The 72089-nt window shown below is 38.3% G+C and overlaps 2 protein-coding genes across 3 annotated transcripts; one reads left to right on the top strand and one right to left on the bottom strand.

Annotated features, from left to right (window-relative positions):
- The first annotated feature begins 40494 nt into the window (after positions 1-40494).
- Positions 40495-63466, top strand: LOC132297033 (serine/threonine-protein phosphatase PP1 isozyme 3-like). The gene is made up of 4 exons (XM_059794888.1): positions 40495-41030; positions 48263-48822; positions 48902-49123; positions 63102-63466. Exons 1-4 carry the CDS (start codon positions 40856-40858, stop codon positions 63123-63125), a joined length of 981 nt encoding a protein of 326 aa, XP_059650871.1. The 5' UTR covers positions 40495-40855; the 3' UTR covers positions 63126-63466.
- Positions 63467-64606: 1140 nt separating this feature from the next.
- LOC132297007 (probable inorganic phosphate transporter 1-7) lies at positions 64607-68266 on the bottom strand. 2 transcript variants are annotated; one of them, XM_059794887.1, is made up of 3 exons: positions 68034-68266; positions 66541-66643; positions 64607-66425 (listed from the first exon to the last, which is right to left on the bottom strand). In XM_059794887.1, the coding sequence occupies exon 3, from the start codon at positions 66365-66367 to the stop codon at positions 64748-64750; it is 1620 nt and encodes a 539-aa protein (XP_059650870.1). In that variant the 5' UTR covers positions 66368-66425; positions 66541-66643; positions 68034-68266; the 3' UTR covers positions 64607-64747. The 2 variants fall into 2 exon arrangements, with proteins under 2 accessions (XP_059650870.1, XP_059650869.1); XM_059794886.1 differs by lacking the exon at positions 66541-66643.
- Positions 68267-72089: the final 3823 nt, after the last annotated feature.

The raw sequence follows: 72089 nt of genomic DNA, 5'->3' as shown, positions 1-72089 counted from the left end.
AAAGGAAAAGATCAACGAAAAAAAAAAATATCCGTGAAAATCTGAGAAAAGGAAAGGAATGAAAATAACCAAGTCATTACAACCTTCCCACCTTAAAGGGATTTCATCCCCGAAATCCAGCCCCAATCAACAAAAGGCGAAACCAGGAAAACTACAGAGTACATCTCCGAGTATCCCACAAAACACATTACACCAGCGACCCCAAAGCTAAAAGGAACCCCACAACCCAATATCATTTGCACCCACGTGCTCATGACAAGACAACCTCTCAAAGGAAAAGTGACTACATGGCCACACAACAAGTTAAAGGTCACACACAGAACCCAAGGTCAGACAAAAGAGTGGAAGACAACAACCGTAAGCATTCCTCCTGATGAACCTCCAAACCGATCCAAAAACAACCACCAGAAGAACTCCAAGATAACCACAGATCAAATCAAGGTACAGGACAAAGACAACGTGGCAGTACGAATAGCAACCAGAACCCACCCACGACGTACTCAAATGTGTGGTAGCAATGACAGTACCTAGTACCCGCCCACACTTATTCGTCAGTAAGGTTGCATCGACGGCAACTAGCACTTGCCCACAACACACAACTTTGTACGGTAGCATGATAGTATATGGCAATAATTCATAACCTGCCCCCCACTATGTCTACCCATGAAACCTCTTGATACCAATGACATCAATGTCGCAAAACGATCATGACCAAAAGCAATGTGGGAACCAAGCATTTGTGAGAGTTAGAATATGGTCCAAAGACGTTCCAGACCATCCTGGCCAATCCCAAACTCTGACAACAATGTCATAGTTACCATTATGCTTAAGGCCCAAAATCCTCAATACAGTAAAACCAACATCTCTAATGTCTCAAAATACTACTACCAACAACTTTAATCAAGAACTCAAAGCCTGAAAAGCAAATTGAAACCTCCACAAATCAAAACGAACCTCACTATAAGGCATTTCATCAAAAGTCCTTCATATCTCACTGAAACAGATCAATTACCAGATCACACCGTAATCAAACATCAGATCCGCATCCCTATCGTGGATAACTAAATCCTCAAAACACAAGTCCACCAAGTGGCATACATATCAAAATTCTGACAACAATCAAAATCACAAAATGAGTCTCTCTAAACCGTACTTGGCCACACCAAGCTAAATCAAAATTCCTCAATTTTTCCATCGACCCATAAACAATCACTAGAACTACGATTCCTCAAAACTACGCCTAGTCATAACTAGGACGAGAAAGCTCCACAAACAAGCCAGATCCAACAACGATCTTTCAAAACTCCTCCCAAGAGTCAACCACATCAAGGTCTCCAAAACTGAAATAAGTCTCCAAAAGGCATCCTCAAAAGAGCATCGAACTCACCTCACAATCAAACAAATCCTCAATGATATGGACACAAGTCCCCGAAAAATGACCTCACACCAATCCACTCACTCTGAACACCATAACTCTATTAACAACCACGGTAAAAACTCCCCAAAGGAAGACAAGAAAGAAAGGGAACCACCAGTCTTAAAAAGGACAACACTACGACTCTATCTCTAAAATGAAAGACAACAAGGTCAAAGACTTCACCCCATACATGGAAGTAAGTCGACCAAAATCCCTCAAATCCTCACCAAGGACTCAAGACAACGATAGTGATCCTCATGGACCAACCAACCCCAAAGCTGTGCACAATGCAACGAAGAGAAGAGACTCACTCCTTGTGAAGTCCCTAACATAAACCAACACAAAACCCTTGTGGAAACCCGTATACACACTACGTGCGACCGAGGGAAATGAATGGGGAAAACCAAACCTGGAAGTCATGCATGTGACAAGGAAATGCAACTACCAAGAAGTAAATCTACTTACAAAGATAAAAATCAAAGGTACATGTAACACGTCTCCACGTAAGCACAAAACCATGTCACTAAAGCGCAATAACAACATGGCATCTCTAAGCATATAAAGAAGGCATATTAATGCCACACAATAAGAAGGCAAATGTAGATAGACCTCCACCTACTCATGCATTACAATAACATAAATCATACTACTAACATAATAGTAAACGAAACTGCAGAAGAACAAAAATGATGCAACAAAGAACACCTATGGACATCGTGTCCTAGAGTGTCTAGGTAAAAGGAAAGACCAGTCCTAGCCATCAACTGTCTCCAAAAACCAATGCGACAACAACTTATCTCAAAACAAACGTGAGCCTTTACCACAATGGTAAGACTCTAACAATCCAACGCCGAATCTAGAGGTGACACAATAAATGACACTAATAATGCAATGTTCTCACCAACCCAAAACATCGATCAATCACCTCGATCCCAAAAGGATCATCATACAAAGAGAACTCAAACAAAATGGCTACTTTAGCCATACAATCAGCCAACCAATTCAATCTCCAAAATCGTCCTCAAAACGACCATCAATTACCATCTCAACACCAGACGCTCAAAACAAAACTCACATCATCGCCAACCAAAAGGACTATGCCTATCAAAACAAAACCAACATTGATTCCATCCGAATTGCACTTGTAGCTCGCTAGTACGGTAGCATGACAGTGCCATGCACCCGCCCAAAAACGTACCAGCCTACGAAAATTGTAATGCCAGAGGAATCATCCCGACCAACCATGGGTCCTAAGAGGTCCATAACCTCATTGTGGCCCAAAACCAATAAATCCAGCACTACGGTAACGCCAAATGACTCACCTCATAAGAGCTTAAACAAAAGGCATCTCACCACCTACCTCAAAACCAACACTAGGTCGACAACAACCTATACTACCATAAAACCATGTGGACAATCACCAACAACCTCAAGGAATAATTCCAAAATGAAACCAATTACACCAACCATCGTACTAAGTGAAAACTCACCAAACGACTCAATCTCAACTCAAACGTCTAATGACTAATCCCAAGTCCTACCAAATATGCAACACAACAATGCATATACAATTCTAATCTAGCATACATCACATGTCATGCTCTTTACATTAAAATAAAATCATGCTTAAACAAATGGCATACTGCATATACCACATAAGCACATAAGCATATAAACATGTTACCAAATCAAAACATGTTATCATGAAGCATATAAACATATAGAGCATGGCAACATAAGCAAGATATGCAACCAAAACCCGTCGTCCAAGGTATTCAAACCTAGGAGCTCTGATACCACCTGTGACAACCCTGGATTTTTCAACCCAATGTGTCCTGTGATGACCCAAAACGGATCCAAAATACGGAAGCAAAAGATAGAATAATGGTCTCTAGAGATACAAAACTCCTCTAAGACACCAATGTGCTCAATTAGGTCACGAAACCCAAAGGAAGAAAATGCGGAAGCAACATTTCAAAAATGTATAAAAATGAACCTCGGGGAAAATTGGTCATTTCACACTAAAATGGGTGCCACCGTGCACACCAATAGAAAGACAACGAAAAAATAATTAAGATAGACTTAAGAATCACTTGATTCGGAGTCCGGACGGCAAATATATCAAGTCCTAAAGTTGAAGGAATGGAAACCCCATCCCAGTTCGAACCAAATTCTGACACTACTTCACTAAAACTCGAATATCTTGAGCTACAAGAATAATATGAATCTGAAATTGGTACCATTGGAAAGCTCACTTCAACACAGTCAATTTAGACTCAAGAACGGACCAATTCGGAGTTAAAATGAAGAAGATATGATGATTTGAAGTCGGAGGTGCAGTGCTGAACCAAGACACACACACACCCGTGAACAGTACTTCGACCGCTCAAGCAAGGGCTTTGAGCGCTCGAACGGCACACGCCCAAGGGCTAAAACTCTCTACCCCAACTTTGAGCTCTCAAACTGTAACGACCCGCTCCACAACATGGTATGATATTGTCCACTTTGGGCCTGAGCTCGCACTGTTTTGCTTTTAGGCATCACCCCAAAAGGCCTCATACCAATTGGGGATGACACACTTACATATAAGCACTTCACCTTTCCTCTAACCAGGCAATGTGGAACTGTGCACCCGTAGCTCGCCAGTGTGGTAGCCTGACAGTGTCTCTTGCACCCGCCCACGGCACACCCGCCCACAAGGTCATCACAATCCACCCCCCTTGGAGGCCCGACGTCCCCGTTGGCACACTTCCGGCTAGGTCACGCTCTGATACCATTTGTAACGACCCGATTGTGATGAACTTGTGGGCGGGTGTGCCGTGGGCGGGTGCAAGAGACACTATCAGACTACCACACTGGCGAGCTACGGGTGCACAAGTCCCACATCGCTTGGGTAGAGGAAAGGTGAAGTGTTTATATGTAAGTGTATCATCTTCAATTGGTATGAGGCCTTTTGGGGTGAAGCCCAAGAGCAAAACCGTGCGGGCTCAGACCCAAAGCGGACAATATCATACTATGTGGTGGAGTGGGTCGTTACAAATGGTATCAGAGCCTGACCCAGCCGGAAGTGTGCCGACGGGGACGTCGGGCCTCCAAGGGGGGTGGATTGTGATGACCTTGTGGCGGGTGTGCCGTGGGCGGGTGCAAGAGACACTGTCAGGCTACCACACTGGCGAGCTACGGGTGCACAAGTCCCATATCGCCTGGATAGAGGAAAGGTGAAGTGCTTATATGTAAGTGTATCATCTTTAATTGGTATGAGGCCTTTTAAGGAGAAGCCCAAAAGCAAAACCGTGCGAGCTCAAACCCAAAACGGTAATATCATACCATGTGGTGGAGTGGGTCGTTACACGAACCCGCCTTAGAGCGCTCGAACTGCTATAGGCTGCACCTGAAATGCAACCTTGAAATGTAATTTTGAGGACTTTTTGGGCCTTTTTGAAAAAAACACAAAGAAGAAACCCCCCTCAAAATCATGTTTTCTAGCCAACCATATCAAAATAAAACTTTATTTTTCATGTGAAAACCCCAAGATGCCCTTATGCTCAGTTTAGCCTCAAAACGGCAAAAATGTGAATTTGCACCACACATACATTGGACCCCAAATGCACTTCTAGGCTGAAACGAATATGCACGCAAATGTAATAAGTGATTTTAAGCACATGGGAATGGTCCGCGGCTCCCAGAAATGGTCGAGTCAAAATCCGACCCCCCAACGGCCAAAAAGGCGAAAATGAATTTGAAATGGATATTTTGAAAACCAAAATTAACAAATGATTGGAAATTACCGTTTGGCCCTTGGCCACACTTCATGCATGATTAATGAGATCCTACGGAAGAATCAAAATGGAATTCCCACACCCGATGCAAACTTAGTGAGACAATAACTTAACATTTCTCAATATATTCATAATATTTCATGGAGTCAAAAAGTACAAAGGATACAAAATACAAGTCATTGGCCTCCGGCCTCATCTCATACATGTCAAATACATTGAAAAAGTGTACTCATGTACACATTACATATATGGAATCAAATATGTACATTTTGACATATAAGGCTACAAATGGCTTTTCAAGCCAACCTTTACAAGAAATGGAAATCTTTAAGTCCACTAATCATTAAAGCATGACGAGAATCGCAACCTTTATTTTTTGTACCTGAAATATGCCCCAGTAACTTTGGGGTGAGCAACATAAAGCTACTCGTAGGAAATGAGCATGCATCGACCTACGTTTTACAAGTTTGCATGATTTAATTATTGTGGTTCATTCCACCTAACGTCTATGTCAAATGTGAGACTCAAGGAGCATCCTAGCTACCTAAGATCATTTCCAGCATCAATCACCTCATTCATGCAATTCCAAACAGCATACGAACATGCTATACAAGCAACAAGATATAGATTCTCAAAGTTGCCAACTTGAAATCTAAAATGCTAAAATAACCAAAGTGGGTCATGCCACCTAATGTCTATGTTCCAAATGAATCGATAGGATCATTCCAAAACCACATTTGAACATATAAGGCATAATGTACTTAACAACATCAAAGTTCACAATGATTCACTAAAATCATAAAACATAGATGTGCTTAACAACATCAAAATGATTCAAAAAAATCATAAAACATAGATGCACTTAACAACATCAAAATGATTCATTAAAATCATAAACATAGATGTACTTAACAACATCAAAATGATTCATTAAAATCATAAACATGGATGTACTTAACAACATCAAAATCGCCAATAACCAAAACCACAAGTTATAATGTAAACGTGATTGTTAATTTGGAATTGAATGAGAAACCAAATAATGGAAGACTTAGACATCTAAGCTCGAAATTCTGCCGAGACCTCAATGATTATTCCGGGCACTAACCCGCAAGGAAGACCACCCTAAGTGCGCACTATCTCAATTGGGGAGAATTCATACCTCCCGCACTTGAGCCAAACTCTAGCCATGTCACTTGTTACAACAATGACCAAAGATTCCAAAAATAAACCAAATAAGTTTACAACTTATACATAACTTATATAATGCATGAAAACACCTTCCATGCGCAAGTAGGTTGAAACCACACAATTCATGTCTTAGAGTTTCAATTCTAAAATGACATACATAATGTCAATTACAAAGTGTGCAATTCACTACACATGGTATCAATATATTCCATAAAGAAAATATGTTCTCATGAATATAAATATAACAACAAAGTTGTCCAATACTAAAAACACAACAAAGTGAATACATAACAAGTTCAAGTCCATGATTTGAATATAGAAACAACTTCTAAAATACCAATAGATCCATGGAGCCATTAGATAGAATTTAATTAAACAAGATAATCAAATTCTCTAGATTTCAAATCAAATTCGAATAACCTCAAATTAATATATGTTAAACAACATAGCATGCTCATTACATATATCAAATCAAAAGTATCAAATGAGCAAGATAGCGTCATATAGAATTTAATTAATTTAAATTAATCAAATCTCTAGATTTCAAAAGTTATTCAAATGATCCCAAATTAATATATATCAAGCACTAACTCATGGTCATACCATATCTCAAGTCCAAAATGGGATACAAGCAAAACACAATGTACTAGAATTTAAATCAAATTAAATTCTTTAAATCTCTATATTTAAAAACTCATTTAAATCATCCTAATTTAATATACAACAAGGATCAAGTCATGGCCATGCCATATGTCTAATCCAAAATGAGTTATAAGCAAACTACCATTAATCATAATTTCTCAAATTAATATAATACATGCATACAAGTTGTATAAGCATCAAAAACATGCAAGATAATAAACATATAACCCTATAACATCCCCTACCTCACTAGAGAAGTGTCTCTCTAGAATTTAAAGCAAATCAACATAAAATGGCAAACCCTTCTAGGGTTATGAAGAGGAAGATGAGGGGAACAAAATGTATTCCCAAGTTCAAGCTTGGAAATCAATGGAAGGCCTTCAAAAATCAAGGTCAAAGCTTAAGGCTTTAAGCTCTATCCATGGAGGCTAGGGCTTTCTTTACAAGAGAGGGAGGAAATAAAAAATGATGAAGATGAAATGCGAGTAGAGGGGATAGAGATCCTCCACTCATTATGTGCTCTTACACTATCTCTCTCACACACACTAATGCAAGATCAAATTGTGAGCCTACACTTGTCACTCATCCAAGCATCCATTGTAGGCTTAATCTTAAGCCTACACTTGCCAACCATCCATGCTAACAAGTGCACCAATCCTAGGCCAACAAGTGGGTGAATCTTCACCCTCCATGTGTCATCATCCAAGGCCTCAAAGTGTTTCCACACACATGTCAACAAGTGGACCAATGAGAGTGTGACACTTGTCACACTTTCCGGAAATTGCAAAAAAGTCATTTTTTAAAATATCTTCCAAATTAAATTGCAAAATGGTCCCTAAGACGAAAAATAATTACTTTACAGTAATTACACAAAAAATCCAAAATGTGGGAAAATTACAAAAAGGTTATGCATCTATACCCTTTACAAGAAAAGTAAGCACTTAACATGCTTTTCTACAAAAGTGAAAATACACATAGCATGGAATTTAAATATCATGGATGCATGCAAAATCAGAATCAAATCCAAAAACGAAAAATGAGGTTATGCTAACAAAGTGACAACCGAGAAAAAGACGAAAAGTGAATAGTGTCACAAAAGTGAAAATGTGAAAATGACTCGGTCCTCAACGAAAGTCATCAATCCAAGGAAAAGAGTCTCGGAAACCCTCCCCGAGCACTCAAGATGACACTAAGTGACAAGAAACCGAACTCAGAAAGGAAAAGATCAACGAAAAAAAAATATTCGTGAAAATTTGAGAAAAGGAAAGGAATGAAAATAACCGGGTCATTACAACCTTCCTACCTTAAAGGGATTTCGTCCCCGAAATACAGCCCCAATCAGCAAAAGGCGAAACCAGGAAAACTACAGAGTACATCTCCGAGTATCCCACAAAACACGCTACACCAGTGACCCCAAAGCTGAAAGGAACCCCACAACCCAATGTCATTTGCACCCACGTGCTCATGACAAGACAACCTCTCAAAGGAAAAGTGACTACATGGCCACAACACAAGTCAAAGGTCACACACAGAACCCAAGGTCAGACAAAAGAATGGAAGACAACAACCGTAAGCATTCCTCCTAATGAACCTCCAAACCGATCCAAAAACAACCACTAGAAGAACTCCAGGATAACCACAGATCAAATCAAGGTACAGGACAAAGACAACGTGGCAGTACGAATAGCAACCAGAACCCACCCACGACGTACTCAAATGTGTGGTAGCAATGACAGTACCTAGTACCCGCCCACACTTACTCGTCAGTAAGGTAGCATCGATGGTAACTAGCACTCTCCCACAACACACAACTTTGTACGGTAGCATGATAGTGTATGGCAATAATTCATAACCTGCCCCCCACTATGTCTACCCATGAAACCTCTTGATACCAATGACATCAATGTCGCAAAACGATCATAACCAAAAGCAATGTGGGAATCAAGCATTTGTGAGAGTTGGAATATAGTCCAAAGACGTTCCAGACCATCCTGGCCAATCCCAAACTCTGACAACAATGTCATAGTTACCATTATGCTTAAGGCCCAAAATCCTCAATACAGTAAAACCAACATCTCAAATGTCTCAAAATACTACTACCAACAACTTTAAGAATTCAAAGCCTGAAAAGCAAATTGAAACCTCCACAAATCAAAACGAACCTCACTACAAGGCATTTCATCAAAAGTCCTTCATATCTCACTAAAACAGATCAATTACAAGATCACACCGTAATCAAACATCAGATTTGCATCCCAATCATGGATAACTAAATTCTCGAAACACAAGTCCACCAAGTGGCATACACATCAAAATTTTGACAACAATCAAAATCACAAAATGAGTCTCTCTAAACCGTACTTGGCCACACCAAGCTAAATCATAATTCCTCAATTTTTCCATCGACCCATAAACAATCACTAGAACTACGATCCCTCAAAACTACGCCTCGTCATAACTAGGACAAGAAAGCTCCACAAACAAGCCAGATCCAACAATGATCTTTCAAAACTCCTCCCAAGAGTTAACCACATCAAGGTCTCCAAAACTGAAACAAGTCTCCAAAAGGCATCCTTAAAAGAGTATCGAGCTCACCTCAAAATCAAACAAATCCTCAATGATATGGACATAAGTCCCCGAAAAATAATCTCACACTAATCCACTCATTCTAAACACCATAACTCTATCAACAACCATGGTAAAAACTCCCCATGGGAAGACATGAAAGAAAAGGAACCACCAGTCCTAAAAAGGACAACACCACGACTCCATCTCTGAATTGAAAGACAACAAGGTCAAAGCCTTCACCCTTTACATGGAAGTAAGTCGACCAAAATCCATCAAATCCTCACCAAGGACTCAAGACAGTGATAGTGATCCTCATGGACCAACCAACCCCAAAGCTGTGCACAATGCAACGAAGAGAAAATACTCACTCCATGTGAAGTCCCTAACATGAACCAACACAAAACCCTTGTGGAAACCTGCATACACACTACATGCGACCGAGGGAAATGAATGGGGAAAACCAAACCTTGAAGTCGTGCATATGACAAGGAAATCCAACTACCAAGAAGTAAATCTACTCACATAGATAAAAATCAAAGGTACATGTAACACGTCTTCACGTAAGCACAAAAGCATGTCACTAAAGCGCAATAACAACATGGCATCTCTAAGCATATAAAGAAGGCATGCTAATGCCATACAATAAGAAGGCAAATATGGATAGACCTCCACCTACTCATGCATCACAATAACATAAATCATACTGCTAACATGGCAGTAAACGAAACCGTAGAAGAACAAAAATGATGCAACAATGAACACCTATGGACATCGTGTCCTAGAGTGTCTAGGTAAAAGGAAAGACCAGTCCTAGCCATAAACTGTCTCCAAAAACCAATGCGATAACAACTTGTCTCAAAACAAACGTGAGCCTTTACCACAATGGTAAGACTCTAACAATCCAACGCCGAATCTAGAGGTGACACAATAAATGACACAAATAATGCAATGTTCTCACGAACCCAAAACATTGATCAATCAACTCGATCCGAAAAGCATCATCACACAAAGAGAACTCAAACAAAATGGCTACTTTAGCCATACAATCAGACAACCAATTCAATCTCCAAAATCATCCTCAAAACGACCATAAATCACCGTCTCAACACTAGACGCTCAAAACAAAACTCACATCATCGCCAACCAAAAGAACTATGCCTATCAAAACAAAACCAACATTGATTCCATCCGAATTACACTTATAACTCGCTAGTACGGTAGCATAACAGTACCATGCACCCGCCCACAAACGTACCCGCCCACAAAAATTGCAATCCTAGAGGAATCATCCCGACTAACCAAGGGTCCTAAAAGGTCCATAACCTCATTGTGGCCCAAAACCAATAAATCCAGCACTACAACAATGCCAAATGACTCACCTCACGAGAGCCTAAACAAAAGGTGTCTCACCACCTACCTCAAAACCAACACTAGGTCGACAACAACCTATACTACCATAAAGCCATGTAGACAATCACCAACAACCTCAAGGAAGAATGCCAAAATGAAACCAATTACACCAACCATCGTACTAAGTGAAAACTCACCAGACGACTCATTCTCAACTCAAACGTCCAACAACTAATCCCAAGTCCTGCTAAATATGCAACACAACAAGGCATATACAATTCTAATCTAACACACATCACATGTCATGCTCTTTACATTAAAATAAAATCATGCTTAAACAAATGGCATACTGCATATACCACATAAGCACATAAGCATATAAACATGTTATCAAATCAAAACATGTTATCATGAAGCATATAAACATATAGAGCATGGCAACATAAGCATGATATGCACCCAAAACCTGTCGTCCAAGGTATTCAAACCTTGGAGCTCTAATACCACCTGTGACGACCCTGGATTTTTCAACCCAGTGTGTCCTGTGATGACCCAAAACGGATCCAAAATGCGAAAGCAAAAGATAGAACAATGGTCTCTAGAGATACAACACTCTTCTAGGACACCAACATGACCCTCAATGAGGTCACGAAACCCAAAGGAAGAAAATGCAGAAGCAACATTTCAAAAATGGATAAGAATGAACCTAGGGGAAAAATGGTCATTCCATACTGAAATGGGTGCCACCGTGCACACCATTGGAAATACAACGAAAAAATAATAAAGATAGACTCATGAATCACTTGATTCGGAGTCCGGACGGCAAAGATATCAAGTCCTGAAGTTGAAGGAATGGAAACCCCATCCCGGTTCGAACCAAATTCTGACACTACTTCACTAAAACTCGAATATCTTGAGCTAAAAGAATAATATGAATCTTCAATTGGTACCATTGGAAAGCTTACTTCAACGCGGTCAATTTAGACTCAAGAACGGACCAATTCGGAGTTAAAATGAAGAGGATATGATGATTTGAAGTCGGAGGTGCAGTGCTGAACCAAAACACACACACACCCGTGAACAGTACTTTGAGCGCTCGAGCAAGGGCTTCGAGCGCTCGAATGGCACATGCCCAAGGGCCAAAACTCTCTGCCCCAACTTCAAGCTCTCGAACCCACCTTAGAGCGCTCGAACTGCTATAGACTGCACCTGAAATGCAACCTTGAAATGCAATTTTGAGGACTTTCTAGGCATTATTGAAAAAAACACAAAGAAGAAACCCCCATCAAAATCATGTTTTCTAGCCAACCATATCAAAATAAAACTTTATTTTTCATGTGAATCCCCAAGATGCCCTTATGCTCAGTTTAGGCTCAAAACGGCAAAAATGTGAATTTGCACCAAACATACATTTGACCCCAAATGCACTTCTAGGCTGAAAAAAATATGCACGCAAATGTAATAAGTGATTTTGACCATGTGGGAATGGTCCGCGGCTCCCAGAAATGGTCGAGTCAAAATCCGACCCCCCAATGGCCAAAAAGGCAAAAATGAATTTGAAATGGATATTTTGAAAACCAAAATTAACAAATGATTGGAAATTACCGTTTGGCCTTTGGCCACACTTCATGCATGATTAATGAGATCCTATGGAAGAATCAAAATGGAATTCCCACACCCGATGCAAACAAAGTGAGATAATAACTTAACATTTCTCAATATATTCATAATATTTCATGGAGTCAAAAAGTACAAAGGATACAAAATACAAGTCATTGGCCTCCGGCCTCATCTCATACATGTCAAATACATTGAAAAGAGTGTACTCATGTACACATTACATATATGGAATCAAATATGTACATTTTGACATATAAGGCTACAAATGGCTTTTCAAGCCAACCTTTACAAGAAATGGAAATCTTCAAGTCCACTAATCATCCAAGCATGACGAGAATCGCAACCTTGATTCTTGTACCTGAAATATGTCCCAGTAACTTTGGGGTGAGCAACATAAAGCTACTCAAGATGACACTAAGTGACAAGAAAAGAGTCTCGAAAACCATCCCCGAGCACTCAAGATGACACTAAGTGACAAGAAACCGAACTCAGAAAGGAAAAGATCAACGGAAAAAAAAAATATCCGTGAAAATTTGAGAAAAGGAAAGGAAAGAAAATGACCGGGTCATTACACTTGTCCTCGTCTGAATCCGCTAGTAATTGACGTCGCAGATGAGTTTTTATTGATGGCAGAAGTTCTTTGGTCACTTCCAAACAATTCCCAGTGCTTTCAGCTCTCGGTGCTGGTGTAGATGGAAAATTTGACTTGGGCCCGCTAATAATGACTTTTTAAACCTTGGCTGGCTGCTTTTTGATAGAAATTGCGCATTTGATCTGTCCCGAGGAAGCTCTCTTTTCTACAAATAGGTCTACATGCACACGAGACCACCACTTAACATAATTTTCGGTAGCTGAAAATTTCTGAAAGCTTAATTTTGATGGAACTAACATTTTAGACTGCGTGCGAAATCGCGTGGATAATTTCCAATATTTTGAAATCACTTCTAAGGTACCATTGCGGATATCTTCTTTCAGCTTTCCATGAACATCTTGGTGATACCTAAATTGTCTGTTAAACCTATGAGGACTATAAGGCTCGATAATGAAACAGTTTCCATTGCGTAACGTCAAGTAACTTGAATGAAAGGTAGCCATACACTCAAAATCTGCAAGACTTAAATTTCCATCATCAATTAGAAGCTTTTTTTGGGGAAACTATTTGGACAAGCGAGATAAGTCAACACCTTTACAGAATCTAAATAAATCTTGTGCCTCTAACTCCTCAAAATGCGTCACTAATGGTCATTTGAGGTGAGAAATTAGATTTTGGAGCAAAGAAATGGGTTTTAAAGTATTTAGCTATCCACCCGTACACATAATGTATCGAAAATACAACATTAAAATTCCCAGGTTCAGGCGAAGAAATCATATCATTTAAACCCCTGTAGATACTGGCAAGAATTGGAACCGAAAGACAAAACTTTTCCCCTTTTGCCATCATGCTTGCAACTTTAAATACCCCAGGCCGAATCATATTACTTGGATTGGTAAGTAGTACAAATTTGCATAGCCAACACGCTAAAAATGTAGCTAAATGAGTTTTTTCTTTCACCTCTTGTTCCACCCCAAGACTGTTAAGAACGTCATCCACTCGAGCTAAAAGAGCTTTAGGTGGTGGAATCACTCTAGAAGGGTTGTAAGTCTCTTTCGAACGTTGAGTTTTGTTCCTCGCTACCCTTCTCGGAGGTATCTTATTATGCCTTATGGTACCTTTAAACCAATAATTCACCTAATCAGATATTTTTACTGCACCATCCACTTTACATTTTTTGCACAGTCTATGAAAGGCTAGGAATAAATATTGGCAACTGAAAGGGAGTAATAAACTTCCATCTTCTCTTATAGTAGATAATTCGACTACATTAGGGACAACCTCATCATAAAACTTTCCACCAAAAGGGAGACCACCCAACACGTGTAAATCTCGAAGAGAAATGGAAAGTTCTCTGATTGAACAATAGAGGGTATTAGTCGAAAGGCACCAAGACTTGAGGAAAGCTTTAAGCACGGATCCGTGGAGATCATATGAGAACAATAAGGCAAATATGGCTTCAAATAATGTTATCCCCTTTTTAAGGAAATTGTTGCGGTGACCTAGAATGTCCTCTGTCTACTCAAAATATCCTTCAGTATATGACAACTCTGCTGAAACTTTCAAAGCATTACTCCACTCTACCTCATTAGCATGCACTTTATGTCCCAAAAGTGCAAATTGTTCTGGTTTATTGACCTTTTTATAGAGTGTTGAATCCAATATCAATGCCTCTAACATGGATATATTCTCATTAAATTCGAGGTTGGTGAGCTTGCATGAAGACACCCTTGATCATTGGGATAGGAAATATTGAGCATCTGACTATGATCTTGGCAAATACAGAGAAGAATTGCCGATAAATGTTGTACCCACATCTAATGTTGTTCCTTTTTCTTAAGGGTCACCTTCCCTTTCAATGATGGTTAAAGTTCTCTTCTTGAAGCATTTAAAAAGCACCATGGTTGATGCACTAGAGTTAAGAAGCCGATAGCTGAAAATACAAGAGATGTGACATTGGTTATACACACACACACACACACACACACACACACACACACACACACAAATAAAAAATACAATTACGACTCATCAAAAGAAATAAGTGATAATCTGATGGTCATATAAAAATTATGATGGTTACAAAATCAAATGATGGATATTAAAATCAAAGAAACAATTCCTGACAAAGCTGATGGGTATAAAATAAATAAATAAAATAAAATTTGCCCTTATAAGCTGATGATTACAAAATCAAATGATAGGTATTAAAAATCAAAGCAACAGTGCCAGACAAAGCTAATAGATATGAAAAAAAAAAATTAGCCTTGAGAACTAATGGTTACAAAATCAAATGATGGGTATTAAAATCAAAACAACAATGCTCGACAGAGCTGATAGGTATTAAAAAAAAAAAAAAAAATGCCCTTGCATGATGATTATAAAATCAAATGATGGGTATTAAAATCAAAGAAATAGTGCCCGACGGAGCTGATAGGTATTAAAAAAAAATGCCCTTGCAGATGGTTATAAAATCAAATGATAGGTATTAAAATCAAACAAATAGTGTCCAACAGAGCTGATGGGTATTAAAAAAAAAAAATACCCTTGAGAGCTGATAGTTAAAAAATCAAATGATGGGTACTAAAATCAAAGAAACAGTGCCCAACAGAGCTAATGGGTATTTAAAAAAAAATTCCTTTGAGAGCTGAAGATTACAAAATCAAATGATGGGTATTCAAATCAAAAAAACAATGCCTGACAAAGCTGATGGGTATATATATATATATATATATATAGGCGTACCTTTGTTGATGCGACCTCGGGATGTCAACTCCAAACCGATCTTATCCAGTCAACTATTTCACCAGCATCAAAATGTGAACTATGGTGGACATTAGAAATAAAATCAAAACAGGTACAATGGTAGGTGTTACAGGGCTAAATGCTTCTGTAATGGCACTTGGGGCCACTAAGTCTCAGCCAACACACAACACAACACACACAATACTGAAACGTAAAGAAGGCACACACAATTTACAGGGAAAAGACCCAACCTTTGCTCATATTAAACATACTACAAAGGAACACAAATTCGTACAAGGAATCAAGGCTCAACACACACTATGTTTCACTCTCAATCTGCTCCCTCTACAGAACCCATATTAGCAATATAGGCAAACTCTCAAAACTGCCCATAATTGCCCACTAAAGTGGTGGATGACACCCCCATCCACCTAGGGTCGTGCTAGCACCCTCTAAGTGTGCCAACACTACATGTGCAGTTGACAAGCCCAACTGCTAGGTTGTTGGCACACTCTGCCCATGCCACTTGTCCATAGGAAGTTGCACATTATTTGCCACCTTCTATATATCAGCATAGTGGAGGAAAAACCGACCCCAACCACCTGTGTGTTGTCCCCTTAGATCTGTGCCACATGCATGGAAAGTTACTCAGCATACCCCCACTCCCCATAATAATTGAATATGAGTGGGAAGTGTTAGTCACTATCCCCAACCAACTAAGCCTACTTAGCCATCTTTGGTAACCATAAGCCATGACTTGTGTGGTCCATGCTTTAAGCAACGTCTGAGCCAACCTTGTGAACCTAGCCCATGCCAAGCCCACTAATTTGCACCCAGATATAAATGTCTCAGAGTGCACGGCATGCCAAGCCATTCACACCCGTGTGCACGCCTAAGTGTACGCTTGGGTGCACGCCCATAAGCATGCCGACGCGCATACTGGTGCTCATCTACGCACGCCGTGCCATAATGCCCGTGCGCGTGAGGCTGTACGCCCACCTGGAAGCCCGCGTGTGCACCACTACACGTCCGCGTGCGCACTGGGTTGGACACCTGCCCGCGCACCCGCTTGAACGCCCGCATGCGCGCTACTGCACACCAGCGCGTATGTTGGTGCATACTTGTTTACCCTTCAGTAGTTTGGATGCTCCCCTCTTGTGTAACCATCTAGGAGTGGTGCAACACGCGCCCATGCACATTAGTTAAGCCCTCTAAACAAGCCATGCCATAGCCCAACTGATGTGCTCAACAGACCCCTCCCTAGTATAGTTCTAAGGAATATCAGCACTCTAACAGTAGTAAACATCACATGTGTTTGAGGAGTCATAATGGCCTTTCAGGCTCTTCCTGACATCCAAATCAAGTGTCATCTACGCCAAACATCTTTCTATGGACTCAAGGTACCTCCTATAAAGATCCCGAGCCAAAACTCCAAACTTCACTTTTTTGCCATATTTACGAAAATGCCACTAGGCACCCCCAGTGCACGCTAAGCATCCGTTTAAGCATCTTGAGTGCACGCTGAGCATCCTGTGCATGCTAACAACCCACTAAGCATCCTCGTGGCTGTCTAACCAGAGCCAATGTGTTCCCAAGACATGACATGGCCCTGAATGCTTATGTCTTCCCTTGGACAAATGTCGAGGGGCTAACAAACCATCCCCACCAGAAGAAGTTGACGCCCTCGTCGACTTGTCCAAATACTCCTTAACCTATTTTTTAAACTGCCATAATGTCATATCCCTTTCCCAACTCGCCTCTGCTTCACTGTATCCCTTCCACTACACCAAGTAATCAGTTATGCGATTTTTCTTACTCTGACCCTGGGTCCGGTGAGACAAAATCTTCTCCACCTCCTTGTTAAACTATAACTGAATAATAGGTGAGGCTCTCTTAGCCTGCTGTCTTGATAAATCTACAATGTCCTCATGAAAAGGCTTGAGGAAACTCACATGAAAAGTAGGATGGACCTTCAATCTCTCAGGTAAATGTAATCTATAAGTAATGTTCCCCACTTTCTTCACAACTTCAAAGGGACCATCATACTTCTGAACCAGCCCTCTGTGAACAGCTTTGCTGTTTATCTTCTTCCAAATCTGTGGAGTCAACTTCAACAGATTCTTGTCTCCCACTTGGAATTCTAATGGCCTTCTCCCTTTATCTACATACTTTTTCATCCTCTGACAACCTTGGCAAGGATTTCTTGCGCCTCTTCCACCATCTCTTTCATGGAACGGGCATATCGGTGTGCTGTAGGGCATCTTCCACTAGTCCGCTGCACTGCCACCCCCTATGGTGTGCGAGGTTGTTGCCCTATTACCAACTCAAGGGACTCATTCCTGTTGCTGAAGACCTATGCAAATTATAAGAAAATTGTGCAGTGTTTAGAAAGTCTAGCCAATTTTTCTGACTTACCGTGACATAGTGCCTTAGGTACTTTTCCAATAACTGATTCATCCTGTCAGTCTGTCCGTCAGTCTGAGGATGGTTTGTTGTGAAGAACTTCAGTTCTGAACCCATCAAGCCAAATAACACTGTCCAGAATCTTCCTGTGAATCTAGTGTCATGATTACTAACAATATCCTCGGGCAAGCCAAAATATTTCACCATAAACTTATGAAATAAACCAGCAGCAACTTCTTTTGGGCATGCATGTGGTGCAGCAATGAAAATTGCATATTTAGAGAATCTATCTATTACCACAAAAATAAATCTCATACCTTTCACCTTAGGAAAACCAGAAATGAAGTCTATTGAAGCTGATTGCCATAGACGCTCTGGTATAGGCAAGGGCTGTAGTAGCCCTACCTCCTTCTTCCTCTTATGCTTATCTTTCTAACAGACCAAGCAAGTCTTGACATATAACTTTATGTCATCCTCCATCTTGGGTCAGTAGTATGATTTAGATATCAACGCTAACATTCTATCCACCCCTAGATGTCCAGCCCACTAAGGATCATGCATCTCCCGCATTAGTTCCCATCTCAGACCTCCAACAGGAACATATAATTTACCTACTCTAGTATAGAGTAGATCATCTTCAATCCAGTACTTTCTAACTTCACCATCAGCAACCTGTTGCTTAAGTTTCTAATAGGCATTGTTGAACTGGGATTGTTCTTTGATTTTGTCAAGGAAATTAGTATACACTGTTGTAAGTGATGCCACATACTCTTACACTTCTTTCCTACTCAATGCATCAACAACCTGATTCTGCTTTCTAGGCCTGTGAACCCACACAAAGTTAAACTTCCCCAGAAACTCCTGCCAACGAGCTTCCTTTGGAGTAAGCTTCTTTTGTGTCTGAAGTAGGTATTGGCCACATTATCAGTCACCACTGTAAACTTGGTACCAATAGATAGTGCTTCTATGCGTCAAGACAGTATATTACTGCAATCATTTCCTTCTCGTGAGTTAAATACCTCTGCTCAGCATCTTTAAGCTTCATGTTATCAGATGCACAGGGGTATCCCTCCTGGACTAAGACCCCTCCAATTGCTCTATCAGACGCATCAGTATGCACTTCAAATGGCAAACCGAAGTCAGGCAGTCTCAAGACCGGTTCTGTAGACACTACTTGCTTAAGTGTCTCAAAAGCTTTCTAGCATTCCTCAGACCAAACCCACTGTTTGTCCTTCTTCAGCAAGTCCGTCAAAGGACTGACTTTCTTATAATACCCCTTTATAAACTTTTTGTAGTAGTTTGCCAACCCTAGATAAAATCTCAACTTTGTAACTTTAGTAGGTGCAGACCAATCAAGAATGGCTTTCACCTTTCTCTCATCCATTCTGACATGGCCCTTACTGATCCAATGTCCCAAAAACATCACTTCTTGGCGACAAAACTCACACTTCTCCTTTTTGACATATAACTTAAACTCCTTCAGTTTTGAGAAAACCAATCTCAAGTGTTTTAAGTGATCTTTCAGAGACTCACTATAGACTATTATGTCATCCAAATAAACAACAACAAAATGATCGATGTAGTTATAAAACACATTATTTATTAAATTGTAGAAGGTTACCGAGGCACTAGTTAGCCCAAACGGCATTACAAGAAATTCATAAGACCCATGACGAGTTACATATATAGTTTTGGGTTCATCTCCTGTAACGACCCAGTCATTTGTCTTCCTTTCCTTTTTCCTGAAATTTTACGAATGAAATTTTTTCGTTTAATTTTCTTTTTTGAGCTCTGTTTCGTGTCGCTTAGTGTCATCTCGAGTGCTCGAAATTGGTTCCTGAGACTCTTTTCCATGGATTGACAACTTCCTTTGAGGGCCGAGTCATTTTAACATTTTTTGTTTTTCGACACTATTCACTTTTCGTCATTTTCCCTATTTCGTCATTTTCCCTATTTTGTCTTTTCCCCATTTGACACTTTGTTGGCGTAACCACACTTCTTGTGTTCAGAGTTGGTTTTTGACTTCATGTATCTCCATCTTGAGTGGTTTCCACAAAATACGTATCTTTACTTTTGCAAGAAAGTACTATGGTTGCTCCCGGTGTCCATAGGGGCATGAATGCAAAGTTCTTTGAAATTATTTCTTTTCTTGGGATATTTTTCGTAAATATCTTTTGAAGATATTTTATTTTAGGGGTTTTTAAGAAAATATTTTTGGAAGATATTTTTATTCTGGGCCATAAATGCAGTTTTCACTTTTTGGAGGCACCATTGTGTAATTAATAAAAGTTATCGCAAAATGTCTTGTTTTAGCCTAGATCCTCGTACGGGATTTATTTTCACATTTCGTCGAGTTGTGTACTCTTGGAATTTCCTCCTGGTCGATGTTTTCCAGTTTCAGGGTTTCTGGCCCTGATTTGCGCCAAACTTGTTTTCGGCATAACTTTCTGCTCGGGACTCGGTTTTCAATGTCATTTCTTCCGTTGTTTATATTTTATCATTTTGAATCTTTTTGTTCACAAAGTTTTGCCATTTGAGCGCGTCTGCTCAAATTTTACTTTTTCGGACCCGGCAGGGCCCATTCGTGGCACTTTTTGAGATTTCTATAAAAGGGGGGTGAGATATTTCATTTTTCATCTTCTCCCCTCTTCATGCATGACCTGGAGCTCCCATGGCAGCCCAAGGGGTGCTACCATCTTCTCTCTCCTCTTTTGGTTCACTTTTCCTTGATGGAAAGTCTTCGGCCTTAACATTTGTTATTCCCCTCGCCGTGCTCTACCTTTCCCCCTTATTAGAATTCAGTTTTGACCATTTTTTTAGTTTGGTTTTGAGGTCAAGTTATGATTTTGACGGGGCTTTCATGGGGGTTATGTTCACGGCGTTGTCCCCGACAAAACCTAGTAGTTTCGTCGGATTCGAAGTCATTCCATTTTGGTGGGCCTTTGGGATTTTCATCTCAAATTGAGGTAGGAGATGTTCTAAGTTTAAATTCTTGTTATATAGCATGCTTGTGATGCTTATATTACTTGTTTGCATGATTAAATATAAAATTTAGAGATTTTATTATTTATTTTTCTTGTACGGGATCTAATTTTCTCGGTTGCTCATGACTTGGTTTAAACATGTAGCATGATTTTATATTGCCCCTTAATATACTCATTGTCGTGTATTAAAATTGGAACATTTGAATAAGTATTAAAGATTTTATTTAATATTTATCTTAGGTGAAAGATTAATTCACATGGCCTTAATTAGCTTAAAATCAATATGTGTTAGCATATTAAATTAGACCTTAGCATGCTCTCCAACATAGTTGAATTTGAAAGTGATTGGAGGTGTTTTGAAAATTAGTAATTATTAATTAATTTGATTAATTAATTTGCCCCGAGTGCACTATTCACTCTATTTAAATTCCGACTTGATATTCTTGATTTACATGTCATATAGTTTCACATATATTTGATTTAGAATATTCGGTTAGGTTTTGAAACCTTTTATTTAATTAAATTCCATGTTTAAGATTTAATTCTCATGGTGATATACAACTTGGAATTGTATTGTGGCATGCTAGAAAATTAAGTTTTGGTATGGTTGTTCACATGTATTAAATTGGGATTTATTGCATGAGAATTGCAACTTTTGTTTTATATTTAACTTTAGTGAAGGTTTAATTCGCATGGTCGTAAATTGAATGCAATAAACTTGTAATGTGATATTAGATTAGTCCTTGGCATGTTTTCCAACATAGGTTAATTTGAGAGCATTTAGTTAAGTTTGAAAATTTAGAGATTTTAATTAAAAGAATTAATTAATTAAAATCTATTTTGTGGTCCCATTAGCTTAATTAAGGTTTTAACTTGATGTTTGTATTGGCCATGACTTGTTTACTCGTATATATTAATTTGGGACTATTTGAAATTGTTTAAGAACCTTGGGATTTAAATTAGTATGATTTAATTAAAGTTCTACTTTGTTGTTCTAACAGCCTAATTGAGTTTTAGAATGGATATAGGTGATGACCTTGCCATGCCCTTTAACATGTATTAAATTGAGGTTAATTAAAATTGAATCAGAAATCTAGAGAATTTAATTGTGTTTGTCTATTTAAATTCTATCAATTTGCTCCATGATCTAGTTGTGTTTTAAAAGTGGTTTCTATATTCAAATCATGGACTTAGACTTGTTGTATATTCATTTGGTTATGTTTTGAACATTGGATAACATAGTTGCTATGTTTGTATTCATGAGAATATGTTTTCCTTATTGAATATATTGTTGCCTTGTGTAATGATTTGCACACTTCGTGTTTAACATCTTTCATGCATAGCATGTAACAAATCACACACTGAAGATTCGACATTCATCATATCATATTAGTTGTGGATTTAGAACATGTATTGTATAGGTTTCCAAATTTGGTTGTGCTTAGTAGATAGTTGATTATCTTGCATATTCCTGTTGATATATGTGTTGTTGCATAACTTGTTGATTTTGGAAACTTGGGTATGTCGTTGTTTGACTATGGATAGGACGTGGTTCTAGTACAGGGGATAGTCCCTCTATATATAGTGTAATGCGCACATAGGGAGGTTACCCATGGGTTAGTAACCCTAAAGTAACTATGTTGTAGGTCTGATCCGGCGTGACGTCCGAGTATCCACTTTGTTTGATTTCGCATTTCATTTTTAAGTTGATAACTAGATGATGTTGTAACTTGTTGTTTCTTATTTGTCGTTCCATTTTAAGTTACAGGATGTTAAATTTGCGAAATTGTGCTTTATGCGTTGTATTGGAAGTTCCAATGTTGGTTAAATTGCATCGATATTGAAAATCGTGTTTTGACGTTCTAATAAAGCTTAGAACTGATCATATTGATTCATTTATAACATAGACGTTAGGTGGCATGAACCACTACTGTTATTTTGTGCTTTAGATTATAAGTTGATGGCTTTGAGAACTTAAACCTTGTTACATTGTATAACATACTCTTTTGTTGTTGAATTGCATGGATAATGTGATTCTTGTTAACTTGTATTCAAATATGCTTTTGTCATGTTGTATGGATTCCTCTAGACTTTGTTCAATTACATTGATAATGTGACCCTTGGTAACTACAAGCTCGTTGTATTAATCGGATTACTCCAATTTTGATTTGTCTTATTTATGTATTATATCATGATTCTTGTTGCTTTGTATAACATGTTTCTATGTTGTTGAAATGCATAGATGAAGTGATTTATGCTAGAAACACTCTAAGGTAGGTTAGGATGCTCCCTGAGTCTCATTTCGATATAGACGTTAGGTGGCATGAACCCCTTTAACATACTTCACCTTAACGTGATAAATTTGTAAAATGCTAGGTCGATGCATGCTCATCTCCTACGAGTAGCTTTATGTTACTCACCCCTACGATACTGGGGCATATTTCAGGTACGAAGACTTGGTTCGTGAAACCTACCATTCCTTGGATGTCGTGTAGCTTTCAAGTTTCCATTTTATGCAAATGTTAGCATGAAATGTCATTTTGTAGACTTATATGTCAAAATATGTACATTTGATTCCATGCATGTAATGTGTACTTAAGTACACTCCTTTCAATGTATTTGATATGTATGAGATGAGGCCGAAGGCCAATGACATGTATATTGTATTCTGTGCAACTTTTTAACTTCATGAAATGTTATGAAAACCTTGAAAAATCGCAAGTCATTGCTTCACCATGGTTGCATCGGGTGTGGGAATTCCATTCTCATTCTTTCATAGGGTCTTATTAATCTTGTATGAAGTGTGGCCAAGGGCCAAACGGTCATTTGACCCCGTTTTGTATTTTTGGATTCCGAGTTTTCATTCCAAGTTCCATTTTTGTCTTTTTACCCGTTGGGGGATCGGATTTTGTATCGGTGGTATTTCTAAGTCGTGGACCATTGTAGCACGTCCAAATAGGTAAGTTACGTTTGCGTGCATGGTCGTTTCCGAGCAAAACCTTATCGTTTGTGTTTTGAGCCTCTTGTGAATTCATTTCGCATTTTTTTTGCGTATTCTGATCTAGGGGCATTATGGACCTTTCACATCAGTTTTATTTTCTTCTTTTGACATGGTTGAATAGAAAACATGATTTTAGGGGGGGTTTCTTCTTCGTGTTTTTCCAGAAAATGTCATCTTGGTACCGGAAATCCCTCGTGAAGTTTCAGCTTCTAGTTTTCGTTTAGCAGCTTTATGACCCTCATGTTCAGTTCTGATCTAGGGGCAGTTTAGGGATTTCACAGTGAGTTTTTTTCTATTTCGTTCACAATGTCGGGTAGAAAACTCGATTTTAGGGGGGGTTTCTTCTTCGTGTTTTTCAAGACTAACTCGTCTTGACCTCCGTTTCAAACCTCAGTTCTGGGCAGATCAAAAAAATGTAGCAGCAGCCAAGGGCTGCCACCAGCCATGTCGTTGGGCGCCGGCATGCGCGCCGGTGGGCTCGCGCATGGGCGCAGTGTGCGCTATGGCCCTTGTCGGGCCGCCGCAACGTCAATTCTTCTTTTGGCCTTTTCTCCTTCATTCGGACTCCGATTCAAGTGAATTTTTTTTTAACTTGACCAATTTTTCGCTGTCTTTCCAACGGTGTGCTCAGTTGCTCCCGGTTCTTCCTGAATAATTACCAGTTTGCCCTTAAAGCTTTAAGTGTCCGTTTTTTGTCGTCATGTCGTTTCTCCTTCGTTCGGACTCCGAATCATGCGCTTCTTGAGTCCATCTTTATTAGTTTTTCGTTGTCCTTCCAGCGGTGTACTCGGTGGCACCCGAATCTACAGTTTTTAGAAATGAGTATTTTGCCCCTATGGGGCTTATTTGTCATGTTTTCGATCTTTTGCTTCTGCATCAGTTCTTGTTGAGTTCCACGACCTCATGGAAGGTCACTTTGACTTCTTAGAGTCTTGTTTTCTGTTTTCGCTTTTGCATTCGGATCTGTTATTGGGTCAATCTTCGGTTCATCACAGGACACGCTGGCCTAAAAAACCAGGGTTGTCACATCTCCTTTTGCTATACGCACCTACCAGTATCCTGTACGCAGGTCTAACTTAGTAAAGTAGGATGCTCTTGACAACCTGTCAAACAAGTCTGCAGCATTGGGCACTGGGTACTTGTTCTTCACAGTCACTTTATTCAGAGCCCTGTAGTACACACACATCCGCATTGAGCCATCGTATTTCTTTTGGAACAATACTGGCACGCCATACGGTGCCTTGGATGGTTAAATATAGCCAGACTCCAACAACTCATCCAACTGTTTACGCAGTTCAGCCAATTCTGAAAGCGCCATCCGATATCAGGCCTGAGCAGGAGCCCTAGCACCCGGCTCCAACTCTATTTTGTGATCAATAGCACGTCGAGGGGGCAACTACTTGGGTAGTTCTGGTGGCATCACTTCTGCAAATTCTTTTAGAATTTCAGTAACAGAATCCAGAACTTCAACAAACTGGTCCAGTTTGATCTCTATCATGGCTACAAGAAAGGTAGAGTCTCCCCTCTTCAAACTTGTTTTCACTTGCAATGCAGAGATTATTTTGATGTCATACTTACGCTCTTCCTGCTTCTGGTGCCCATAAAGAGCTACTGATGGAATAAAGCACGGACAATCCTATTCCCAAATAAAGATTCCTCCCAAATATGGCATAATCGCCACTCTGGCTTTCACAAGAAAATCATTCCCAAGGATTAGATCAAAATCATCTAAGTGTACAACCATAAGACTAATTATGCCCTCCCAACAATTAACTTTCATAGAAGTGGTAGCCATGCTTAAGACAGGCTTGGCTTCAGAATTCACAGCTTTCATTTTATTAGCATGAGCAATTAACTTTAAATCAAAGTTACTTACTTCCCTCTGTGCAATGAAGTTATGAGTGGCCCCCGTGTCCACCATTGCTAATACTTTCTTACCATTCAGTGCCACTTGAATGAGCATGAGCCATTTCAGAGCCATGGATTGTTCTTCAGTAAGAGCATTCAGCATCTATAGAGGATTTACTCAGGTTGGACCCTCCGAGTCTGAGTCTCCTTTTGAGTCAGCGACAATAGCACTTAGTTTCTCCCTCTTGGGGCTGTCCCTAACATAGTGGGGACCATTGCAGATGAAACAACCAGAGTTGGGCTTAGTCCCACTACTACTCCCTTTGTTATTGTAATCTGTCTTGGCCTTGACAAAGCCACTGCCTTTATCCTTCATTTGATTCTTGTCCTTCTTCTTCTCCTTGAACTTGAAGGACTGGCCTTTGTCTTTCTTCCCCTCCTTGGACTTCTTCTTGTTTTGTGTGGTAGATCTAGTCATCTTAAAATCTACAAGATAATCTGCCGCTATCATGGCAGTAGGAAGGTCCCTTACACCTTACCTACGGAGTTCTGCCTGATTCCATGGTTGCAATCCGGACATAAAACTGAGCAGCTTATCCTCCTCTGGCATATTTCGAATGTCCAGCATCAAGGAACTAAAGTCCTTCACATAGTCACAAATGGTGCCTATATGCTTCAATTTCTTAAGAGATTCCCTTGCAATCCATACAGTGTTCTAAGGCAAGAACTAGTCCTTCAATTCCTTCTTCAGGGTCTCCCAAACTTCAATCCGAGGCCTACCCGCAGAAGCATTGTCCTCTGTCCGTGTGCGCCACCATAGTTTTGCATCACCAAATAGATACATGCTTGAAATGGTTACATTCGCGCCATCAGAGATTCGGACAACCTTGAAATACTGCTCTATATCCCACAGGAAATTCTCCAACTCTTTGGCATTTCGGGTACCACTGAAAGACTTGGGATCCAGCACCTTAATCTTCTATGACAGAGGTTCACCATCGCCTCTGGAACTCCCATGAATGGCCCTCTTCACCAAGGACACTTCATCTTCAAGGTCCTTCAAGTTCTTCTTGAAGACGTCTATCAACGACTCAACATCTTCAGAAATACGGGTTAATTGCTCTTTGGTGACCTACATGAAGTCGCCAAACCCATCAGGATCAGCCTTCAAGATCTCCACTTCAGAAGCAAAGTTTTCGATTTGAACAACAAAGCTTTCTACACCATCTTGTACCTTTGTTTCTGTAAGAAAACCTACAAAATCTTCCAAATAGGAAACTCTCTCACGAGTATTGCCTCCAGCCATCATAGAACCCGGCTCTGATGCCAATTGTTACAGGGCTAAATCACACCATAAATTTTTGCCTCCGTAATTCCTTTAGGGCCACTAAGTCTCAGCCAACACATAACACAACACACATAATACTGAAACGTAAAGAAGGCACACACAGTTTAGAAGGACAAGACCCAACCTTTGCTCATATTAAACATACTACAAAGGAACACAAATTCGTAAAAAGGAACTAAGGCTCAACACACACTGTGTTTCACTCTCAATCTGCTCCCTCTACTGAACCCACATTAACAATATATAGGCAAACTCTCAAAACCGCCCACTAAAGTGGTGGATGACACCCCCATCCACCTAGGGTCGTGCTGGCACCCTCTAAGTGTGCCAACACTACATATGCAGTTGACAAGCCCAACTGCTAAGTTGTTAGCACGTTCTGCCATGCCACCTATCCATAGGAAGTTACACATTATCTGCCACCTTCTATATATCAGCATAGTGGAGGAAAAACCGACCCCAACCACCTGTGTGTTATCCCCTCAGATCTGTGCCACATGTATGGGAAGTTACTCAGTATAACCCCACTCCCCATAATATATGAACATGAGTGAAAAGTGTTAGTAACTGCCCCCAACCAACTGAGCCCACTTAGCCATCTTCGGTAACCATAAGCTATGACTTGTGTGGTCCATGCTTTAAGCAACATCTAAGCCAACCTTATGAACCTAGCCCGTGCCAAGCCCACTAATTTGCACCCACATATAAATGTCTCAGAGTGCATAGCGTGCCAAGCCATGCACACCTGTGTGCACGCCCGAGTGCGTGCTTGGGTGTACGCCCATAAGTGTGCCGGCGCATGCTGGTGCTCATCTACGTGCGCCGTGCCTGAAAGCCCATGTGACGGCCTAAGTTTTTCAACCCGATGCGTCAGTGATGAACCGAAAGATGACCCGATAATGGATCCGAAATGCGGAAGCAAAAGACAAGTAACGGTCTCTAGAGATATAACATGACTCTAAGACGCCAATATGACCCTCACCGAGGTCACGGAACCCAAAAGAAACAAATGCGGAAGTAACATTTCAAAAACGGATAAGAATGAACCTAGGGGAAAAAACATCATTTCCAGCTTAAAAGTGGGTGCCACCGAGCACACCATTGGAAAGACAATGAAAAATTAATGAACTTAGACTCAAAAATCACTTGATTTGGAGTCCGGATGAAGAAGATATGGCTAACAGAAGAAGAAGGGGCAAAACGGTCAAAAAGTGCCAACCCAAGATCATCTAACCGGTTAGGAGACCTTCTTAACCGGTTAGGAGGCCAAAAATCACGAGAAATACACTGCCCAAGCACATGTAACCGGTTATGAAACCCCTCGTAAACGTTTACATGTGAAGGAGGCAGAATGGGCAATCCAAAAACCTGGCAGCAGGGGTTTTTCCAGGAAAAATGGAAATTTGAGGACCAATATGACATTTTCTGGAAAAACTCAAAGAAGAAACCCCTCTCAAAATTGAGTTTTCTACATGATGCAAGAGGAAAATAAAAAAATACGCAATGTAAAATGCCCAAAATGCCCTCCCAAGAATACTGGTCCAGAGGGTCCAAAAAGCTGCTAAATTGAAAAACAGAAGCTGAACTTCGGATGCGATTTCCAATGCCAAGATGGCATTTTCTGGAAAAACACGAAGAAGAAATCCCCCCTAAAATCACATTTTCTATTCAACCATGTGAAGAACGGAATTTATTTTTCAAAAAAAATTCCCAAAATACCCTTAGGTCAAAATATGCAACAAAAACGCAAAATGAGTCCATTGGAGGCTCAAAATACAAACGATGAGGTTTTGCCCGAAAATGACTATGCACGCAAACATAACTTACCTATTTAGACGCGCTACAATGGTCCATGGCTTAAAAACATAGCCGATGCAAAATCCGACCCCCCAATGGCCAAAATGACAAAATGAAGTTTAGAATGAAAACTTGAAACTTAAAATCATAAAATGATTTCGAAATGCCGTTTGGCCCTTCGCCACACTTCATGCATGTTAAATGAATGCTAATGGAAGAAGTTCATACACAATGCACGCTCCGGTGCAAAATAGCATACTAAAACGCATGGTTTTCCATATGTTCTCATTGAAGGCAAAAATTAACATCCATGGCATAAATGTAATTTCAAAAGGAGTTTGGCCATTGGCCTCATGTCATATACATAAAATGAGAATCAAAAAGTGTGCTAAGGCACACGTTACAATTCTAGAAGCAAATATACACATTTGACATATAAGGTTACAAATGGCTTTTCAAGCCAACCTTCACAAGAATTGAACCCTTCAAGTTCCCAGATCATCCAAGCATGTTAAGAATCTCTAACCTTGAATCCTGTACCTGAAATATGCCCCAGTATCGTATGGGTGAGTAACATAAAGCTACTCATAGGAAATGAGCATGCATCGACTTATGTTTTACAAGTTTGCATGATTAATTATTGTGGTTCATTCCACCTAACGTCTATGTCAAAGGTGAGACTCAAGGAACATCCTAGCTACCTAAGATCATTTCTAGCATCAATCACCTCATTCATGCAATTTTAGCAACATAGGGTCATGCTTACACAAAGCGACAACATAGGAGCATGCTTACACCAAGCAACAACATAGGAGCATGCTTACACAAAGCAACAAACATAGATTCTCAAAATCATCAATTTGAAATCTAAAGAACGAAAACGACATAAGTGATCATGCCACCTAACGTTTATGTTCCAAATGAATCTATAGGATCATTCTTACTTTACATTTGAACAACACAACATGAATGTACTTGACAACATCAAAAGCTTATAATGATTAATTAAAATCATAAAACAAGAATGTACTTAACAACATTAAAAGCTCACAATGATTTATTAAAAATCATGAACATGAATGTACTTAACAACATTAAAATGATTTATATAAAACATGGATGTACTTGGCAACATCAAAATCTACAAAGATCATAAAGCATGGATGTACTTAACAACATCAAAATCGCCGATAGCCAAAACCACAAGTCACAATATAAACATGATTGCTAACTTGGAATTGAATGCGAAAATAAATAATGGAAGACTTGGACATCTAGACTCGGAATTCTGCCAAGGACAATGGTTGTTCCGGGCACTAACCTGCAGGGAAAACCACCCTAAGTGCGCACTATCTCAATTGGGGAGAACTCATACCTCCCACACTAAAGCCGAACTTTAGCCATATCATAGTAACCATGTCCCAAGTGACTCCAAAATAAATAAGTTAACAACTTATATATATACGAAACCACATCCCATGCACAAGTAGTTTGTAACCACACAATACATGCTCTAAATCCATAACTACTATAGGATGACAAATGTCGAATCTTCAGAGTGCAATTCATTACGCGCTATAATAACATCACATGTCGAATCTTCAGTGTGCGACTCGTTACACGCTATAACAAGATAATCCAATATTGAAACGTAATCTCATAAATATCATAAAACACCCCATAGGGGTATTTTGGCAAGGGAGCCAGCTCCCCCATCATAGGAGCCGGCTCTTAGGCTTCTAGAGCCGACTCTCTCCCTGAGAGCCCCTCTCTACTTTGTCCGTTTATCTTCTGTGCTTCTAGCGAAGTTCAACGTCCCTGTCCCAAATCTTTTTAACATTCCTAGGGTTCAATTGAAGTTCTTATAGTTCTATAAACTCCTCACATTCCACTATGAATTAATTGACAAAAACTAAAACGAAAACAAAACAGTTTATGTAAGAAAACCGACATCAGTTAATTAAACATACAAACAGTTTACAGTCTGATAACTTGCATCAAATTTTCGTTTTAAAATTGAATTAATTCCTAGAGACCATATAGAATGCACAGAACACAAGTTTACAGGAAGGAGATAGAATGAAACTTGCTTTTAGGTTTCGGTTCGAAACCTTACAACGTCGTCTCTAAATTCCGGCGAATCCCAAAAATTTTCTCCACCTTTATTCACTGCTCTCTCCTCTGTTGCCTCTTGGTTCACCCATGAGCAACTTCCTTTCCTTATTCCTTGAGCCGCTCTGCTTCCTCTCAAGTTTCTCTCTATTTTCCTTCCAAATCCCTCTCTGTTTCTCTCTGCCTCACAGTACGTGAATAGGGTTCTAAAACCCTTGGTTGATGCATAACTCATGTATATATAGGCTTCTATAAAACCTAACCCTAATTCCAACCTAACTATAAGTCGGCGACCATAATTACATAAACGTAAAACCCTACTACATACGACACATACAAATTACCAACCAATTTAATCCACCTAAGCATACACAGAATTTAACAAATAAATTATATAAATTACTAAATATTACATGTCAATTAAATCACCAATAATCAAATAATCATATTAAATAACAAGTAAAACAATTAATTTAAAATAAATAAACAATTACATTTAAACACATAGCCAGATAATCACATATAAATGCACATAAAACAAATAATCAATTTATCAATTAAAATGCACATAAAAATAAATAGTTAAATTCCAATCTTATCATTTTGAAAACTAGGGGTATTACATTCTTCCCCCTAACAAAAGGAATTCCGTCCTCGGAATTCACGAAATTCTGAATTCTTTTAATGTAAATTCATTTCCATTTCGTTGTGGACTTTGCCTCTATTTATGGACATGGTTCCTATAATTAAGAAACACAAACAAAAACTACACATAGGTTGTATCTCACAACCATTCCTCCTTACCCAATACCTATACCAGGGTACAAATCCACTGTCCTCCAAGTGCCATAGAATATATGAACAAAATTCCTATGCAAGCAGCGCTTACCAAATTGGTAACGCTAAATGATAGGCTACTGCCTAAACCGATAAACAAATCCCTAAGCAGTCAGTGTAATACATAAAACTGACCTTCCTCCAAAAAAATATGTTGCTTCCTATACGGAAGACATCCCAAATAACCATTTCCTGATAGAAAACTCGAATACACGAGTTCAACCATTTACAAAATCCGACTACCGAATTCACACCGCGCGCAATCCTCCACAAAAGAGAATATTTCTCTCCGATGTATCCTTAAATAAAGTCAAGGTCTTATTATATAATCTCGTTTCCATGTTAGCCCAACAAATGAGAGATTTGCACTACGTAGCATCCAAAACCCCAAACATTGTCACACTAACCTCCTTGTGCCAACACTAGCACAGATAATAACTGAAAAACGAAGTAACACTTTCAATTACCCATGCAAACCTAGGATATATGTCCTAAACATATCCTTCATGATCAAAGATAATGTCTCGACCAAACCTCCCGTCTAGAGATGTGAAACAAAGTCGTTGCTCCCACACCTTTAGAAAATCCCTTTGACATAGCACTGTTTATCTATTATAAGAAATAACCATATGCTATAACTCCGTTATCAGTGCAATGTAAAACTGATACGAAATAATTCAGAACATAGTTGTGTCCCTTTGGACATTTTGTCTTTCATGATGTTGTTCCATACTTATTATTTCTTTATGTAGAATTCCTTTTCTCTTTATGCGGCTCTCCCTTTGTGGCATTGAACATAAAGAAATATTCGAACACTTTTTTAGGCTTCACTCAGCCCGTCCTTCTTTTGAAAGAATGTGTTTTTACGAGCTTCACCCAGCTCGTCCCTTTAATAAGGGAATGTCAATTATTTCTTCTAATAAAGAAATGGACTTAACATTTTACTAATCCTTTCATAACTTATCAAATTCAATAGTAATATCATCAGCAGTAGAAAAATATGAAATAAAGACGAATAATTGTTTTTATTAAAAAACTTATCAAAAATTATATTCGACAGTCGATCATCAGTATTTAAGGAATGCAGGTTCACTTTATTGAAGCTTAAAAACATACTATCACTGTAAAAGTGATATCACATAAGAAATAAAAAACCATAGCTTAGCATAAGTATCTACTGGTAATATTTCCTCAAATGTTCTGCATTCCATGGGTAGGGAGGTTGGCTTCCGCCGAGAGTTTCTAACCAATATGCCCCCGGTCTGTTGCTCTGGGTTATTCGATAGGGGCCCTCCCAGTTAGGAGCTAACTTTCCTTCCCCTTTTTCCTTAGTAGCCAGGGTAACCTCGCGAAGCACCAGGTCTCCTGGCTCGAATCTCCTTAGCTTTACCCAAGCATTGTAGTACTTGGATACCATCCGCTGGTAAGCTACAACCTTGACTTGGGTCTGCTTTTTTTTTTTTTTTCTACCAAGTCCAAGTTTAACCGCAGTTCCATCTCACTCTATTAAGGTTCAAAATACTTGGTTCTGAAGGTGGCAACCTTTATTTCTACCAGGATCACAGCTTCACTTCCAAAAGCTAACCCAAAGGGGGTCTCCCCAGTGGGGGTTCTCACGGTAGTGCGATATGCCCATAAGACTCTAGGTATTTGTTCAGGCCATAAGCCCTTGGCCTTTTCTAGACGTGTCTTGATCATCTTCAGTATTGTCCTATTCATGACCTCAACTTGCTGACTGGCTTGGGGATGGGCAGAAGAAGGGAAATGAACTTTGACCCCAAGCTCATTACAAAAATCAAGGAACTGCTCACTTTCAAACTGCTTCTATTATCTGTCACAATCACCCTTGGTGCTCCAAACCTACAGATTATTGTATTCCAGAAAAATTTCTTTACTCCTTTGCTCCAATACGAGCTAATGGCTCAGCCTCCACCCACTTGGTGAAGTAATCGATGGCCACAATTGCGTATTTAGTTTGTCCCTTCCTTGGGGGTAAGGGGCCGATGAGGTTCGTTCCCCATTGGGCAAAAGGCCACGGCCTTGGAATAGGGGTTAACTCTTCTGCGGGTCATTTTGGGACATTGGCGAATCTCTAGCACTTGTCACATTTCCTCACAAAATCAAGCGCATCTTTCTGCATAGTAGGCCAGAAGTATCCTTGTCGGATAGCTTTATGTGCTAGTGATCTGCCCCCAATATGGTTTCCACAAAGGCCTTCATGTATATCCTTTAGAATGTAGTTTGCCTCATCAGTGGAGACACAACATAAGTAAGGTAGAAAAAATCCCTTCTTGTAGAGAATCCCATCAATGAGGGAATATTTTGCTACACACATCCTGATCTTTTGTGCTTCCATGCGATCATGGGGTAGCTCTTCGTTTTCTATGTAACTGATAATGGGTTATGATCACTTAGTGTATTTTTCTGTGGCCAATCCCAAATTGTACTAGGCTCGTCCAAATGTTCCACAGGTATAGCTTTATCTTCTCTGTGGTTGCTAGCAGAGCTAAGGCGTCTGCCTGCTCATTATCTTTTTGGGGGATCCGATGAATGGAAAACTACTTAAAACAGCCCTTGAAATCTTCTATCTTATGCAGATAGGTCTTCATCTTCTCATCATTGACTTCATATTCCCCCTGGACTTGTCTAGCTATTAGTTGAGAATCAGTATACACTATTAGTCGCTCAACTTCCAGGGCTTTAGCTATCCTGAGGCCTGCCAGGAGGGCTTCATATTCCTCCTCATTATTGGTTGCCTTAAATCTAAATCTAAGTGCATATTTGATGCATTCCCCTTCTGGGGAGACAATTACTAACCCTGCCCCACTTGCACGAGCGTTGACTGACCCATCCACATACAATGCCCAAGTAGATTCAATTTCCTCTTACTCATTTAAGCCATGCTTGTGCTCATCATCTGGTGTGAATTCTGCTATAACATATGCTAGTACCTGGGTTTTTAAGGTCGTTCTGGGTTTGTATTGGATATCAAACTCTCCAAGTTCTACCGACCATTTTATGAGTCGCCCCAAAGTATCAGGTTTGTGGAGGACCTGCCTAAGTGGTTGGTATGTCAGTACTATTATTGTATGCGCTTAGAAGTAAGGCCTGAGTTTCCTTGCAGAGACCACTAGAGCAAATGCCAACTTCTTTATCCTTGGGTATATCTCTTTTACCCCCCTGAAAGCACGGCTAGTATAATATACTGATTTTTGGATTCCGTCCTCTTCGCGAACTAAGGCTGAGCTTACTACCGATGGAGAAACCGCCAAGTACAAATATAGCTACTCTCCTTGCATCGCCCGTGATAGTAACGGTGGTGAAATGAGATACGTCTTCAGATCTGTAAAATCTTGCTCGCACTCAGGTGTCCATGAAAAAGCTTTCTTGAGCACACGAAAAAAAGGTAAACACCTATCCGTTGCCCTAGAAATTAACATGTTCAGAGCAGCGATTCTTCCTGTCAATCTTTGAAGTTCCTTGTTCGATGCTAGAGACCGTATGTTGAGAATCGCCTGGATTTTCTCGGGGTTGGCCTCTATCCCTTTCCTGCTTACCATGTAACCAAGGAATTTCCCAGAGGAGACACCAAAGGCACATTTGCCTGGGTTAAGCTTCATTTGGTGTTTCCTAAGGACTTAGAATGTCTCTTGTAGATCAGTTAAGTGGTTTTGAGCTTTTAAGCTTTTTACGAGCATGTCATCTACATATACCTCCATATTCCTTCCGATTTGGTTCTTGAGCATCTAGTTGACTAGCCGCTAGTATGTTGCACCACCATTTTTGAGCCCAAAGGGCATCATCTTGTAGCAATATAAATCTCTATCCGTGACGAAAGAGGTCTTCTCTCTGTCTAATGGATGCATTGAGATTTGGTTATACCCTGAATATGCATCCATGAAACTGAGTAATTCATGGCCAGCCGTTCCTTCTACCAACATGTCGATTCTTGGCAGAGGGAAGCTATCTTTGGGGCACGCCTTATTTAAATCGGTAAAGTCTATGCACAACCCTATTTTCCATTGTCCTTTTTTACTAAAACAACATTGGCCAACCAATTGGGATAATTAACCTCTTGGATAAAATCAGCTTTCAGAAGCTTGTTCACCTCTTCTGATATAACCATGTTCCTCTCTACGGTAAATGTTTTTCGTTTTTGCCAGATAGGTTTGAATGTGGGATCCGTGTTTAATCGATGCTCAATCTTAGCTAGATTAATACCAGGCATGTCTTCATGTGACCATGCAAACACTTCTTGATTTTGTTTGAGGAACTGTACAAGAATATTCGTGTAATCTAAGGGGAGCAGAGACCCTATCCTCACCTTTTTTGTTACGTCATTGTCATTTAGGCATATCTCTACCAAGTCCTCAATTGGCTTGGCTTGGTCTTGCTCAATTTCTTCTACAATCAAGGCCTCTTACTGCTTATTTTCTTTGAGAGATGTAACATAGCATTCTCTTAGTTCACCTATGCCATGCTCTGTGGGGAAGCGCATTAAGAGGTGATAAGTCGAAGTGATGGCCCTCATCGAGTTTAAAGTCGTCCTTCCTAGGATGACATTGTAAACAGACGGACAATCCACCACCAAGAAGCCTACCATGATAGTAACTTGTTTTCGGCTGGTTCCTGCAGTGACGGGAAGAATGACCGCTCCTAGAAGATAGACCTTATCTCCCGAGAATCCCACCAATGGTGATCTAGTAGGTCTGAGCTTCTCCTTACCAATCTTCATTTTGTCGAATACATCAAGGAAAATGATATCAGCCGAACTTCCATTATCTACCAAGATCCGCCGAATACTATAGTTAGCGATCATCATGGTGACAACGAGAGGGTTGTTATGGGTTATTGCACCTCCTTAATATCTTCATCTAAAAATGTGATAACAAGACCTCCTAGACGAGGCATTTTTCAATGTTGAATCTGTACTCCAACTTCGCACACCTCAGATGAGCTTCGCATTCTCCTGGCATGAGCCTTACGGGTTGAGCTTGATTCCCCACCTCTTGCACATCCCCCGGCTATGACCCTGATTTCTCCCATTAGTTGCTGATCATAGGGGTGGTTATCTCAGCCTGCTCTTGGTGGATTAGTGTCGGTTCTGTCATTCCCCACAGTGAACCTTCGCATGTGTCCCCTTCGGATCAAAGTCTCAATCTGATCCTTATGGTCAAAGCAATCCTCTGTGGCATGCCCATGGTCTTTATGGAACCTACAGTACTTATCACGAGGTCTCCTCGTCAGATCTAATTTCAACTTTGGTGGCCATTTCAGATACGGTTCATCCTGGATCTGCAGGAAAACTTGATCTATTGGCATATTTAAAAGAGTATAATTTCCATACCTCTCCGCGCTCTTATAACGAGACGCCCTTTCATTCTGATTGACCATGGGTTTCTTATACTTGGTTTCCTTTTCATCTTTGGTCGTCAGAGCCGGACTTTTCTTATCTACCTTCTTATCATCCCCTTTCTTTTCCCTTTCTCGTAGTCATGGCATCTTCAGCATTCATATATTTTTGAGCTCGGACCAATAACTCGGCCATACTGGCAGGGGGTTACTCTGATAAAGAGAAGAGGAATCTCGAGGTTTGGAGTCCTCCTATGAAGGCGATTAGGGCCACCTTGTCATCCGCTTCCTCCACCTGCAGCATCTCCGTGTTGAGTCGACTAATGTAGTCTTGCAGTGACTCTCCCTTCTGCTACTTCACCACAAGAAGGTAGGTAGTCGGTCTTCTATACCTCTGGCCAGCAATGAAATGGCCTACAAAGTGCTTACTCAATTCTTCAAAAGTTTCGATAGTCCCTGGCTTCAGCTTGTTGAACCATACCCGTACTAATCTTTTGAGGGTCGTTGGGAAAGCCCTGCACATGATCTCATCCGACATCATGTGCAGATGCATAAGCGCTTGAAAAGTCTCCAAGTGGTTGAGGGGATCTCTAGTTCCGTCGAAACTCTTAATTGAGGGCATTCTAAATTTGCCCAGCAAGGGGCACTTCATAACCAAATGGCTGAATGGCAAGTTGGTCTTCTGCACCAAACCATTTATGGCTGCAATGCCTTTCCCCTTCATAAGGTTAGGAACTCCGTGGAAGAGATGGGTGGACCACCTCTCTATGTCGGTTCCCTACCTGGCTTTGTTCCACTCCGGTCTTATTTCGGGGAGGATGATTATCCCGCTCCTTAAGATTCCCATTACCTCCGTTTGGGTTCGAGAGGTTTTGTCGTGGCAAGTTTTGTTGAACCGGTGGAACAAGATTTTGCAGAAGCGCTGCATTTTGCTAAATCAACTGGTCCATACCCTAATTTAGAGTTTGGACTTGTAGTTCCAATGCTATAAGCCATTCCTGGTCATTTGGGACGTTTAGATTTTCACCCGACTCTTCCCTTTGACCAGATCCCTGCAACGATATTCCTTCGGTAACCATACAGGACCGCAAACGCATATACTCAACTAAATAATATTTAAGGAAATCGTCTTTCCCACAGACGGTGCCAACTGTTGGGGCTGAAATTCACCGCGGCTTGGTATAACACCGTTTCCTGCAAAACAAAGATGGCTAAGTCAAACACCGGTGTGGTACCGGCTGTTGACCCTCCGACGATCAAGTTAGTGGGGGTTTCTAGAGAAAGAATTTCTATCATCCAAATTCAAGTAGGAAATTTTTTGTGTGTACCTTATTCCCGAGTCGTCTTCATATTTATGATCACCTCCCTTATCCTTGATAAGGAAATATCATCATTATTATCCAACGGAGACTTTATCCTTGATAAGGGAATATCATCCTTATCCAAGGGAGATCTTATCCTTGATAACGAAATGTCATCATTTGGAGATCTTATCCTAGATAACGAAATATCATCGTTTGATAGTCAAAAAGGTCTGGCAGCTGGTCAACACTTAATTGCGTCTAACGTTAGGTCAAGGTAGGTTAGGTTTTTTTTCCCTATCAGATGGCATTGACTTCGATCTAAAATCTCAAAGTTAATATCAACAAATTACAAGAATCAATATAGAAGAAGATGAGTAAAATTGGGATCGAAAATAAAATTGAAAAAAATCAAAATCATGAGAGCATATGAAGATCAAAGTAGAACAACATATGTACCCTTCAAAGTCCATCGAAGCTCTCCATAAGGTTCGTTTGAATTCCTCTATTTATACTGGTGGCTGGGTCATTCAAGAAACAACTCACCAGGACCTGGCATTGGCCGCAAAGGAGAGAATTTTGTGGAATAAACCGATTCTCGCAAGTAGTCTAAGATTGCAATTAAAATATTTGTGCTTATTCAGTAAATGAAAATGTCAAATTTCAGTCCTAAATACACTTAAATATATCATATATATATATATATACACACACACACACACATAGAAAAAAGAGATGTGGTAATATATATAAATATATCATATATATATATAAAGAGATAAGTTGAAAATTGATTCGATGAATATTATGTTGTCGATTAAGATCAGGAGAGAAGTTCTAGGAAGTACAAATATGGGTACGACACAAGAAAAATAATCATACGACAAATGTTAAAAAATAAATACGGGCCGGTATAATATATATGTGTCAAAAATAATATTATTTTTGTCATTTTTTCCTTATAATCACGAATAAAATCACTAATTTAGAGCTACAACTATTTGATTGTTATTTTTGTTTTTTTTAATTTTATATTATTTTTTAATTAGTCCATAATATATTTTAAATTGTATTGAATTTCATTTTCTTAAAAAAATAAATACAAAATTATCCGGCCGCATTATGAGAGTATTAAAAAATGTGTCTATGTCATGTCCAACCAACCAAAAAATAAATTATTTAATTTTTAGGATACTTCTAGCATACACATATCCGAACCGTATTTCTATCAATCGTATTTCATTCGAATATTCAAATATTCGATACCGTCACACTAAGAGAATCAAAAATGATATTAAAAATAATTTATAATTTTATTTTGGAGAATAGTTAAGTGTGAAAAAAATTAAATTTTATTGGGATTAATCTACCCAAGTTGCATTTTTCTGTTAAAAAAACCGTCTTTACTTTTTTTGTCAAGTCGGTAGACGGTTATACTTTGCCCTGGTTTTCTAGTGTTCAAAATGCGTCAGCGGCAACCGCATTATCCATAGAGGAGCGCACTACGCACTCTCACATACTTTTTAAGACCAGAGTCCCATTGACTCTTCGTCACTATTGGTTTCTCTCTCCCCCATAAATAGAATACATATAGATATATATCTATATATATATATATAAAGAGAGAGAGAGACGGGTGTCGCTCTCCGCAACATGTCTTTTAGAGGAACCTCTCTCTCTCTCTCAAATTTCTCTCTTTGCTTTTGTTTTTTCCTTTTTCATTTTAATTTCAGGGTCTGAGAGAGAAAATTTTGAAAAGAGTTATAATCTAGAGGCCTAAAGCCAAAATCCCCAAAGCTAGAGTCTTGGTTTTTAAGCTCTCCCTCTCTCTGTCTGCCTGTCTTTGGAGATATTATGCTACTATCAACAACCCCAGAACGAGATCAAAAACATCTCATCCACACCCTTTATTCTCTGCTACTGCTTTTTCGATCTTGATATTGGGTTTGTGAGTAAGACCTGAAAAATATGGACCACGCGGCGATAGATGATGTAATCAATCGGTTGCTCGAAGTTCGAGGCAGACCAGGGAAGCAAGTGCAGCTTTCTGAGTCTGAGATCAGGCACCTTTGTCTACAGGCCAGAGATATCTTCTTGCAGCAGCCCAATCTGCTGGAGCTTGAAGCACCCATTAAGATCTGTGGTATATTTCTACAATTTTCCGCTAATTCACCTCTTCTTTTTTTTTTTTGTTTTGTTTTTGGGTGGTGGGTTTGCTTTACTTTTAATTATATTGAAGTGGGTGTATCTTAACTTTGATTACATTGAAGTGGGCTTGGATTAAGTTTGAGAACTGTGAAATAGGTTTGGCTTTTGGTTTTTGTGAATTTTTTTATTCTTGAAAGTGGATTTAGTTTTGTTTTGTTCAAGTTCAAGTGGGTTGTGTTCAATTTTTGACTTTTACTTGGTAATACTGTTTCCTACCTGGGTTAATTATGCATGTGGTGATACATATTTGAAGTTTGACTTAAAATATGCCAGGAGTATGAGTTGAAATAGATATCATTTGGCATGGTATTTCAGTTTTGTTGTGCTGCACTTTCTATAGTTTATTTTTATTTTTATTTATTTTTTTGACTTGGACATCCTTTTATGGGTTAAATTTATATATTGTACACGGTGTTAAACTTGAAGATGGACTAGCTGGTCAAATTGAAGAAGTCTTACAATATATCTTGATTATTAAGGGCCTGTTCCGTATTTTTTTTTGGAACCTGTTACAAGGTAAAAGGGGAAAAATGAGAAGACACAAAAACGTCTAATGGAATATTTTCAAAAACTGATTTGAAAAAGTTTCTTGAAAGCCCTTTCTCAGTATATATATTTTGAATTAGCTTATGCGATTGTAAAATTTTGAATCCATCAAGAAAATCATGTCATTTCAAAGCCTACCTGTTTCAAAATTTTCATTGATGAAAATGGCAAAAATAAAAATGATACAAAATACACACCAAATTTTTGTTGTTGAAAATAAGTAGTTAGAATCATGTAAAAACGCTTGGGACATGAATGCTTAATTTAAGACCAGGAAAAGATTATTTAAAATATTAACTTTAGTAAATCAAAAGGCAGAAATGAGAACTTGCGAAATTAATGGCCAAGAAAGATTTAAACTCAATCATTTCCACTATATTGGATTAAGTACTCATAAGGAGAGATTTAACTGTTCTATCTAATGCTATAACTAAATGTTTAACTGTATAGACTGTTATTTTCTAGGACATTGACTGCATGTTTGGCTGTATAAGTTTTTATCTATGATGCTGTAATTAAAATTTCTAGTTATATTTTTTGAATTTTGATGTAAATGGTTTATAAATATCTTTTTGGCCTTGAAAACTATTCACTGGCTAGGGAATGTTGGGATTTGATGCTTGGTCTGTTTGGGAGTCTATGGGTCATGCCTGGATCCTCTAGAGGGTTGATTGAGGCTTGGAGAGGTTGTTCTGTGGGGGCTCATATTCAAGATGCTTGGAGGGCTACGCCTCTTTGTGTGTGGTGGTGTATTTGGCTCGAGAGGAATAGGAGATATTTCGATGGGAAGGAGATGCCAATTTCTATCCTTAAATTCTCTATTATTTCCCCTCTTTTTTGTTGGGTTTCAGGAAGAGATTATAGATCTTTAGAGGATATTGTCGATTTTTTGGCTTCTTTGAACGCTTAGAGGCTCTTTTTGACCTTGTGTAGTTCTCTTGGGACGCGCTTTCCTTTTGAGCGCTTTTTATACATCTTTACTTAAAAAAATAAATAAATAAATAAATAAAAATAAATAAAAAAATATTCACTGAGCTGTGACGCTCATTCATACATTCTTTTCCATCAGTGGATCTGTACAAGTTGGAGCTATAAAGAAAAATTTGCTGTTATGTTCTGTATACATAATTTTTATATTGAAAGTTCAGATTTGACTTCTTATGTTGGCTTTATGGTACCAATACTATGGACTATTTTGTCTAGACTACATCCTTTGAGGATGTACATGCTATTATGAACTTGGTTTATTATATAGTTTCGTTAGCAAATATTACCTCTTAGTATTATATCATAGATACCATTTAATCTCTCTCTCTCTGTGTATGGATGAGTTACTTATCTCATTATTTATATCATGGGACATCTATATATATGATATCACGCGGGAAAAATGAATCTCTCTCGATTATGGTTGCTAAGTATGGATGGCTTGCAAGCAATTAGCACTTAGCAGTTTTGTAGGTTCTCTTTTGTCATCTTGGGTTTGGTTTGTGATAGTCGTCTAAGCATTTAACGTTAAGCTTCAAATTAAATTTCATGAAGAGTATGCTAGATAAGAAACCAAGGTTTCTGTTTATAGGCTATTGTCTTTCTATATTATGTGCTTATATTGGGAAAATCATGAATTTGTGTTATTTTATGCAATTAGGTACCAACTAGGAAACTCGGTATTTGATATATTATATAAAACAGAAGAAACTCATAAAGAAGATGAGGTAGGGTTGATCCAATTAAGTCTGGATCAATCCAGGTTTAGCTGGGTGGACTATCCAGATACCTTGGCCTGGACCAGTTGAGCTCAACAAGGTTAAACTTGGATTAATTTGCATCCTCATTTCGGCAGCCTTCTATAATTAAAGCTCATTTCCATCCAATTTCAAAGGTTATTTAAGGAAAATGGCCATCTAATCTAATGTTAACTACCTTAATTCTAAGGCCTTCTTAGGCCTTTAAAACACGAAACTTCTTTCAGGTGCTGTAGTGTTGTCGGACAAGGACAAGTGTTGGTAATTGGCGTACCTTGACACGTGTTGCATATGCCCGAAACTAATCCATCTTTAGTTTTATTTTTATTGTTATTGTTATTATTTTTTACCTAGATGTCACGGGTTCAAATCAAGGAAACAGCCACTCCGCATGCGGAGGTAAGGCTGTGTACATCTGACTCTCCTCGAACTTTGCAATAGCGTGAGTCTCGTGCACTGGGCTAGCCCTTGTTTTTATTTTGAAAATCGGCCCGGTGACAGTAACACAGGGGGTACGTGAGTAAGCGTGAGGGACATGGGAATGTGGGATTGTTGTAATTTAAGAAAAAGGTTGTGGAAGCATAAAAACAAGAAGAAAAGAGAAAAAGGGACTAAAAAAAATAGATTAAATCCCCATACCAAATTACATGACAGGTTAAGCGCTTGTGTGCACCTAAGAAGCACAAACACGGATACGGGACATGGATACGACACGACACGGATACGGCGACACGGCAAATCCAAAAAAATTAGGACACGGACACGGCGGATAGTATATATACACATATATATATATATATATATATATATATATATGATGTAGTACTTTAAAAATTACTGAGTGTTATTATTTTTCATCAACCTCACAATGAAAAAAAACCACAAATCATAACTCATAACTAATAAATTATAAAAGAACATGTTGTAGAGTTATAAAAGCAAATAAAAAACAAGACATTAGAATAATAACTAGTATCATTTAATCATCATTGCAACTTTACTCCAAATACAAAAGCATAGACAAAAAGGACTATTAACATTCATGACTGTTTAACATTCAGCACTTTACTGTTAGCACTTAACATTCACAAAAACCTAAAGGCTAGTCCCCGAAAAAGATACAAAAACCAAGTCAGTGTACTATAATCTATTCCCATCCATCATTTGACCTGGGACTTTTACCATTTACAATACCAAAAGGGTAGTACAAAACAAAAAAAAAAAGAACATATCAGCATTCAAAAAAAAAAAAATTTCCAGAAGTGTCCGTGCCGCGTCCGCGGAGTATTCGTGCCGTGTTCAAAAATAAAAAAAGATGACACGTGTCGGGACATGTCCGACGCGTGTCCGTGTCCGACACGTGTCGGACACGGATTCTTCACCCATTTTGGAGTGTCCGTGCTTCCTAGGTGTGCACACACACATTTGTATAAAGATGGGAGAACCCAATTAAAGCCCGGATTCTTGATTTGATTCGAGGTAAGCCGAATGGTACTCTTCAATTTGAACTTATCATCTTGCTCAATTAGCGAGATAGCGACATTGGATTTGTCATTGCCTCTACCAATCGTGATAACCACCTCTTATACAAGCCTTACCCCAAGTTTCATCTATATTTATTGCTACATCCCAACTGTGGGCATATTTGAGACAGAAAGTGTGAAGATAGAAAGTGTATTGTGAGAAGGGGATTGTGGCTACGGACAAGATTGCTGCAAGGGCGTGGTTTGGAAAATTCTCTTAGGCAGCATTGGAGTTTGGTCTTCGCCAATACCAAACAAATTATTTAGTATTTCATTATCATACTGAGGCAAGTTTTATATTTCTTGTTGTATATACGTGTATGACATTGTCATCACCAGGAATGACTCAAAGGTTATTGCTAAATTGAAACAGTTCTTGCCGTGATGTTTCCATGCTAAATATTTGGGCGCACTCAGATATTTCTTAAGGTTGTTCGATCTTAGCGAGGTATTAGCTTGTTTCAGAGGAAATATGTCTAGACTTCTTAGAAGAAACTAGTTCATTAGGCGGTCGTTCTGTCGATGTTCCTATTAAACCAAATCATAAGCTTTTGTTTGATGATGGAGATCTATTTGATCCCAGTAGATTCTTATGACTAGTTGGAAAGTTAATCTATATCATTGTTACTCAGCCAGATATCTCATATGCATTTAGTGTTGTGAGTCAGTTCATGACAGCTCTTAGGGTATCAAACTAGAGTGGTGTTCTTCGGATTATTCAATATCTCAAGTGAGCTTTGGGACTAAGATTTTTGTATGGATGAAATGGACACCGTAGGGTAGAAGGTTTTACAGATGCTGATTGGGTGGTTCTCCCTCAGATGGGAGATCCACTATGGGTTATTGTAACTTCATAGGAGGTAGTTTAATTAATGGAGAAGTAAGAAGTAGGCGGTAATAAATTGGTCCAGTGCTAAAGCCGAGTATAAGGCGATGGCCCACACTTCTAATGAGTTAACATGGCTACAACATTTCCTTGAAGAACTGGGCTTGACAACCAAAACTTCTCTTCCATTGTTTTGTGATAACCAAGTAGCTCTCCACATTGCATCTAATCTAGTGTTTCATGAGAACAACCAAGTACATTGAGCTCGAATGTCATTTTATTTGAGAAAAGATATTGAGTGGAAACATCTCTAAATTATTTATTAAATTTGAAGATCAACTTGTTGATATGTTTAGTAAGGCTATGAGTCATAATCGTTTGAGGGATATATGATATTTGTTCCATGTTGGGATTATTTGATATATAGTCTCCAACTTGTGGGGAAGTGTTAGAATGCATATATATATATTGTAGTTAATATTTCTCACAAGGGTGATTTGATCATTTCATTGTAATGGCAATTGTAATATATTTATACACACCAGTGAGAGAAGAATGGCTTAATCTCTCTCTCACAAAAATTCCCATAACGTCTCTATCTTTTTCTTCTTTTTTTTTTCGATCCCTAATCTCAACATTTTCTAATATGAAGTTTCTTTGGTTTGTGTGTTACTTGAAATACGTTTGTATATGTGTATGGATACTTGTATTTTTATTTGCCGTTGTTATTTTCTATTTATTTATTTTAATCATACAAGTGTATAATAAACTTGTTCTCACACATTTTTGTCATTTTTAAGTATGGAAACTTGTATCCATACAGTAGTACCTATATTTTATGATTATATATATAACTAAAATATAAATTGTTATCCCAAGGGGTTGGCTCAAGTGGGTAAGAACTTGGCTCTGGTTGCTCAGGAAGCATAAGGTTTAAGGTTCGACTCCTCTTTGGTGCATACAATTCCTTAAGAGGGGGTGGGGGGTTGTGAGTATCAACTAGGAAAATAAAGAATAAATTGTTTGTTGAACCTGCATTGTGCCCTTAGCTATTTTTTTTTTTTTTTTAATAATTACCATGTACATGTTTGTAGTCATAATTGTGCTACTTAGCTTCCAAGTCACTTGCCACCTAAAAAATAAAAAATAAATTGTTTGTTGAACCTGCATTGCGCCCTTTACTAATTTATTTTTTTATTTTTATTATTTTTATATAATTACCATGTATGTGTTTGTATTCATAATCGTGCTTCTTAGCTTCCCAGTCACTTACCACCTAAAAAAATGTGTGATAAAAGGTTTGTTGACTTTAAGAGATAGTCAAAACAAGAGTAAAGTAGAAGAAGATGAAGAAGAAGAGAAGGGAGAGAAGGAGAGAAGAAAGAGAGAGAGATGGGCAAAGAGAGAAATAATGAAAAAATCCTTTCATCTTTCCACCACATTCTATTTATACTAACAAGTGTCCGAAATTACACATAAGCACCCAACATTATATAAGCAATAACAAATAAGCCCCTGACAAACAAGGTTGTCCAAATAATTTAACTTCGACGCAATTTGGTTAATTAACCATTCAATCATTAGGCAAGTGACTTAAACCCTAATAATCTGAATTATTGGTATCAATAGGATCAGAGGGGGGTGGTGAAGTGAAGCTTGTTTTCTAGCGTTTTGTATGATTTTTCAACAGTAGGTTGTGAAAAACTCTCTCCTGTTCAAGTACTTTGCATTAAAATTAGAGTCATGATACGGAGTTTGACAGTTGGACAATTCATGACGTCAGCTCCTACTCACATTAAAACAATCGGAGTTGTCCGACTGTCGGACTCTAAATGATTTTGCTTAAAATTATTGGTTAACTTCACCTCCTTGCTAATGAAAATATAACCAGCTCCATTTTGCAATCATACCTAAATAAATAAATAAAGAAGTGTATGTCGAATTTTGTTCATCACATGCACCTCCATCAATGAAATTCCTTTTTTACAAAATCCTCATAAGTCATTTGGATTGGTCGGAAGCCTTCTTGTTTTGTTTTTCTTTTTTTCCTTCTTATTTATTTATTTTTAATCAATTGTTCCAGATTGTAGTATACATTAAAAACTAAGATCTATCAATTGTTCCAGTTGTAGTATCTGATTAAAAACTAAAATAAATAAACTAAGATTTATTTATTTGTAATCAATAGTTCCAGATTATAGTATACAATAGTTCCAGATTGGTGTGCTTATTTTTAGGCATATGGTAATTATGTCTGCGCCAGAAATTCATGAGTTTATATGGTCTGGAAGTTAAAATTTTCATATCCTGAGGGTCATTGCCACCATTTTGAAGTGTTCTCTTTCTCCTGTGAGTAGCAATGTATGTGTATGTAATACTGCTTAAGTACACTTATCATTAGAACTGACCTAGGACACCTGTATTTATTATAATATATTATTTATTTATTGCCTTCTTTTGAAGAACTTAAATTTTAAATTAGTTTAGTTTCTTTTAGTTATGTATTTTTGTTTTAAATTTTGACCAGGAGATGTTCATGGCCAGTATTCTGATCTTCTAAGGCTTTTTGAGTATGGCGGATTTCCTCCTCAAGCCAATTATTTGTTCTTAGGAGATTATGTAGATCGTGGGAAACAAAGCCTGGAAACAATATGCCTTCTCCTTGCATACAAAATAAAATATCCTGAGAACTTTTTCCTTCTGAGGGGCAACCATGAATGTGCTTCTGTAAACCGTATTTATGGATTTTATGATGAGTGTAAGCGAAGATTTAATGTCAGACTATGGAAAGTTTTTACAGATTGTTTTAACTGCCTACCTGTGGCTGCTCTTATTGATGAAAAGATACTCTGTATGCACGGGGGACTCTCTCCTGACCTGCATAATTTGGATCAAATCAGGAAGTTACAGCGTCCTACTGATGTTCCAGAGACTGGTTTACTATGTGATCTACTTTGGTCGGATCCTAGCAAAGATGTAAAAGGGTGGGGGATGAATGATAGGGGAGTTTCATATACCTTTGGTCCTGATAAAGTGACAGAATTTCTTCAGAAGCATGACCTTGACCTTATATGTCGTGCACACCAGGTCTGAATTGCGATTTAGATTGTTCACTTGTACATATGGACTCACAGTCTTTCTCATAGTATCTTATTTCCTTTTGCAGGTTGTGGAAGATGGGTATGAATTCTTTGCCGATAGACAACTTGTAACCATATTTTCTGCCCCTAATTACTGCGGAGAGTTTGACAATGCTGGTGCAATGATGAGTGTGGATGAGACTCTGATGTGTTCTTTCCAAATACTAAAACCTGCAGAGAAGAAGCCAAAATTTGGGTTTGGGAGCTCCACTACAACTAAACAAGGAACTCCTCCAACCAAAACCAAGGTAGATAGTCCTTTCTCCAACAAAAATTCTTACCTTCTAGCAGGTTGATGGTATATCGTAATCTAGAACTCTCTCCAACTGTCTATAATTGTCACCCCCCCCCCCCCCCCCCCCCCCCCCAAAAAAAAAAAAAATCGTCTCTCTTTTGTTGTTTTTTTTTATAAAAAAAAAATCATTATTTAAGTACAATGGAGTAACACGAATGAGTAGAGCAAGAGACTAGTGTAATCATTTATGCTACCAAGTGTTTGTGAACATTATAATAGAAGGGGGATAGATTGATGAGACAAAAAGACGGGATGGTAAGAGAGGTGAATAGAGTGAAATTCAGGTCATTCATGGAAGTGGAGAGTTTGCCACAACTGCCCCGATTGATGGTGACACCACAAGGTTGTTGGAAATGAGAGGACTGTACTTTAGGGTGGATGACTATGTTACCTGGACTCACCAGTTCTGGCCAGAGTGTCCGTGTCGACACGTCACGGACACCGGATCTGGGTCGGACTCCTCAACTTTTCATCGAACACGGCTGATGATGAAAACACGTAAAAGGATGTGTGGGTTGATGCTTGTGAAGGATTACAAAAAAAATTCATGTCTCTTTGTTGAATCAGCTTCCGTTCGCGGTGTTAGGAATCTTTGTGATTCGAAGATGGCATATAGACTGAGTTCCCGTTCCCCCATTTTCGCCTTGAAGGGAATGGACTGTTAAATTAGGGTTTTTGTAATTAATCTCATAGGGGAGCATTTGTCCTGTCTTGCTCCCCTCCTTGAGCATCTTCCGATTGATGGAGGAGGAGGAAAACCAACCTACTGTCGATGATCCCATAGAATTAGAGACAGCCCCCAGTCGTTCTTTATAAGTGTTGAGAGAGAGAGAGAGAATATATATGAAAAACGTGTATATTATGGTCGTTCTTTAGAAGTGTTGTGAGAGAGAGAGAGAGAGAACATATATGAAAAACATATATATTATTAAATAATACAATAATATAATGGTGTTTATATAGGAGAAGTTACAAGAGTAGGTGAGTGGAGAACAAGTAAACCCTATACATGATAATGCTATATATAGTAACGAGGGATAGGTGAAGGCGGCTACAGAATACAAAAAATACTAGTAAACTCTGTATACAATGTAATCTAACTGTACACGTGTGACAGCTCATACAATACTGTTAACACTCCCCCTCAAGCTGGAGAATAAATGTCAACATATGGAATCAATAGAGTTCTTGGGAAGCGCCTTAGTGAATATGTTTGCCAACTATAAGGAACAAAAGGTGTAACAATCTCATTCGAGTCAACGTTAGATTGAATGAAATGGCAATCTACTTCAATGTGTTTAGTCCTCTCTAGTAAACTGGATTGCTAGCAATATGAATAGCTGCCTGATTGTGACAATGGAGAGGAATTGGGTACTCGACTGAAATCCCAAGTTCCTGTAAAAGAGTTTTCAACCAAGTAAGTTCACAGGCAGTGCGCGCCATGGCATGATACTCTGCTTCAGCACTGACTATTTCTTACTCTTCTAAGTTATTAGATTTCCTCCTATGAAGGTGCAATAACCCGTGGTGGACCGTCGATCAGAAGGAGAACCGGCCCAATTTGCATTTGTGTATCTCTCAATCCAAAGATGTCCAGAAGATCTATAAACCAGACCACGCCTCGGAGCACCCTTGAGATACTTTAAGATGCGTACAATTGCCTCCGTGTGGGGTACTTGAGGATTGGTTATGAACTGGCTCACAACACTGATTATGAGGTAAATAATCTTACCTACAAGTCTCCGATACATCTCTGGTGTAGCTAAAGGTTTCGAACCAAGATATTCAGTATCCTGTAAGAGATCAAGAGTATGCTTCCGTTGAGAAAGACTAATGCTTTGCTTCGACCAAGCCAACTCAAATCCTAGAAAATACTGAAGTTTCTCTAAATCTTTACTAAGGAAGCTATAACTCAAGTGATGGATTAAAACTTGTATTCCATCTCTGTCATTGCCGGTGATTACAATATCATGTACATACACCACAAGAATCACAATACCACATTTCGTTTTCTTAAAGAAGAGAGAGTCATTAGCCTGGCTTTTGGTCATACCATGAGCTACCACTGCTTTGCTAAACTTATCAAACCATGCACGAGGGGGACTGGTTGAGGCCATAGATAGACTTCTTGAGATGACACACATTCTCCCTTAGACTCAAACCTAGGTGGTTGAGCCATATAGACCGTCTCACTACGGTCACCGCGCAGAAAGGCATTTTTAACATCAAGTTGATGAAGTGGCCAGTCTATATTAGCTGCAAGAGATATTATCATACAAGCATAATTCAGTTTGGCTAGAGGAGAGAACGTCCCAGTATAATCAAGGCCGTAAGTCTTGGTGTAGCCTTTAGCAACAAGTCGAGCTTTGAGACGGTCAACAGTACCATCAGGCTTCTGTTTAATAGTGAAAACCCAACGGCAACCATCAACCTGAGTATCAGTAGGCTTAGAAACAAGGTTCCAAGTATGATTCACTTTTAAAGCGTTTATTTCTTCTTCCATAGGTTTCCTCCACCCTGGATGAGAAAGTGCCTCCTTGTAGGACTTAGGAAGAGCAATAGAGGATAACGATAAAGAAAAAGCTTGAAATGAGGACAATTTATTATATGACACAAAATTGGAGATAGGGTGAGTGGTACAAGACCTTTTACCTTTCCAAACAATAATAGGTTGTTCAAGATCAGAGTCCAGAGAGATGGAAGAATCTCTAGGCGTTGAAGCAAGTGGTGGAAGTGGCAAGGCTGGGTTTACTACTTCAGTTGTTGGAACATGATTAACTACTCTTTTTCGGCGACGAGCATAGACACGAAGAGCTGGTGGGATGTCAAAGTGGAAGAATAGACTCTTGAAGAATAGAGTCCTCTAAACAACTACCTTCCTGGGAGTAATAAGGAACATCCACAAAGAAAGTTACATCTGCACACACAAATTGTCTATGAAAAGTTGGACTATAACATTTATATTCCTTTTGAGTGCGAGAATAACCTAAGAAAATACATTTGTGGGCACGAGGATCAAGTTTGTCTCATCTCGGGCTTAGATTATGAACAAAGGGGACACACCCAAACACCTTTGGAGGAATGGAAAAAGGGTCTTTATCAGAAAACATCATTTGGAAGGGTGATTTTCCTTGAAGGACCCTAGAAGGCATTCGGTTTAAAAGATAAGCAGAACTGCATCTGCCCAAAAATGTTTTGGAACATGTATTTGAATTATCAAGGCACAAGCAACAACTAGGAGTGGTCCATTCTTTCGTTTGGCAATTCCATTTTATTGAGGGGTATCAACACAAGATGTTTGATGGATAATGCCCCTCGACTGAAGAAACATTTGAAAAATATTTTCTTTATATTCAAGGGAATTGTCAGTTCTAAGAACTAGTAATTTTGCATCAAATTGATTTTAAATTTCAGCATAAAAGGATTGAAAAACAAAGAACACTTGAGATCTATTTTTAAGAATATAAACCCAAGTTAAACGTGAATAATCATCAATAAATGACACAAAATAACGAGCACAAAATAAACCAGTAGTACGAGCTGGTCCCTAAACATCTGAATGTACTAACTCAAAAGGTTTCATACTCTTATTATCTAAACAAGACTTAAAAGTAGCCCGACGATGTTTACTAAGTTCGCAAGTAGTACAATTAAACTTAGAAAAATCAACTAAAGAAGGGACCAAGACTCGAAGACTATTTGAAGAGGGATGTTTAAGGCGGCAATGCCACTGATAAGCTAAAGAGGAGGAGGTGGAATGTAGAGGTGTCGGAGCAGGACTTGGCTAGAAGTAGTAAAAGACTAGCCTTCTCAAACCCCCCACCAAACATCTTCTTCTTCTTGAGATCCTGAAAGACAAAATGTGAAGGAGAAAAAATAACTGAGTAATTTAAATTTGATATGATTTTGCGAACTGACAATAAATTGAATGAAAATTAATGGATATATAAATAAACGGAGGTCCACTCTCTCCTTTTCTCTTTATCATTATTGTGGAGGCATTCAACAGGTTGATGATGAGGGTGGAAGGGCTGGGTCTCATTCGAGGGTTCATGGGGGATGGAAAGCGACCCAACCAGTTGGTAATATCCCATTTGTTTGTACAGATGATACTATTGTTTTTTGTGATGCGGTGGAGGACGTGTTGAGATACTTGAGATGTGTTTTGGTTTGCTTCCAAGCAGTCTCAGGCTTGAAAATCAACTTCAGGAAGATTGAGATTGTGCAAGTAAGGGAGGTTGAGGAGATTCATTCTTTCGATGATATTCTAGGCTGTGCTATTGATTCCTTCTCGATCTCTTATCTGGGAATGCCATTGGAGGCTACATTGAGGAGGGCATCTAGTTGGGACCTAGTCGTAAAGCGATTCAAGAGGAAGCTTGTCGGTTGGAAGAAACAATCTCTCTCGAAAGGGGGGCAAATAACTCCTATGAAGAGAACCCTTTTGAGCCTTCTGACCTATTTTATGCCCCTTTTCCAGATATTTGTGGCTGTTGTCAAGAGGCCGAAGAAGATGCAGAAGAAATTCCTTTGGAGTGGTACTGGGGATGCGTTCAAGTACCACTTAGTGAATTGGGGAAAGGTGTGTACTCCTTCCTATTCAAACAGAGGGTTGGGTCTCTAGTGGATTGATTTGTTCAGCAAGGCATTGTTGGGCAAATGGCTTTGGAGATTTGGGAGAGACGGGTCCAGATTGTGGGTGGGAGTAATTTTGTGCCACTTTGGGAAGGATTTTGGAGGGTGGATTTCAAGGGAAGTGAAGTCTCCTACCGGGGTGAGGGTTTGGAAGCTTTTGAAGAAGGGTTAGGATGAGTTCTTCAAACGTATCCGGTTTAGAGTTAGAAGTGGGAGACATGTCAGATTTTGGAACAATCATAGGTGTGGGACAACTCCATGGCATGTAGTCTCCCGGGTCTCTTTAGGATTACTACGGATAGACATGCCTTGGTCATAGACTGTTATTGGCTTGATAGCGGGTGGATGACTTTAGACTATTGTTCCGGAGATATTTCCATGAGTGGGATCTCGTAGTGGTCGCAAAGTTCTTGACTTTGTTGTTGTACAGTCAGGTGGTGAAGGAGGGGCTAGATGAGATGATTTAGAAGGCCTCTCTGAAGGGAGTTTTTGGAGTGTGCTCATTCTATATGAAGTTTATGGAGATTCCGGGTCCTCCCTTCCTTTGGAAGGCCATTCGGAGATCGAAAGTCCCCTTGAAGGTGGCTTTTTTCGCATAGTCAGCAGCTCTTGGTTAAAAATTAAGAGTAATGCTAGGGAAAGGGAACACGGCGACTAAAATTGGTCGAGTCAGGTGGTGGAAAAGGAGGGGCTAGATGAGATGATTTGGAAGGCCTCTCTGAAGGGAGTTTTTGGAGTGGGCTCATTCTATATGGCCTAGTTTGGTATGCAGGAATGGAATGGAATGGAATGAAATGAAATAAGTATTCCATTCCAACCATTCGCTTGTTTGGTAGGACATTTAGAATGGGAATGACTATTCCCAATGAATGAAAATCCATTCCACTTCTAAACGGATGGAATGAAATTCTTGGCCATCACCATCACCATCACCAACACCACCACAATCCACCATCGCCACCACCTTCCCCCACCACAACGACAGCCTTCCGCTGCCACCGACATTGTCGTCTCCTTTCCTCACTGCCTTGCACCGCCACTACTGCCGCCGCCTTCCTCCACCGTCGTCGTCGTCACCGCCACCACCGCCGCCGCCGCCTTCTGTCACCAACTTCCTCCACCGCCGCCACCTTCTGTCACCAACTTCCTCCACCGCCATCGCCACCACCTTCCTCCACCGCCGTCTTTCGCCACGACTGTCGTCACCACCACTGTCGGCATCTTCCACCGCCACTGCCTTTCACCACCACCGCCACCGCCTTCCATTGCCATCACTGCCTTTCGCCACCACCTTCCGCCACCCCATCGACACCCTCCATCGCCTTCCACCACCACCACTTGGAATTGTGATTATCAATTCATTCCAACATCATTTCATATTTGCAACCAAACAAGATAATGTGAATGACCATTCCATTTCGTTCAATTTCATTCTTGCGTACCAAACTAGGCCTAAGAGTTAGATTCTAGGTCCTCCCTTTGGAAGGCCATTCGGAGATTGAAAGTTCCCTTGAAGGTGGCTTGTTTTGCATGGTCAGCAATTGGTTAAAATTAAGAGTAATGCTAGGGAAAGGGAACACGGTGACCAACATTCTTTGAGTAAGGAAAGATAGGATGGTATGTGGTTTGAAAGGTATAACCTTAGATTGGAATAGTGAAAGAGGATTCATGTAGCTTACTCCAAATAGTTTTAATAAAGTTCGGTTAATTTGATTTGAGTTGAGTTTGAAAAATATTTTGAAGTTAGTTGAGTTTGGGAATGGCCCAAAGAATCTTATCTAGGATGATGTTTGGGGTGGTGTTTCAGCACTAAGGAGGGATCCAAATTTGTACACAATCTCAGTAGATAGTAGGGTATTGATGGTAAGCATGTGACCGTCTCATGGAGTGGTGGTTTGAAATCATGAGACTGGGATTTGGTTTAAATCTTAGAGCCTGAATTTATTTTGATTGAGAATTGGATAAAGGTTTTCCTAACCCAACTAACCCAAAAAAAAGAGAGAGAGAAGTTTATAATTTTTATATATTTATGACTTCATGTTATTAATACTAATCTAAGGTTGGATTTATTGTTAATTGGCACAATATTATTGGTAGTTATTAACCTAATTTACGACACAATTACTTTGAAACTTTGAATTAAAACTATGATAGCTGACATTAAGTTAAATTTATAAACATAATAATTAAAAAATATAAAGTTTTGAGTCCTTTCCAAATTCCAATACAATATAGTTTAGTATTTAATACATATATTTTAGTAATTCTTTTTTGTAACTTTCTATTTCTTAATAGGCTATTAAAATTTTGAACCTCCTGAAAAACCTGTATGGTGTGGCATGGACTGAGATGCAATGGGTTTCTCTGGATTTGGGTTTGATGTGGGCTGAAGTATTAGTATGTTGGGTTTGGCGTGGGCTGACCCCTTGGCCTGCCCAACCCGCTCAAGTCCCACCCCTAATTTGTGGAGTTGCAGAGGGGGCAAAAGGGGAAACTTTCAGTTAAATGATTTTACTTGGTCTTGTGGGCGGGGCAATACCATGTTTGGAAGGGCATGGAAATTTATTGCCCTCTGAAGGTGTTCAAAATAACTTTTGTTTCTCTTTCTTTTCTTTTTTCCTTTCCTGTTCTTTTGACTATTTATAATGATTGAAGGAAATACCTTTTGACTGGCTGATGTATGGTTAAGGAGCTAGGTGAGTTTGCTAATCCTTAAATTGTTGCATGGTAAAGTAGTTTGGAGTTGTAGATCCTTCTTTCACAATGTTTGGCACACATTGAGTTACACAGATATTAGGGAAGTTGTATTGTTTTTTGGGTCGTGGACGTGGTTAGGAATGGGTGTGGAAGGCTTGGGACACTGCTCATCTATGTTTGATATGGTGCATTTGAACTTACCGAAAAAAGATATGGTGCATATGGAGGGAGAGCTCATTTGAAGGAGAGGAAATTCTGGTTTCTAAGTTGGAAGGGAATGTGCATACGCTTTGTTTTTCTGGATCTTCTCTATTCTTCTTCTTCTTCTTCTTCTTCTTCTTCTTCTTCTGTTATTTTATTTTTATTATTATTATTTTTATAGAATGTTTTGGAAGTTTGTTCATTCTCACTGATGCATAGGTTTTTTGCTCTTCTATACTCTATGCTTTGTTCTTCTCTATTCTCAATTTTTGGCAATGCAGAATCATATCGTACTGGGATCCTGACACTTTAAATGGTACATGTTGAGGAGCTTGATTTTCTTTTAGTTATAGATTTTGTTTTTTATTTATTTTTATTTTTTAGTTTGAATTTTCTATTCATGGTTGGAGTACTTCTTCATGCTTTTATATGGTTAAATTATTGCAAGGATATCCCCCTCTCACAATTCTTCTTGTTTCAGCTTATAATACTAATTGATCCATGTTCTTCTTCCTCTTATTTTTTTGTTCCTTGTGCAACAGCTTTTTTCCAACCCCTTTGAATAATGATTCACAAAACCTAGCTGTCCAAATTAGAGAATTCTTAGGAATTCACATTCAAGTTAAAAGGGAAAGGATAGTTCTTAGGACTTACCATGATTTGGGTGGCTTCCATGCTGTTAAATCACGGTATCATCATCATTGTTATCATCATCTTTGCCTTAATCGCATATGCTATGTTACCCGAACTCGGACACAGGTGTGTGTCTAGAGTTCGGATTCGCTGATCCATTACATTACAGGACTCGGGGACTCTGGCTAAAAAGGGTCCAAAAGTTGGATACGGACGTGTCCATAGACAAAGGATATGCAACTATCGTCTTATTATTAACGATTTTACCCTTCTTAGCAACAAGTTCGTTAAAAGAATTACTTTAAATGATAATAAGTCTTTAGAGTATTAGCCATTTATTTAAATTATTTTAAGTACTTCGTAATTGAGTAAGTGAGGACTTCCAATATGTCATGTCTTCTCTTAAAAGCAATAAAAAATAAAGAAACAGTAAGTTGGTACAACTAGCTTACCCAAGTTAACATTTACAGTTACCACTCTTTTTATTTGGAGTACAACTATATGTTAATATGTTGTACAGTTGTATTCCACCATTCAGAAAGCCACACTGTATATTATAACTTATAATATATATTACAGCTTACGTGTAACCCAAAATATTATGTATATATATATATATATATATATATATATATATATATTTAGGGGAGTACAGCTGTAACCCATAACACTTATGTTTTCACACTCAGCCAATTACAAACAAATTGGGCATTGATAGCGCGTGAAAGGTAGACAATCATCTTTAACCTTTCAAAGACATTTTCCAACCATACACCATCTTCGAATCAAAGAGCTTCCTAACACCGCGAATGGAAGTCGATTCAACCAAAAAACATGAATTTTTTTTTTTTTGAATTCCTTCACAAGCATCAACCCACACATCCTTTTGTGTGTGTTTGTCATCGGCCATGTCCGAAGATAAGATGAGGAGTCAAACCCAAATCTGGTGCCCGTGTCCGTGTCGTGTTGACACGGATACTCTGGCGAGCACCGGCGAGTCCAAGTAAAATAGCCCATATGAATGGGGCCGGCCACATGAATTCTCTTCAATCTTTTTTATTACATGCCAATTCACCTACTATATTTAACTTCTTAAGATCATTTTTAATAACTTCATTCCATGTTATTTTTGGCCGCCCTCTCCTTCTATTACAATTAGTTTTCCTCATTTGACCGGCCTGACGCATCATTAGGTCTCCGATATATATCTCTAAAGTCCAAACCATCTACGTCACTCTCTCGAATTTTTTCATCAATGGGAGCTACTCCTAGTTTTCCTCTCACACTTTCATTAGTGACCCTCTCTCTTCTAGTCACTCCACTTATCTATCTTAACATTCTCATTTCTGCTACAAGAAGGCGTCGTTCTTGTTTCTTTTATAAGGTCAACACTCCGCTCCATATAATATAGTTGGTCTATTAACATTCGTATAAAATTTTCCTTCTAGCTCATGTTTTATTCTTTTATCACATAAAATTCCACTAGTTTGTCTCCATTTTGTCCTACCCGCCCCAATTATACTGATTACATCACTGCCTACCTTTCCATGCTTTTGTATTATCGAACCTAGATACCAAAGTGGTTGTTTGGATTAATCATTTGGTTTTGGAGTGTTATCATTATATTATTGTTAAAATTGAAGAGAGAAATAGAAACTGAAGAACATAAGGATATAATGCAGTTCACCCACTAGGTCCTACACTCACAGCACAAACTACAAAGAGCTACGTCACTCTTATTATATTCTCTCTTTAAATTGTTTACAATGAGCGCCTTTATTTTTAGGTGAAAGAATACAAGTGATAAATATGGAAAATACATTAATGGAGTATTCCCTAAAATCAATCCCATAAATCACTCCAATCAATATTCTAACATAGGCTGTGTTACCTGTACTCAGGCTGAAGTGTCTGTGTCGACACGGCATGACACAGACACTAACACTGGATGTGAGTCGAATCCTTCATCCTTGCATTGGACACTACCAAAAAAAAAAAAAAAATGTGTGGATTGATGCTTGTGAGGGATTAGAAAATTGTCCCATGTTTTATCTGTTAAACAGGCTTCCATTGACGAGATTAGAAAGCTCAGTACAACAGCAATGGCTGTCTGGTGCGTCTTTTGAAAGGTTGAAGGCGATTGTATGCATATGCGTTGTGTTTGCTAATTTTTTTTGTGCCGGCAGAGTGTGATTTTACTTGCTTGACTATCGACCAAAATAATTTTTAATACTCTTCAGGGGCCACAATAATGCCACCTGTTTATTGGATATGAAGAAATGGAGATTTGGGCCTTTTTAACAAAGTTATATTTTAGAGCTGTAAACCAAAATCACTATCTACTACTGTAAACCTGCACAATGGTTTGTAGTTGTACTGCACAGTCCTTACTTTTTTTATTTAGTACCACAATCTATCATCTATAAGAATCTCGAGACATTTGTTTTGTTCTCTGCTTTGACTTTTCAAATAAGGTAAACAAATACAACAATAAAATAATATTAGTTACCATATAATTTTTTTTTTCTTAATTGGTACTCACACACACATGCCTCCACTGCGGCTTGAACCACTGACTTCCCTTTGAAAAGTAGAGGCCTGGTACCACTATGCCACTGGCATGTTGGTTAGTTACTATATAAATTTATATCACTCTTTCCTTTTCTATTATATTTATTTATTTATCGTCTAATACATAAAAATGGTACACTTTTTCTTTTTCTTCCGAGTGTTCGTGTGCAAATTTTGGACACTTTTTGGCCGTGTCCCTGTATCCCATAACTTGAAGGATGGACGGATCCGACTTCTAGACACACACCCCTATCCGAGTAACATAGATCAGAAGCTACCCCTACACACACACACCCACCCCCAAAGTTAGTACACGAGATTTTAACTTGAGTGTCCAACTTTAAACTAAATACAGAGTTGTTGAGAGTCCAAGATGAGTTGATTTTAAGATCCAAGACAAGTTAATCCGAAGATCCGAAACGAGTTGATCCAGAGATTCGAGATGAGTTGATTCGAAGATCCAAGACAAATTTCGAGTCGAGTATAGAGTAGGGTACGATAAACTTGCTCTAATATCATGTTATAATTGAAAAGAGATATAGAAAATGAAGAACACGAGGATATAATATGGTTCAGCCACTAGGGCATACATCCACAACACAAAGAGCTCAAAGGGCTACATCATGTATTCTTTCTTAAAATTGCTTACAATTAGCACCTCTATTTATAGGTGAAAAGGATACAAGTGATAAATATAGAAAATACATTAATGGAGGATTTCCTAAAATCAGTCCCATAAATCACTCCAATTAATATTCTGTCATTGTCTAAAGTCACTCCTATAATATTCTCCAACAATTATCAATGCCCAAATCTTTATTAAATTTGCACTTCATATATTCGGTTTTAGTTCAACTGATTCTCAATCCTTTCAATTCTAAAGCATGTCTCGACGTTTCTAGTTTTATTGCTAAGTTCTCTTTACATATATCCGAAAGCACGATATCATCGGCAAATATCATACACCATGGAATCTCATTTTGGAATTCTCTTGTTATTTCGTCTAGGGTTATTGCAAATATATATGGGCTTAGCACCGATCTTTGGTCCTACGTTAATGGAAAACTAACTAGTGTAACCACACATGGTACTTTTTAAATCGTATCAATTGTAGTAATAGTTGCATTCACAATTTATTTATTTCATTAGTTAAATGGAATACAACAACCTAAGCCACAAATTCATTAATATGAGCCGGTATTGTTTTGTCCTCCCTGCTAGCCTCCTCGCAAACATCTTAACAATTGGGTCCCAGGCGGACACTTTCCTCGAAGGCGACCACAAAGGCAACCCCAAATACGAGATCGCAAACAATTTAATTTTAAAAATTCTGACTTTTTAAGGGGAGAACAATTTAATGCATTAACACACAAGTGAAAGGTATAACTTTTGAAAAGTAATTTTCTTTTAGATTTGTTGATATATTAACATCAAACTGAGAGAAAAGGGAAATTTGGATAAAGCATTGTATCGAAGTGACCAAGACATCTAGTAAAGGAAGCGTGAACCATTTATTGGTCTCTTCAGAAGTTGGTGAAGTTGGTTGTAACTTCTTTTTTTGATAAGTAAATTGTATTAAAAGCGTTCAAAAGGAGAACGCGTCCCAAACTATACAAAGACAAAATGGAGCCCATGAACTCAAAGAGCTCATAAAATCAACAATATACTCAAGAGAGGAGTAGTCTCTCCCCTGACCCCAACAAAACAAATTACAAATGATAGAAAATTTTAACACCCCAATAGAGGATTACGCTCTCTCCAAAGGCTCCACCAAATACAAAAAGGGATCACCCTCCAAAAAACTCTGGCCTGAGCCCCCACCCATTGGCCCCTCCACATATCTAACAACTCCCAAGATGACCGAGGCATGACCCAATGAATACCAAACAAGCCAAATATTTTTATTGACCTCCTTCTCTACCTTTTTATTGACCTCCTTCTCTAGCTTTGATGAATAATATCACAAGTAAGATAATGAAACAGAGTGTGTAATCGAACTTGGTAAAATATTTTTCATGTTGCAGCTGAATATGGTAAGGTGTCTTTTCACAGACAAAGAAATGCAATTTTTTTATATATTTTTTTATATCTAGAAACGTAAAACTTATATATTGTTACATTGATCTCTATAGCGCAAGTTTATAAAAAGTATTAAGAGCACTAGTCTTCATATGGATGAGTAGTTAATAGATTCAGGAACATGATGCTTACAAGTGTTTTTAAGGTTACTGTCAAATTCATGTACTATAACAGATTGTAACAGCCAGTGATGGCCATTACAACACTGTAGCAGTCCATAACAACCTGTAACGACTGCTATGAGTCTATGACACTAACAGATTGTAACGGCTGATATAGGACCATGACAGTATTGGAGTCCTAGAATCTGTTACATAATGGTTTTATTTGATGGTATTCGATTTTAAAACCATGAACTGGATTCATTATACATTCTTTAGTTGCCCATCCAAGTTAATTTAATAATTGTGATTTCCTAGCGGAAAAACATGTAAAATAATTCTGATCTTCTAGGAAGATTGATGGAAGTGGCAGATCTACATGTGAATCCTTTTATCGAACTAAATCTGAGAATGACTTTATCATGTTCATGGTGGGTTGCCACAGATTTGGGTCTGCATTATCACCCGTGATATCTATTACTGGTTAGTGGTATGAAATATGAATGGAGAAGCAAGTGAAGCAACCTGAAGAATATATTTATTATCATACCAATCCTCACTAAATAAAGATCCTTCAAATCTCAGTTCCTCCTGTAGCAGGTAGTTTTCATGAGGGTTGAGTTTTTTTCAACTTATTTCTTTCTTTGGAGGTATCGACTGTATTTGATTTGACTAGTGGAGATTTTTTTCGTTTGCCCCGGTTGTTTTGCGCTCTACACGAGAGTGTTTTCTTCTACTACTATGTTTTTTTTTTTTTTCATGATAGTATTAGTGCTTGATTGGCTTGTTAGTTTGGGTTTTAAGCTTTATATATATTCTAATTTTATGTTCGATTATGTTAGTCCAGCAGGTATGTTAGATATTCTATAGAGAGATTCTTTAGTACATTTGTACTTTTTATAAATCTTGTTCTTCCTTGTTGCTACTCCAGTTGTATATCCATGGAACATATATGATGATGTCTCCTTTGATTTTTCATATATATATTTTTAACTCCTTCCACTTCTTTTGCAGTCATTCCTTGGTGCAAAAGTGTAGTAAATTTGTTCATCCAAACGGAGATATAAAGAACAAGCTGTCGTAGTTCTGCAATGTCAAGGGCGGAGGTAAATGTCACCGACCCGGGTATGATATCTGTGCAAAGGAATTTAACAAATCAGAATCACTCTTGAACAAGACTTGAGAAGGTCTCCCCTCTTTATATGAGATAGAAGGTGGTTGTACTTTTTCTTTTTTCTTTTTTCTTCTTTAAACTTTTATGTACAACAGAAGCTGCAACAGGAAGGGATTTGAGATCACTCCAACAAAAGGTTTGCTGATGATCTCTTGATTATAATCAAAGAATGGTATTCAAGGTAGACATCCTTGGATTTAAATCATCTGTTTATTTTTCCCATAGCATTTTAACTGGCATGTTGTTCATTGTTTCGTCCGAGTCTATATTTATCTCATAGCCCATGCTCCAAGTTAGGTGAGCAGCGTGTCACAGTTCTGTCACGAGCCTTGACTAGTAACGATTAGCAATTGTGTCATGAAGCATGTCACATATGAGGTTGCATTTTATAATCGTATTTTGATTTATGCTGATTATTAAGCTGACTTGTGTTTGTGTCGAACATCTTAGAGCACCCCATAATCCGCCTCTGGCCACATGCAGTCCCCCCGTCTCAATGTACCGGGCAAATTACCGGGAAAATTTTTCAAGTGTTCTCAAGGTGATTCGAACTCCTGACCTCCAAGATGTGAGGTGAGAGAGTCTTTGTCAACCCCTTGGGATCGGGCAAAACTCGGTTAAATTAGTCAATGTTTCACATGTTGTGAAACCATATTCTTGAAAATTTTACATAGCTTTGTAAAAGGGTAGCTAATTCATTATTGAAATTTGTGGAGGGATGGTCCTTCAATATGTAAAGCATTTATATTTATAAGTAACAGTGAGGTTGTTACGCCCGTTACTGGTTGAATTCCAACATATTGCTCTAAAATGTTTTCCCGTGCGTTTGAGAAGATTTTACAGAAGCAGGTAGAGGAGCTAATTTCTAAGGGGGTAAAAAGAGAGAGACTATTACAGTGTAGGTGCAAAAATTTGCACGTAGGAACGGAACAATCTTGGACCAATTATACTTGACAAAAGGGCAAAAAGACACTAATGAATACGAAAATGGTACGACCGAACGTAGGATTGTCTAGGTTGCCTATTACATAGAGCAAGTGGGAATCAGCTTAATGTAGTTCCGATGAGGGATTCAGGATTCTCCCCCTAGAGGGATTCGGGATTCTCCCCTCATATTCCTCCTTGATTTCACACGAGAGTTAGAGGTTTTGAATCCTAATTGTGATATTCCTCCCGTTAGTGCAAGAATGGTGATGGTTGGTGGGAATTTTTACCTCCACACTCTATTTGATTGCCGAGAAGAAAATATGTGACACTTTTTTGTTTTAATGGAAATTATTTTTCCTATCGAAGTGTTTCTTAAAATCTTTACCAAAACATATTTCATCATAATATGTGCTTGAAATGAAGCTAAACAGTTCTTTATATTTATATATTATTTGGGTAAGTAATTCATCTTAATATTTGCACTAAAGAAGACAAGTCAACAAATTAAGTACCCTAAATTATACATAGAGACTATATAAAAAAAAAAAAAAAGGCGCAATTAAACTGGGACTGTCCTAATGTCATGACCAGCATGTGGCCTTGACTCAGTTTCTGATCCATCATTCTCTTCCTCATTCTCTCTAGACATTTCCTCCAGTGATTTTCCCTTTGATTCAGGGACCAAGAATGTAAACACCATTCCTAAGAAGTTGATCACACCTAGTACTATGAGAGAATTCTTCACCCCAATACCAGGCGGATACCCTTTATCTGTCTTGCTCTTGTCTTGGCTTTGTGCTGCATACAAGAACCCGAACGCTCCCACAATTGCCCCGGCTTTCCCGGCTGCTGCAGATATGCCATGGCACGTTGACCGCAACCTTGCTGGGAAAATCTCCGCTGGCACGACAAATGTTGTGGCATTGGGACCAAAGTTGGCGAAAAAGAAGGTGAGTGAGTACATGACGACGAACCCTATCCGGTTTTCTTTATGAGTCCAGTGATTGTAGGGAATGGCCAAGGCAAACATGAACACTGTCATGAAGAAGAAGCCCATCAACTGAATTGCAAACCTCCCTATTTTGTCGATCAAAGCCACGGTAAACCAGTACCCGGGGACAGTACTGCAGAGAGCTATGAGGGTTTGAGCCCTTGCAATTTTGTAGACCTCTTCGATTGCATTCATTGTTTTGGCTGCTGGAATCCACCCAATTGCGCTGAAAATGTCCTTTTGGAATAGGTTCTGACTGTAGAAGGCAATGTCCAGCAAAAACCATGTGCTAGTGGTTCCGAGCAAGTGAAGCCCATGGCGACGAGCAAACTCCTTAGAAAACAAGCCGAAGTCGTTTCTCTGCTCTTGAACGTTCTTCTCTTGCTCTGCTTCAAGCTCTACCTGCAAGACCTTGGACATATCTGCCGCAGCCTGTTTGGCATTCTTGGCTACTAAGGCAGTGTATCGGGCAGTTTCAGGCATCTTCATTCGCCAGTAGTAAGTCAAAGCAGCCGGTACTGCACCAAACATTAGAATTATGCGCCAAACATAATCGGCTTCCGGGACAGTTGATCCAACAGGATCGATTTCATACACTGGGGCAGGATATTTGGCCTTAAATGCTGCAGAAACTATGATTGCAAACATTCCACCAGCTAAAATCCCAAAGCCCTGCATAGCAAACACCGCGGCAATGAATGCTCCCCGGGTCTTTTTGTTGGCATACTCGGACATGATGGTGGCAGAGAGAGGGTAGTCGCCACCAATGCCGAAGCCTAGCCAGAAGCGGAAGAAGCAGAGTGTGGCCATTACAGCTTTTGGCTGACTGCCAAAGGAAAGGCCAGAGGCAATTGAGCAAATGACCATAAGCATAAGGGTCATGCCGTAGACACGTTTTCGCCCCATCTTGTCACCGAGCCATCCGAAGAAGAGCTGTCCAGCAAGTGTGCCACAAAAGGCCACACCAGTGACTGCTGCAGAGACATTTGGTGGCAAAGTCCCTGGTTTATCTTTATCACCGTCGTAGTAGTATATGCGGCCCAGCAATTTTGTCACCAGAGAGATGCAGAAAAGATCGTAGGCGTCGGTAAAGAAACCCATGCCGGCAATTAGAATTGCTGTGAAGTGGTACCATTGTGTTTTTGCAGCATCAAGTGCATTAAGAACTTTCAGGTGTTCTTTGGCCATCACCTTCTCTTCTCACAGCCTTTTCACTGCACTAATTTATCTTTACAACTTCTATGCCCTGAAATCACGGAAGAGGGGAGAGGGGGTATTAAATGTGTTACAACAAACACTAGTAAATCCAAACACAATCGGGAAAAAAGGGAAATTTTTTGGAATATCTAGGGGTACCATACCCCAGGTATCCCAACTCATTGCATGTGGTGGTGAGGCCGAGCTGATAAAGAATGATCTAATGGCTGAGAGACCTTGAGGGTACGGTACCCGAGTATTGTAGAACTTCTCAAAGAAACAATAAAAAAATAAATAAATTACAAGAAAGGGCCTTCCTGGTTCAATTTTTTAAGAATAATTTTCTGTTTTCATATAATTGAAAATAAAAAAAGTTGTTCTAAATTTTACTTGGTTGACAATTTGAAAACTCGATTAAAAAAGACAACCGTAGAATGATTTTTAGAAAACTGACAGGCCTTTCATATCGCATTTAGTGTTCTTCCATGCCCACATCACAAACCCTCCATGCCCACGTCACAAACCCTAGCATCCTTATAGACTATGTTACACTACCAAGACGGACTAGATTCCAAGTTCAAGACCCGCCAGACAACGGATTCAAAACTAGGTAGCCCGAATCAAAATTCGGGTCTAGAGGTATTTTAATTTGTTGTTGAGGAAACAAATATAAAAGATTAAATATATCAAAAGAAGACAAAAAACAGGCTTCTGGTTTTTTTTTTTTTTTTTCCACAGTTCAAACTTCCAGCGCATGCATATGTATTTTTCAAAGCTGGTGACGATTTTGACTACTATGTATTGAATATGACAAAGTGCAAAACATGTGAAAGCAATTAATTAACAGTTTGGCATGTTTCAAGTGTCAACAAAGAGGATTAAACATTATAATAAAAGCTTTATTCGGATAAGTTCAACAGACAGTTAAATTATTCATTAAGTGGGTCCTATCATCACATTCAACGATTGGATTTTTTGTAACTAAAGATGCATATAGACTCTGCTATATTTCACTGCCTTTTCAGATGTGTAGTAGTGAAAATTTGGTGAGATCTTTGTATGGACGGTGAAAGTAGCTAATCTTCTGTGTTTTTCTTCCTCTGCTCTGCTAAGCTATGAAGAGTTAATGGGTAAAAATAACTGTGTGTAATACCAACAAATTTAAAAACTGTCAGGAAATAGCCAGAAAATATCAGAGAAAGAAGAAGGAAAAACTTTCCAGACAACCAAACAAAAGCATGTAAACTTGGCGCCCAAAGTAGACATCTTACCATTTTATGAACAAAAGTAAAAAGAATTAAAGCCCCAACGAGGAAGATGTTACATCTTTCATGGGTTGTCTAACACTATAATTAAACTTCCAATGCCAAAATAAAATAAAACATAAAAATTTTAAAACCCATAAATTGTTTTTATTTTTTATTTTTTAATGTTTTTTTCCTTGTATTGTTACCTTAGTACTTCTTTTAGTAGTCAAAATCCACATACACTTGTTATATAAAAGGAAAATTGGAAAATCTAACTTTAAAAGAAGACAGAGATATAGATATAGACATATACATATACATATACATATACATGCAAATCTATGTACATAGACTATGAAGCTATTCATTTTTTTGCAAAAAAAAAAATAAATGAGAAACATATATTATACCTCAATAGTAATGGAGTGAACAAGTGAGAGTCAAGATGTCTCAGGTGTACTCACTGTTATGAGAGAGAGAGAGCAATTGTTACTTAAAAAACAGAAAAAAGAACAACCCAAAACACTATATATATATATATATATATATATTTTTGTTTATTGGGGAGATAGAGAGAGTTTTAAAATGGAGAAGGGTTGAAAGAGAGAGAAAATAGAAAGAGGGTGCGGGTTCTGGTGGGGAGAGTAAGGTTGTGTATTTAAATCCATCCGATGAGAGAGAATCTTTCTGAGAATATTCCAGCCTTTTCTCCCGCAAAAATGAGGCATGTTTACAATTTGACACGTCACTCACTGTCTTCGTGTCTTGCTTGAACTCTACTGTTTTTAGTCAACGATATTGTCTGACCATTATATGGTTCCATATTTTCTTACTTCCTTGGTTGACTATCTTACCTTTTCTCAAAGTTCTTTGCGTGACACACATAAAATTGATTGTGATACGTGGGTGGATTTGGCAATATGGCATCACCGTCCACACAGAAATTGTGATTTTCGACATTTGTCCCCACTACAAGGATTCTACACCAACATTCTCTATAGCGGGCTCGGGGAAAGCCCTTTTCCCGAGCCAAATGGTCCAAACTCACTCCATCAGCTTAGCGGTATTTGGTGGGCCTCACATCAGTTCGCGGTCTGACTCACGAAATACCGCAAACTCAAGTTTGATCGGGATAAATTTTTTTTTTGTTTTTTTCTTTACCAAAACGATGACGTTTTGCGTGAAGTGTTTTTTTAAAAAAAAAAAAAACTGTCAAGAGCATGGTTTTTTTTGGAATTGTTTGTCCAAAATTTTTTTTGATTTAGGTCAAAAATAAACTAAATAACATTTTTTTTAATTTTTTTCCTTAAAATTTGTTTTTATTTTTAATTTTTTGCTTTAAATTTTAAATTTGAGCCATAAACCGTGCATTTGGCCGTTAAGGCTCCGCTTGGCTGACACAAATAGTGTCTTAACTGCTATAATTTAAAAAAAAAAAAAATTTAAATTTAATTTTGTAAATTTTTTTTAAAAAAAATAATTAAAATTAAAAATTTATTTTCTTATTCGATTTTGTAATCCTTATTTTCTTATTCCAATTCATTATTTTTAATCTTAAAATTAATTTTAATTTTAATTCTTTGTTTTTTTTTTAGAGCGAAAATTCGGAGAGCCAGATGGATTGTATGTTTATGAAAAGTGAAAGTTACTGACGTGACTCTTGAAAAAGCTAAAGTGATATTTTTAGAGAGTCAAAATTCGAAGAGACATTTGAGAATTTTTTTCGAATCTCTCTTAAATATAAAGTGTTAAATATAAAATTAACACGTACCTCCCTTTCTTTGTTAAGATCAGTCAATGACGAATAGTTCTGATATATCGCTAGCCGTTCATCTATCTCCTCGCTGCACTTTCTCTCTCTATATTATTCAACCCACAAACAGGGGCCGTTCTGCATAAATTTACATATATATCTTGTCCCGTGTGCAAAAAAAGAATAATGTAATAATGATGAAAGCTTTTGATCGGCGAGCAAATACCAAGGATTCCGACGGTGAAGACACGATGGTTGTGACGAGGACTGCGGCCAGAGAGAAGTTTGGGTCCCTTTAATTCCCAGCGATTCCGGTGACAAAGACATTACTCTTGTCAAAAGCGTATGGGTATTTCAGTAATTTATGATAGCAACGTGAAGGTATTTTAATAAGTAGAATTACTAAGAAAGGAGGTCCGTGTAAATTAGTTTTGTTTTTAATAAAGATTTGAATAATTTTTTAAACCATACAAGAGGTCTCTATAATTATAACAAATCATTGAAAAGATATGTATAATTTATTAAAAAATAAAATAAAATATTTTTCTTTGATTTTTGATACTCAATCCGACAAGTTAAAGTGAATTTTTTAACTGGTAAAATTTGATTAGTTTCAAAAATGATAAGGTAGGAATTCATTTGGATGATCGTGATCGATTTAAAAAAAAAAAAAATCTTTATCTTTTTGTGTTCTTGCATCTATCATTAGTTCAGATATTTTGGGTTTTTTTTTTTTTTTTTTTTCCTTTCTGTTTTTGTTTTTATAAGAGGGAGAGATAGTTCGTTGGATCATTCGTAGATGGAACTAAAATTCACTAGAGTTTACACATGTCTCAATATAGAATATTTTATTGGGTGTTGGTAGTTCTTATCATATTCATCATGTGGTAATATTGACTTAAAGAATTTATTTAATTTTACTTCTATTTTTTCAGAAGATAATTGTTAAACTAGTTCTCAAACAAGATGTAATCGGTGACGTGGCAGCAACCGTGGTGACGTGGAGTAAACCAAGATCCCACCACCAATATAAATCGTTCAAACTAAACCATTTGCTTTAACAAATTGGTCAAAACCCATGACCTAAGCGTAGACTCTCTACCATTCAACTTTTGAAACTCTTACTTCAAACATGTGAAATATGGATAATCTTTTAATTAAGTTAATTTAGAAAAAATGATTTCACGTGAAACTTTTACTTCAAACATGTGAAATATGGATAATCTTTTAATTAAATTAATTTAGAAGAAATGATTTCACAAGCATTTACTTCAAATAAATATCAAGTGTGTCAACGTTCCATATTATTAGTGTACTCGTTCAATAAAATATAACATATTATATATTTATATATTTGGAACTCATAATTCTCTTGGGCAGGGTTCTTTTTGGACTCAGCTCAAGTTACAAATTGAATATGTTACAACCGCTCTACAATAATTATATCAGTTAAATCAGGAATTATAATGGGGTGTTGGAGTTCGAAACTGAGACATATTAGAACCCAGCCTTTTACTTTACCTTACCACCATCACCGAGCTCCCGAGGGCAAATATAACATATTATCTTGTTATCAATAATTTTATATGTAGGTGGACCAATTTTTTTTTAAATAGCCCATTATTATTGGATGAATACACTAATAACATGGCGCGTTTGACGCATTCAATATCTACTCCTTCATTTGAGTGTGATAAAATTTCGATAACATGTACTTTCTTTTGGGAAGACTATAAGCCTAGGGAGGGTGTAGATTTGCCATAATACATAGCCACACAATAAAATAACTCAAATAGGATGAGGTAGTCTGGTTGCCAGAATTGAAATTGAATTAGAATTTCAATTCGATATAATCGAAATTCAATTATATATAATTGAATTATGATTGACGTAAGTTCTGAATATTTTGTTCAATAAACCATTCATTTCGTATTGAAATTAGTTTCAACTAAATATCATTATTATATAAAAAGCACGAACACTTTTTACCGGCTCTATGTTATACATTCGCAAATGTGTGTTTGAAGATAACATGATTTCAAAAATGTGGATAGAGAGCAATAATAATAATAATTATAATAATAAAGAGAATTTTTTTACTATTATATAATTTATTATTATTATTATTGCATATGCAACATATGTAACTCAAATTTTCTTTTCTCTAATAGTTTCACTTGTTGAAATTAACATGTGTAATATGCACTCTGGATTGAATAACTATTAGGGAAAAAAAAATTATATATCTAGCATTTAAAAGGGAAAATAAAAAGAAAATGACTTGTTAGACTCGGCTCTTGTTTGGATAAAAATTTAATAATAAGGTTCAATTCTACTGATATATGATGAGCACATTTTATATCATGATTATTATTGCTAAATTATATTTACTAATCCTTATTATTGAATAAGTTAGTATATTTATGTGAAACGTCCTGTAGTTAGAAATTGTTGGTCTATTGAAGTGTTCTATGCATTTTCATGTGGAAATGAGCAGCAAAAGTTGGCAGCTAACTTGTATAGTGGCCTAAATTGTAATGACCCGATCATTTTTTTCTTTTTTTTTCCCTTAAATTTTACGGATAAATATTTTTCGTTGTCTTTTATATTCTGTGTTTGGTTTCTTGTCACTTAGTGCCATCTCGAGTGCTCGGAAATAGCTTCTGAAACTCTTTCCCCTAAATTGACAACTTCCTTTGAAGACCGAGTCATT

This window comes from Cornus florida, unplaced genomic scaffold (genome assembly GCF_030987335.1).
Source record: "Cornus florida cultivar Cherokee Brave unplaced genomic scaffold, ASM3098733v1 CherokeeBrave_3.0.0_Hap2_Chr01, whole genome shotgun sequence".
Taxonomy (NCBI): domain Eukaryota; kingdom Viridiplantae; phylum Streptophyta; class Magnoliopsida; order Cornales; family Cornaceae; genus Cornus; species Cornus florida.
The sequence above is the reverse complement of the archived record's forward strand: the minus strand, read 5'-3'. Positions and strand labels throughout refer to the sequence as shown.

Bases quoted from the DNA above. Each gene is read 5' to 3' on its own strand.
- LOC132297033 (XM_059794888.1), top strand. From the start codon at position 40,856: ATGGACCACGCGGCGATAGATGATGTAATCAATCGGTTGCTCGAAGTT. The intron at 48,823-48,901 runs GTCTGAATTGCG...TTCCTTTTGCAG, and splicing joins TTATATGTCGTGCACACCAG to GTTGTGGAAGATGGGTATGA. The intron at 49,124-63,101 runs GTAGATAGTCCT...CTTCTTTTGCAG, and splicing joins CTCCTCCAACCAAAACCAAG to TCATTCCTTGGTGCAAAAGT.
- LOC132297007 (XM_059794887.1), bottom strand. From the start codon at position 66,367: ATGGCCAAAGAACACCTGAAAGTTCTTAATGCACTTGATGCTGCAAAA.